Below are 61,922 nucleotides of genomic sequence, written 5' to 3' on the forward strand. Positions count from 1 at the left end.
ACTACTTTCTGGCCATTCCTAGATAAAGACCAGGATCACCAGATTGGCACAGAAATGATGGGCCGAAGGGCCTGTTCTGCTATGCTGTTCTGAGTCCTAAGACTTTTAGCCCTTCACCAGCAAATAAAAAGTGGTAATGCTTGCTGTCAAAGAACCATAAATTTAATAGAAATTTGCAGCATGACTATTGTCCAAGCCAGCTGGAAAAGAGCTATTGAGAACAAATCTTTTTGGCTCTCGGTACAGAACCTTGTAGGTTACAGCAGTTCATCCAGGTACCATTTAAGAATGATCTGGATTTATGCCCCAGCCACAGAAAATTTGCACAAAGTGAAAGATAGAATAGATGCAATATTTTTCTGACAGGAAGAAATATTGAAATATGATCCAGGGGATATAAAATTCCAAATTTTATCTAGGTTTGTGAATGTTGCCAAGATACCAGAAGGGAATAATCTCACCTGATCAGTGGCAGCTAAGATTTATTAGTGTATTGCTCAATAGAACCAGCATATGAATTATTCATTTGGCATGGGATGATGAAGTAAGTTTCCATATAGAAGGGAATATGGAAATATTGGTACATGCAATAAAATATGGGATATTGGTACATCCACTATACAAAATAAACTGCAAGAAATAAAAACTGTAGACAAAGGCTGGAAAAATGCATTTGATTTACTTTATATCATCTGACTTTTGAACCCTTTATCTTTGTGAATTGTTTGCCTAAATCAACCCTACTGCTATAATTGATATTGGTTTATTATTGTCACTTGTACTGAGGTACAGTGGAAAAACTTGTCCTGCATACTGTTTGTACGGATCAATTCATTACACAGTGCACTGAGGTAGTACAGGGTAAAAACAATAACAGAATACAGAGTCAAGTGTCACGGCTACAGGGAAGTACATTGCAGGTGGACGGTAAGGTGCAAGGTCACAACAAGGTAGATTGTGAGGTCAAGAGTCCATCTCATCGTATAAGGGAACCATTCATTAGCCTTATCACAGTGGGATAGAATCTGCCTGTGAGCCTGGCGTTATGTGCCCTCAGGCTCCTGTATCTTCTGCCCTATGGGAGAGGGGAGAAGAGAGAATGACCCAGGTGGGTGGGGTCTTTGATTATGTTGGCTGCTTCACCAAGGCAGTGAGAGGTATAGACAGTCCATGAAGAGGAGGCTGGTTTCTGTGGTGTTGGGTTGTGTCCACAACTCTCTGCAGTTTCTTGTGGTCCCAGGCAGAGCAGTTGCCATACCAAGCCATGCTGCATCCAGATAGGATGCTTTCTATGGTGCATTGATAAAAGTTGGTGAGTGTCAAAGAGGGGGGATATGCCAAATTTCTGTAGCCTCCTGAGGAAGTAGAGGTGCTGGTGAGCTTGACCATGGCATCTATGTGGTTGGACCAGCACAGGCTATTGATGTTCACTCCCAGAAACTTGAAGCTCTCAACCCTCTCGCCATCAGCACCATTGATGTACGCAGGTGCATGTACACCGCCCCCTTTCCTGAAGTCAATGACCAGCTCTTTTGTTGACATCGAGGGGGTGGTGCCACCATATTGCTAGGCCCACTATCGCCTTCCTGTACTCCGACGCAGTGTTATTTGAGATACAACCTACTATGGTTGTATCATCTGAAAACGTGTAGATGGAATTAGAGCAGAATCTGGCCATGCAGTCATGAGTGTATAGGGAGTAGAGTAGGGGGCTGAGGACACAGCCTTGTGGGGTACCAGTGTTGAGAAAAATCGTGCTGCAGGTATTGCTGCCTATCCTCGCTGATTGCTGTCTGTTGGTCAGAAAGTCAAGGATCCAGAAGCAGAGGGAGGTGTTGAGTCCCAGGTCTGAGTTTGGTGATGAGTTTGCTTGGGATTATGGTATTGCAGGTAGAGCTGCAGTCTAACAATAGTCTAACATAACTCTGGAGCATCTGGACAGTAAAGCCACCTGAGTGTAGGGCCAGGAAGATGACATCCACTGTAGACCTGTTCCAGCAGTAGGTGAATTGTAGTGGGTCGAGGTTGTCTGGGAGGTTGAAGTTGACATGTGCCATGACCAGCCTCTCAAAGCACTTCATGATGGTGGATGTCAGAGCCACCGGGTGGTAGTCATTAAGCCATGTTACCTTGTTTTTCTTGGGTACTAGGATGATAGTGGTCTTTTTAAAACAGGTGGGAATCTCAGATTGAAGTAAGGAGAGGTTAAATGTGTCTGCAAATACTTCTGCCAGCTGATCAGCACAATATCTGAGGACATGGCCAGGGACACCATCTGGGCCAGGTGCTTTCCTTGTTTACTCTCCAGAAGACTGATCTTGCATCCTCAATGGTTCATTTGCATTGGGGGCTGTCAGGGTGTGTGGTGACAAACCAATCCCCTTCTGTTCAAAATATGCATAGAATGTGTTAAGCTCATCAGAAAGGGATGCACTGTTGCCGGCAATGCTACCCAACTACATCTTGTGGCCTGTTATGGCATGTAAGCCCTGCCACAATTGAAGGCTGGTCTAGGACTCTATTTTGAACCTGCATTGTCTCTTGGCATCTCTGATAACTTTACAGAGGTCATATCTTGATTTTTTTTTTTGTTTATTATATGAAGGTCAGAATCACCTGATTTGAATGCAGCAGTCCTTGACTTCAGAAGGGGGTGGATTGCCCAGTTCATCCATGGTTTTCTGTTTGAGAACACCTACATAGTCCTCAACACCCTTGCTGATAGTGGTGACATACTCATCTAGGCCAGCAGCTGAGTCTTTGAACATGGACCAGTCCACTGACTCAAAGCAGTCACGTAGGAGCTCATCTATTTCCTCAGACCAGCACTGCATGACTTTGTACTTAATCTTCCTCCATAACTTGAATTCCTGAGACTCGGACAACAACTTGCACTATATTTTTAACGTAGTGGAGCCTTCAAGTTGATTTGCTGGTGTACTATCCTTATTGCCTATAATATCCATGGTGACCAGAAGTACACCCAGTAATTTAGATGAAATTCGACAAACACTTGAAAGTAACATTGCCTTGTCTTTAGATCCAGTCTCCCATCACACTGCAATTACAACAAAGTGCAGTGCTTGCCATTTTCTTGACACTAGAATGATTAATCTTGTGATAGCTGTATAGATTTATCTACTCCAGCTCTTTTCTGGCCAAAAAAAAAAGCAAATCTTTCACAATTCCCATCAGTGGAATTTTATAAACATTTAATCTAATTCTAACTATGTTCAGCTACAAATACATGAATCAGTAAGGCAAGACAGTAGAATTTTGAGGAGGAGCAGGTGATATTGTGACCACCATTTCCACAATCAGTATAATCAACAGATTATCTAGTCAATATTACACTGCCTTTGAGAGCTTTCTGTGGACAAATTGGCTGCTTCATTTCTAATATAACAACACTGACCATTTAAGCACTTAATTGACTGTAAAGAACTTGAATTTTCTGAAGAGACTTCAAAGGTATATAAATGCAAGTCTTTCTTGATGAATTTTAATGTTCTGTATGTAGTAAACATGGTAAGTTAAGTGTATTTTGCCTTGTGTGCTCTAAACCTGAGCAAGCCTTGTTTGTACATTCAGAAAGGATGAGGTCATCAGAAAGAGCCAGACAATTGTGATGTGACTGGCACGAAGCAATTAAACCTTCTAGAAAATAAAGGCAACATCTTTCAGTAAATTGAAATCTTAATGATAAAAGTTGGAAGGTTGACAATTGTTCAAGGTATCTGCTAGTCCCAAATTAGCTTTCACGCTTCTCCTGAAGACCCTGGCTAATAAGCAGTTCTAGGTTAATGACTATCTTTAAGATGCTCCCAATGGATTTCAGATATCTTGTGTTTGTGGCATGAAAAGAGCTGCCCAGATTTGTCTTTGGACAATATTCACCAGGGACCTCTGGTTAACCCAAGAGGCCAAGACTGATTTATTTTTCTTTCATTTCCCTTCTGAGCACATCTGCAACCCAGTGGTTCCCAGACAAGTAAGGACTATTTTGAGCTCCTTATTAACAACTGATCCATCCAAAGAAAGATTTGCAAAGGCATTATACACAGCTCAAAGGGGGAATTGATGTTCAGTTTTTTTGGGTACAAGGTTAGAGTGAAAAAGGACTAAGATGGGATTTGAGGACCAGATTGCTTGGAGCTGGCGTGAGAGAATAGAACAAGAGAAAATTGGGGGGATTAGAGGAGAAATTGGGATTAGAAGAAGGATGTTCACTTGGAATTGCAGCAATTGAAAGGATGGCTACCATATTAACCACTTGCACTGTTGGGTATAATGGAGGTGGCTACTGTAGAGAACCAGGTCACCTTTGCTGTTCCAGATGATACTGGAGGAGTAACCACTTTAGGGGTTCCTTGCATCTGTCCAAAATTCATCAATGACTAATTTGAAACTGTTGTCTTTTCTGCTCTTGCATTTTAAAGAGCCATGTAGTCATAGAATCATATGGCACAGAAACAAACTCCTCACCTGCCATGTACACATCAACCATCAAGTACCCATCTATACTAGATTCATTTACCTGGTCCATAGCCTCGTTGATTCAAGTGCTTGTTCAGTTTAATATTTTAGTGTGATACTTTCCAAACCTCTTTCACAAAACCACTCATTAAATTCTGCACACTGGATGCATGAGCAAGTTATGGGGCCAGCTGTCAGGTGTGCTTTGTTGTGGTATATGGTGGACCACATATTTGACAATTACAAAACTTTGTTCAAAGAAATTGACATGCTGGTGCCATCTACTGGTCTGGATGTATACTGCATAACTACTTTCCCCCCTGAGATTCTCCCAGCAAATCAATGTTATTGAACCTCATTTTTAAAAAATCACTTTGGAGAAAGTAACTGGACAGTGTTCTGCCAGGCCTCTGAGGTCTTTCAGTAACTAAAAAGAAAGCAAATGTCTTGCTGTATTGAGAGCCAATGAATACCTGCTTATCCTTAATATTTCTGTATTGTGCTGGATTGATATATAAAAGGGCCATCTTGTGTGTGCTACTTCATAATGGTAGAAAGCAGACAGGAGGTCCAAACCACACATTTTTGATGTGCTGAGGCCAGTTGCCTCATTCATCATGTTTTCTCTCCCAAGTATAAGTTGTGCTATTGTAAATTCAATTATTTAATCTCCTTGGGGTGGTGAGTAGCAATTAGTAAAAAAAAAAATTCCAAGAAGATGAGCTTTAAAATTTATTTATCTCATTAAAATAATACAAACGTTTCAGAAGTGGATCATTAGAATTAGAATCATGTAGTGTGCTGAATTCCTCAATCTGTTACTAACTCATTTACCATCCAATCCTGTCTATGGATTTTTGCGCAGACTGTTGGCCACTTCATGATTATTTTGTCTCCTTACCCAACTTCATTCAGTAGAGTTTTTCTGGAAAATGGGAAGTTGTGATGGTGTAAAACCTCAGCTTCAGAATGAAGGAGGGATTCTGCAGGCTGTTACTTTGGTTAGTAGTGAGCAACTTTTGGATGGTGCTCTCTCTTCCCCCAAGGTAAACCAGGCATATCTAAGCATCTATTAAACATTGGGAACCATTGAGTACAAAATATACTCAATGGTAGGAATAAAACATTACTGAAATACATTTCAACAGCCCACAACAATGTCAAGCAGTTGCAGTGTGTTATAAAATAATATCATAATTTTATTGTAAAAGCCCATTAACGATGCACTGTTACACGGACTGGTGAGAAACACTTTGCAAGTGAGTCCAGTAGGTTGTTTGCAGGGATGTCAAACCTCCGAGTACCACTGCACATACACAGGTATCTGGCATTGTTTCCACAGCTTTTACAGCAAACATTTTATTGCAGTTCCCATCTGAAAATGCACCTCCATCACCCACCGGAGAAAAACCCCTATAAATGTGTCAGCTGCCATTAAGCATTTGCGGATTTTGCAAAGTTGGAAGTGTCTACCTTCAGGTAAGGATGATCATGGAAAGCACTGTAGAAAACCAGGCATGTTGTAATGCAGTGCAGTTTCCTATCTGTGCAGATAACTTCGCAAACCATAATGATGTTTCTTTATAGTTCTGAACTTGTTTAGCTATTTGGATGCATTGTTGCAAATTGTATTTTATTAATTTTACAGGAAACTGAGAGAAAACAAAAAGGTTAAACATTAAAAGCCACCATCATGGCTAGATAGAGAGACATGAGACAGGGTATGGAGGGTAGAGTTTTTCCCCCCAGTGTGGATATGTTGCATACTAGAGGGCAAAGATTTAGGTGAGTGGGAAAATTTTGAAAGAGATTTGAGGCAAGTTTTTTTTACATAGAGAATGGTAGGTGCTTACACACACAAAGTGCTGGAGGAATTCAGCAGGTTAGGCAGCAGCTGTGGAAAGAGAGACAGAGGTAGTGTTTCAGGTTGAAGATCCTTCATCAGAACTGTGTGTGGGAGGGAGAACAAGTTAGTTTTAACGTGCAGGGAGGGTGGGGGAAAAGACAGAGCGGACAGAGGGGATATCTCTGATAGGGAGAGATCAAAGTTACCATGGGGATAGGGTGGTGATGAAGCCATCTGGTTGATAGGTGAATGAGGGAAGTTTTAGAAAAAACAGAGGCTATGTAAAAGCTGTGAAATTCTGAGCTTTAGAGAATGCCCAGCCAGTCAGATCATGCTAAATATGCGAGGAAAAACAGAATCGATATTACCAATGCAAAACTGGCCAGTTCCGGTACAAATAGAGAACTAAAATGATTGAATTTCATGTTGAGTCCAGAGGACTGCAATATGTCCAGACAGAAGGTGGGGTGCATTTCCTCAATCCTCCATTGCAGTGAGGAGACTATAGACAGGTCAGATTTGGAGCGGAATGGAGAATTGAAGTGATGGAGAGTTTTGGGGTGAACAAAGATAAATGTGAAGCTAATGATGGTTAGTGCAGGGAGATGAATAATTTGCATTTACAGTAAAAAGTGGATTTTACAATCTTGGGTGCGTCCCAAATTCCTTGGCGTTAAGAGTATGGATAATGATCAGATGAAAATAGAATGTCATTTTGAAATACTGCTCTCGTCACATCTGAAGTGGTGGAATTTTATGGCAGGAAAACACAGCTGAGATAAGAACTATTTTGTTGTTCAATGAATTCTGTAGTAAATCGATATACAAGAGCTTTATGGATCTCTGCTTCTGAAATTGGCTTTGAACTTGATCTTCCTACTGAGATGCACGTGCTACCACTAGATTGGGATAATATTGAATGCCTAATGAACTGCTGGCATGGATATATGTATTTTTATTTTATATCCTTCTTGGTATTTATTTGCAAATAGTTTTAACAATTACACAAGGGTTAACCTGTGCCCTTCCTGAAATCACTCCAATATGCAGTGACTACAGTAGTGGCACTAGGAAGTGGCACAGGCAATACTTGGACCCAGTTGAATGACAGTCTATTTGAAGACAGAACCAATGCTTCCCATTCTCCAGTGGGTAAAATTAATAGAGACAACTGCAAACTGATTGCAAAACCATCTCCTGTTTGAGACCTTTGATTAATGGAAAGATATTTGAAGAAGTTGCATCTTTAAGGTTAAAGATGCAACTTCAAATGTCTACATTTAGCTCCAGTAGATATACTATTTCTGGAGTAAATTGCTTTAAATGTGAAAACTGTGTAAAGAGATGTTTGAGCAAAGCTCTGAACAATTCACAGGTGCACACACAGTGGAGGGAATGTGTAGGTGATGAAAGTAGACGAGGTTTTGCAGGGAGGTCTGAGCTCAATGAACACAGTCAAACTCATACAAGTGATGTCCTTTATGTACTTTGTGTCAATGCATTTCATCACAGTGCACACCTGAAGATACATCTCCACCAGCACACTGAAGAAAAACTGTACTAAAGTAATGATTGCAAGAAATTTTGGATTCTTCCTCCTGGGTGACAAAAAATTTCTCTCTGGTAACAGCCTTGCCTGAGCTTTTTTTGCAAAAGAAATTTTGACAAAGTACCTCACAAATTACCACTCCAAAGATGAAATCTTTTGAAATTAATAATGATCTGATTTAGGGATTGTTTGCCTGCAAGCAGAAAGTTATTCATGGATTTGTATCTTCACGGGGATCAATGTTCATAGCGTTATCTGCTTTTTTTGATAATCATCTAAGGCGTGGGATTGGAAGAATAAGCAGCAGATTGCTGGGTTTTATCAAGGTGAGTCTGTGTTTCTGGGAGATCTGTCCTGCATGGAAAATTTAATGTTTTTTTTAAATTTAATACTGTTGATGCTCACAGACAGGTTCAGGACTAAATATACATTGATGCAAGTAAGTTTCTGCTTGGGGAGGAAATCAAATTTTATAAGACTTATGTACCCTGGTTATCAGTCCAAGTGAGTGTGATGTAAATAATTTTGATTGTCTAACAGGTCCTGAGAGCAACTCTTCAGAGTCTTCCCCCTCATCCTCTTAAACTGGCCTGGGATTTAATTTGTTTAGTTTTTCCCAAGAGGTTTCCTAGTGGGGTACGTCAGTATTCTCATACATAAGGTATCGCAACTACACAGGTATTGTGCCCCCAAGTTTCATGCAAGTTGTTTTTACATTATGAAATGGCAGGTTTTGTGGGGAGGTACCTTAAAAAGCTACATGTGCTTTGAAAACTTGGGCAAGAATAATAATCATTTTTGAACCCTTCTGAATGAGTCAGTTGTGAGTGGTAGAGGCTAAAGGAACAAAAAATAACACCACATTCCCCACATAAAAATAGGGTGTGTTTTGAGGAGATAATAGTTTGAAAATGACTGATTCAATTGTTGAACCCAGTAAGTACTTGCAAAAAAAAACTTATTGGCAGATAATCACTTAAGTACAGAAGTACATGGGCAGCGCGGTTAGCGTAGCCATTAGTGTGACTATTATAGTGCCAATTCCCCCCCACAGTCTGTAAGGAGTTTGTACGTTCTCCCCGTGTCTGCGTGGGTTTCCCCTCTCATTCCAAAGATGTCCGGGTTAGTAGGGTAAGATGGGTGTAATTGAGTGGCACAGGCTTGGTGGGCTGGAAGGGCCTGTTCCCATGCTGTATAAATAGTTCTTAAACATAGCCATTTAACCTCTCGGGCTTAACATCAAGCTGAAGATAGTCAGGTGCTGACACCAGTGGTCGATTTGGGTTCATGAGAAAAGGAACTGTTTACGTCATTAATTCTCAAGCATTTTAGCTGCATGGTAGAATTGTGTAATAATTTTCTTTCCTCTACCATATCTAATTACTCATGATTACTACCCATCCAGTAAATAATCATTTTGGATCTTTTAAATTGAAATAATTCTAATTCTAATCTCAAAGGTGCCCACCTGGGAAGAAGCTACTCTTGAAGAAAAAAATGTCCAGCAAAGCACTCCATGTACTCACACCCAAACTTGGTTGTAGACTGAGTTTTCCTTATCCTATCACTCAAAACAAAAATGCAGAGGGGACTTTGAACAGCAAAGTTATTTTTATTGTCTTTGATTGTACTCTAGCTTTTCTTCAATGCTAATGGCTTGCAGCATTCTTCTTCAAATGATAAATTAACTGTATATCTTCTGAAACCTCACACACTCATTCCTGAAGTGGAAACTGCAGAAGCAAAGATTTGTCTTCCCCACGACACTGAGTTTATGTAATTAACTGTGGAAGCAAAGCTCTGAAAAATGTACAATGCAAAGGTTTTGGGTAGTAGGCCTGAAGGCAACACCAGTTACCAATGTCTGCTTTGGAGTTAGTAATGGGGAGAAATGAGAACACTTTCATTACACTTTGATTCCAGAGTCGTAGGTTCATAGAGTAATGCAGTATGGAAACAGGCCCTTCGGCCCACCATGTCTATGCTGACCTTGTTGTCCATCTACATTAATCCCATTTGTCCTCATTGGAACAGTTCCTTTTATGCCTTGTCAATTTAGCTGTCTGTCTAAATGCCTCTTAAACATATTGATTGCATCTGATTCCACCACCCCTCTGGCAGTGTGTTCCAGAAATCAACCACACTCTGTGTGGGGGAAAAACAAAACTTACCACCCAGATCCCCTTTAAACCTCAGACACAAGAAATTCTGCAGATGCTGGAATCTGGAGCAATACATAAAGTGCTGGAGGAACTCAGCAGGTCAGGCAGCATCCGTGGAGGGAAATAAACAGTTGCCCGTTTAGGCCAAGATCCTTCATCAGGACTGGAAAGGAAGAGGGGCAGAAGCCAGAATAAGGAGGGGGAGGAACACACGCAGGCAGGTGATAGGGGAGTCCAGGTGAGAGGGGGAAGGTAGGTGGGAGGGGGGAGAAGATGTAATAAGCCAAGAGATGATAGGTGGAAGAGGCAAAGGGCTGAAGGAGGAGGAATCCAGTAGGAGAGGGCAGAGGACCATGGAATAAAGGATGAAGGAGAGGAGATGGGCAGATTCCTCTCACCTTAAGCCTATGCCCTCTTGTTTTTGATATCCATATCGTGGGGAAAAGATTCTGATTATCTACCTTATCTATGCCTCTTATAATTTAATATACTTCCTTCAAGTCACCCCTCAGTCCCCTTCACTCTAGGGAAAACAAGCCCAGCCGATCCAATCTCTCCCCATAACTAAAATCCTTCAATACAGGCAACATCCTGGTGAATTTCCTCTGCACTCTCTCCAGCGCAACCACATCCATCCTTTAGGGTGCGATCAGAACTGCACACGATGCTTCAAATGTGGCTTAACCAGTGTTTAGTAAAGTTGCACTATAACATCCCAGCTCTTGTATTCCATGCCCCAACATATGAAGGCAAGCATGCCAATAACTAAGTATCAGTCAGCCAGTAACTTCTGTCCACACAGTATAATAGAATATGAATGTTGGTGGTGTTGTGGATGGCAAAGAAGGTTGTATGAGGTTACAGTAGGATATAGACCAGATGGAAAGTTGGGCAGAGTGTTGGCAGATGGAATTTAATCCCCACAAGTGTTAGGCGATGCACTTTGGGATGTCAAATAGACCCCATCAACCTACGTGGCCACTTTTTGGAAATTATGGACTTGGACCCCCAGGTCTCTCTGTTCATCAACATTCCCTGGTGTCCTGACCCTATTTGACTTCCCAAAATGCATCACCTTTTTCATAATATACCCCCTTATGTTATATGGTAACTAAGTTCTGATGCTGCCCGTTTTGAATTAATTAATTTCCTATTAATTCATTGTTTGTGCAGCTGTTGTTCTCATCCAGGGGAAAATGAGCTTCTATCCATTCATTGCTACCTTGTTGTTCTTTGCTATTAACCTCTCGGCTTCCTGCCTCAGTTATGACATGGTATCTTGGGATGAGGGAATTCACATGTTATCATACTTGTAATATTGATTTGCATTTTCAGTTATTGGTTTCATTTAACTTTTGCAAGCAGTGTATAAGATGCGATTTAATTTTCATACAACTCTGAATCAGCAAACAATTTGACTAACGTGCATATAATGAGACAATCACATATGTTTTAACAATGGTTCAACAGTGTAAAGAGAACCAGCACTTGACATTTTGTTCAAAGTACAATTTCTTGCTGGGCCTTCAAGAGATTTTCCACACCAGATCTCAGTTTTCTTGCCTCATCCTCCTCAAGCTGTTGTTTTATGATTCCGCACACTCCAGTGGCACCCAGAACGCAGGGGAGACTTAGGAACACGTCTGCTTTGATATTGTGCTCGCCCTGATGTATGAGTGGAACAAATGTTATAGCACAAAAGTCTTTAGTTTATGTAAAGATACAAGTTTGGATGTACGCAATTATTCAATACTATACAAAGACATCAGGGAAAAAAAACCTCTATAGACAATCATTCCAATATTTCTTTCATTTTACTGGAGTTGAACAAGAGCCCTTGCTGGAAGTTTACCTAACAGGCAAATGCACTGATGCTCTTTGGTAGTTGTTAACATTCGATAGCACTGGCCACTTAGTGATCTTGCTGCCTCCTACTATGATGGTGTCTTAAACCAAGATTTGATGTTGCCCTGCAATCTAAAACTCAGTGAAGTAAAATTTATTTCAATGTACATGTGACTAATAAATATCATACCTTATAGTTGTTGGGCTTGGTAGGAGTACCATGAGTACACCGGTCTAAAATGTTCCCAGCAGTGAAGACTGGAAGTGTTCTTGGTACACCACTGAACTAGAAATATGAGGGTCATTGTGACATTAGATCCCACCAACAGAGCAGAACTACAGAAGATTTAAATTTTTAGTTTAACTCCAATCATTAATATAAAGTGCTGGTCTAAAATTCATGCGAAAGTTTTACTGATCCATTTTTGTTTCCCAAGGTGGCTTTTGACAAGGTAAATGTCCTTTACTGAGCTAGTGAACTGTCTACTGGATTAGAGATGCACAGGGCAAAATGTAGACTGTTATGTTTGGTTCTTTAACTTTGCCTCCATATAGGAAATCTACCATAGCTGGTGAAGTGCCTTGCCATAACTGCTACAAAAGCCAACAGTCAAAGCAGTATTCAGCTCTAATTCAGGAGGCAGAGCAAGTTAGAATTTTCCTTATTCATGCAACTGTCATATTAATTACTCTGGGCGTTATATAGGTAACAGGAAAGTTGGCTGGAAATGAGCAATGTAGTTTCTGAGGCAAGAAGATCATGTCTCTCTGAACGTGTGCTGGATCATTTAAACTCCAGAGCAAAGATGCTCATTGTTCAGTAAGTTGTAATTGTTTGCGTTCTGCATTCCTACATCAGTAACAGAACTGACCTAAAGATTAACCACACCAGCCACTCAGGTTTGAGAGATGTGCATTCTGAAATTAGGTTGTAAATTATGAAATGAGCTGGCTGATTTGATTTGGAATTGAATATCATCTGTAGTATTTGAGATGCCAAATACAGCATGAGGTGTTAACCCACCGCTCGCTCTCCTAGAATGTGTGAAAACAGATGAAAGCTAATATTAATAGATTTTAAAGAATCTTTAGATTGTTAGATTATTAATAGATTTTTTCATTATATTCTTTCTCTGAAGTATATACAACTTGCTGAATATGTCATTCTATAATATCCAGATCCATTAATTACCTCAAAACAAGTTGTGTGATACAGACCAGAAAGTAGAACAACAGAGATATCACAAGTAAAAACACAATAAATCCAGAACAAACCAACCACCACCATAAATATTCACTCTTTCCCGCCGCCCCCCCCCCCCCCCCCAACTTGCAAAGAGTGGCTGCACTGTGTACCAAATACAAAATACATTCCAGTTGCTCACCTAAAGCAATGTAACTTCTGAGGCTCTCTACACTCTCTAACAGCTCTTTGCAAAGACTCAGCCTCTCCCATACAAAAGGACAAGGGCAGCTAGTGCATGGGAACATCACCAACCGCTGTTGCCCTTCAACTTGCACACCTGCTGACTTGGAAATATTATATTGCCCTCTTCATTGCTGCATTTAGTTGGTGAGCTCCCCTACATACATGATGTCTTTCTAGGTTAGGTATCTTAATACCCAATCACTATCTTTTAATTATGGCTGGAAACTGTGGGCACAAGTGAGCGAAGTCACACTGTCTTCCATCATGCAATCTGAGTCACTTTGACAGACACTTAAGGCACACAAAGGAATTGTACTGGTAATGTAAAAAGAATCAGAGAAAGGAGATGGATTATTAAATTATGGTCAGGTAATATTATAATTTGTGTTTTAAAGCCTGCAGATTAGAAACAAGGGTTTAAGATGCTGCACAATAACAAGCTATTGCAAAAAGGAATGGGATAGTGGTGAAAACTACTTGTATTTGGTGTTCTTAGCAATGCATAAACAGGATATAGCCATTCAGCCTCTGGGTCATATTCCAACATCATTAGACCATGCCTACTTTTTATCCCACTATACCTACCTTAGCTTTCTGTCCCTCGATATCCTTTCCATACAAAAATTTAAGTGCCGTTCATCTCATTATCCAGAACTATTTGGGGAGCAGGAATTGTAAGTGTCTGCCGTCCACTGTGTAAAATAACTGATTTCTGACTTCCTTCCCAAAGGGCCTGGTTTTAATTTTATGAAGAGCTATCTTTGTTGATTTCCCCATGTTTTAAACAACTCAATACAATTACCTCAATAACACATACACTCCAAGGGATACAAGACAGCTTCATACATCCTGTTCTCATAACTGAATCATCAGGTTCAGTGCATCTATACTCTACAGTGCCCAGATCTGAACTGGTTAAAACTCTATCCAATGATGATTATCACACTTGCAAATAAAACACTGATATGTTCATTTATAATTTTAACAAGGAACTGTTGAAGTATCTGCTTCAGTCAGACTTAAGGTTATAAAGGGGACTGCAGACATAATTGCTCAAACATAAAGTTTGATAAGTTACTCGAACCATGCAAGTATTGTGCTAAAGAAGTGGTAACAGTTCAACCATGAATATCATAGGATATAACCTGGGTGTGTGTGAATTACCATGGGTGAGAGTGGGTCTTGGAAATTAATTAAAGATATATAATTAAAGAACATGCATACAATGGGGAAAATTCAGCAGAAACAAAGTTTTGGGGAAGAAAATAGACTTGATGGTCTGAATGGCCTTCTCTCATTCTTTGTATTGTTTCACTGTTTGAACTCAACACTGCAACTTTTACAACTTGTCTTTTACTTGAGACATTTTCCAAAGGCACCAAGGACAAATTCACATTGGTCTAACAAGATCAGTATCAAAGTAGCTTTACAAAGTAAAGCTGGCAGAAAAGGATCTATGGCATGGCCACTGTGATACTGGTTTTAATTTATTAATATGAATGTTTAAAGTTGCAAATTTGCTTGAGTAATTTCCTCTCCTGGCTGTGCATTCAAGCCACCCAGAGCATTGGCTACACATAAAAGTCTTAACATTCAACATGTGTCCATCATACTCTAGAATTATGTTTGGTTACAATTGTAAAGGTAAAGAAAATTGGCCTTTTGAACCTGCTTCCTTCTGACCAAGAGCACGCAATTTAAAAGCTGTTTGCTGGCCGCCATTTGATCTGGTTCACTAAATGTCATTTCACTGGATTCCCACAGGGTCTGGGTAAAGTCTCAAAGAGATATTGGGATTAGCAGCTAAACATCAGAACTCTGTGATAATCATAGAATAACATGATAGGAGACTACTCAGCCCATCATGCTTGTGCTAGCTTTATGTTAGAGTTATTCAACTGGTTCCACTCCCACACTGGTTTTCTACAGTCTTGTTTTTCTCCTCTGCTATTTTGCATGTAGTTTTTGAAGGTGACTTGAGTCTGTTTCCTCCCATTTCACTTTTTCAGGTAGTGCATTCCATATTGCTACAATTTGTTGCATTAATTTATTTTTACACGTGTTTTCTGTTTTTTGTCAATTCTCTTGATGGTGTCCTCTAGTTCTGGTGCTATTGGCACTGAAACCAGTTCATTTTTTTTTATTCTTAAAAAAAAGTTAGTTTCACTTCAATTATCTCTTAACCGTCCCTGCTCTAAGGAGAATAATAATTGCTTTTCTAGATTCTCCACATAGCGGAAGGAACTCCTCCCTGGTTCCACTTGAGTGAATCTTTTCTGTACTCAATAGAAGCCTTTCAGGTCCAGTTGAGCCCCACCCTTCTGGGTTTGCCAGATCCGTTCTGGATCATCATGCTACCTCTGTGCTCCTCCCTGCTGCCCGGTATCTCTGTCCCCTAACATGGTTTGCTCTTGCTTGGCTTGGCCTTATCAACCCGTTCATGTTTACCCCTACCTGGTGCTCTGGCTCGTCACCCTACACCACTTTCATGTTTTGCAGGCTACGTCCAATCACCCTGCTCCCCGTGCTTCACCCTGCGGTTGATTACTGCTGCGTATTCCTGGGTTAGTTGCCCCTTTATTCTATCAATTCTGGCTCCTGGTTCAAACGGTGATGGCAGGGCAGAGCTCATGCAGACCTGAAAGGGTGATGTCCCAGCTGTGTAGGGTGAACCAGGAGCCAGAATAGGCAGAGCTAAGGAGCAACTAGCTCAGGAATAAGCAGCAGTAATCTATTGTGTGCAATTCTGGTCACCTCACTATAGGAAGGATGTCGAGGCTTTAGAGAGGGTGCAGAGGAGGATTACTAGGATGCTGCCTGGATTAGAGGGCATGTGCTATCAGGAGAGGCTGGACAAACTTGGGCTCTTTTCTCTGGAGTGGCAGAGGCTGAGGGGTGATCTGTTGGAAGTGTATAAAATTATGAGGGGCATAGATAGGGTGGACAAGCAATGTCGTTTTCCCATTCTTGAGCGATCCAATACCAGAGGGCATGCATTTAAGGTGAGAGGGGGTAGGTTCAGAAGAGACGTGAGGGGTACGTTTTTCACTGAGAGTGGTGGATGCCTGGAATGCATTGCCTGATAGGGTGGTGGAGGCAAATTCATTGGGGGCTTTTAAGAGGGGCTTGGATGGGCACACGAATGGGAAGAAAATGGAGGGATATGGGCATTCTGTAGGTAGGAGGGAATAGCTATGTCAGCACAACATTGTGGGCCGAAGGGCCTGTTCTGTGCTGTACTGTTCTCTGCTCTATGTAATCAGCTGCAGGGTGAAGCACCAGTGATTGGAAGTGATCCGCGGAATGTGAAAGAGGGGCAGGGTGATGAGGCAGCGCACCAGGTAGGGGGAAGCATGCGAAGGCAGAGCGAACCACGTGGGGCACGAAGGGAGGATTGCCGAGGCAGCAGGGTGACCCGAGTGGATCCGGCAAACCCGGAGCTGAAGTGCACCTGGAAGGGAGACGGCAGGCTGATGGCCCAGCGGACTGTGGAGGGTGAACCAGGAGCAGGGATGGAGAGTAGGGAAGTGGTCTGTGAAGTGTGAGGAGGGAGCAGAGCCAGCAGGCTGAAGCAGAGATGATGTGGATATACAGGATTAGTGTAGATAGTACACAGTCAGCATGGACATGGTGGGCCGAAGGGCCTGGTTCTGTGCCGTATGACTATAACTCAATATACTTCCTCAAGCTTAGCATGTAGAACCTAAGGTGCCTAGGATTGATTGAGTGGGCAATCGTTATCCAGTTTGATAAGAAAAAAAGAAAGGCAGAGTATTATTTAACTGGTGATTTAAATGGTATCAGATGGGACATACTGAAGTACAGAGAGTTCTTGTACACCAGCCACTGAAAACTAACCTGCAGGTGCAGCAGGCAAATGGTATAATTAATGACCTTCATTGCAAGAGTTCAGTACAGGAGCAAGAATGTTCTGGAAGTTTTGGTCTCCTTACCCAAAAAAGGACATCTTTGTTATAGGGGAGTGCAATGAGAGTTCACCAGAGTGACTCCTGAGAGCACCGCAGTCTCAAATTACAGAGCAAAAGACTTGGGAGAGAGAAGAGGAGAAATGTCTTCACTCGGAGGGTTGTGAATTGGTGAAAAGCGCGACCATGGAGGATTATAGAAGTCAAGTTGCTGACTATACTTATGGAGGAAAAGAATGCAAAAGGCATCAAGGGATAACTGAGAGAGTATGGGGATATGATTGGCCACAATCACATTCAATGGTGGAGCAGGCTCAAAGAGCCCAGTGGCTCCATCCCGTTCCTATTTTCCATGTTTGGAAGACAGCAAATGTCACGCCACTGTTTAAAAAAGGATGTAGGCAAAAGGCAGATAACTACAGGCCAGTTAGCTTAACGTCTGTAGTCGGGAAAATGCTTGAAGCTATCATTAAGGAAGAAGTAGTGAGACATCTGGATAGAAGTGGTTCCATCAGGCAGATGCAGCATGGATTCGGGAAGGGCAGGTCCTGTTTGACAAACTTATTGGAGTTCTCTGAGGATATAATGAGTGCAGTGGATAGAGGGGAACAGGTGGATGTTGTATACTTGAATTTCCAGAGGGGTTCGATAAGGTGCCACATAAAAGACTCCATAAGATAAGGATGCATGGTGTTGGGGGTAATGTATTAGCATGGATAGAGGATTGGTTAACCAATAGAAGGCAGAGAGTTGGGATAAATGGCTGTTTCTCTGGTTGGCAATCAGTGGTGAGCGGGTGCTGCAGCTGTTCACGATATACATTAACGATTTGGAAGAGGGGACCGAGTGTAGTGTATCTAAGTTTGCTGATGACACTAAAGTTAGTGAAAAAGCAAATTCTGCAGAGGATGCAGAGAGTCTGCAGAGAGATATAGATACGTGAAGCGAGTGGGCAAGGGTCTGGCAGATGGAGTACAATGTTGGTAAATGCGAAGTCATCCACTTTGGAAGGAAAAATAGAAGATCGGATTATTATTTAAATAATGAAAGATTGCAGCATACTGTTGTGCAGAGGGACTTGGGCGTGCTTGTGCATGAGTCGCAAAAGTTTGGTTTGCAGGTGCAACAGGTTATCAAGAAGGCAAATGGAATGTTGACCTTCATTGCCAGAGGGATTTAATTTCAGATCAGGGAGGTTATGCTGCAACTGTACAGGGTACTGGTGAGGCCGCACCTGGAGTACTGCGTGCGGTTCTGGTCTCCTTACTTGAGGAAAGATATACTGGCTTTGGAAGTGGTGCAGAGGAGGTTCACCAGGTTGATTCTGGAGGTGAGGGGGTTAGCCTATGAGGAGAGATTGAGTCACCTGTGACTATACTTGCTGGTATTCAGAAGAATGAGAGGGGAGGACAGAGATCAGGAGAAACTGCTTTTCCCAGAGAGTAGTGAATCTGTGGAATTCTCTGCCCAGGGAAGCAGTGGAGGCTACCTCATTAAATATACTTAAGACATAGTTAGATAGATTTTTGCATAGTAGGGGAATTATGGGGAAAAGGCAGGTAGGTGGATGCGAGTCCATGGACACATCAGCCATGATCTTATTGAATGGCGGAGCAGGCTTGATGGGCCAGATGGCCTCCTCCTGCTCTTATTTCTTATGTTTCAATTAATACTAGCTGAAGTTTGACTACTATTCTGTAAGGTTCACCATAACTTCCTTGTATTAAATCCATGGTTCTCAAATGCTTTTTAAACAGACTTCAACTTGTTTTGCCACTTTCAAAGGTGCAAATATATTCACTTTGTTTCTTCTAGCTGATATCCAAGGTGTGACTCTAATCAGGGTAAAGCAATGCATATTTTGTTAGGTTACAGGTGAGCCACTGAAATAAATAGGTGCAAGGGATTAAATGGCCTTCTCCTGTTTCTGTAATCACATTAACTATGTTTAATGAGTAGATACTTTTAAGTAAATACTTCATCCAAAAAGATCTTTTGCACATACCTGTAATTCTCTTTCCAACATTAAACTTGGAGAATGTATAATTTTTCTGTACCTTTTTAGAGAAAGTAGCACCTATAGAAATGCTCTGTTTCCAGCTCCTTGTGTGACTTTCACCAATATTGACACAATAATGCATGGTCTTCTTGTGAATGACAGCTGGTTAAAACTTACCTTTGCATTAGTGGACACCAGTTGGATACACTTGAGGTTTTTTAAAATTGCATCCACAATATTGGCCACACTTAAACCAATCGCCCAAGAAATGCTTCCTTTTAGCCTTATAACTTCATGGCCACTATGATGGGGGAAAAGGAAACAAAAATAAAATCACATCAATCTCAACTGCTGATCGGGTGAATGCATGCAGGCATTTTCCCCAAAGGTTGAGTGAGACTAGAACTACATAGGTTTAGAGAGAAAGGTGAACTATATAATGGAAATCTGAGGGGGAACTTCTTCACTCAGAGGGTGGTGCGAGTGTGGAACGAGCTACCAGCGGAAGTGGTAGATGTAGGTTCAATTATAACATTTAACAGAGGTTTGGATAGGTATATGGATGGGAGAGGTTTGGAGGGATATGGTCTGGGTGCAGGTCGATGGGACCAGGCAGAAGATCGGGTCAGCATGGACAAGATGGGTTGAAGGGCCTCTGTGCTGTAGCACTCTATGCTCTTTCGAGGTTTTACACCACATCATTCTATTTTACCTGAAGAACCATCAGCTGTCAGATGCCTTTTTGTGCTTCCATAGATGTAAAGCAAAACCATTGATATACAGTGTGGTCATGATCTGAAATTCACTGAATGGAAACGTGCTGGAATTGGTCAATCAGCTTTCAAAAAAGGCAATTGAAATAACATTGGAGAATGAAATGCGGGTCTCTGGGGAAAGAACAGGAGAATGGGATAGACAGATTTTACTACTAGAAGCCAGCATGGATTTGATTCAAATGAGCTGAATGGCCTTTCATGCTGTGACAATTCTAGGATTTATTAACTACAATGGTACAATGTAAATACTGAGAATTTTAGTGATTTACTAAGGATCCAAATTCACAGTTTACTTCACCAATAAATCACTTGTCCTTTTACGTTTCATGATTTCACCTGAATCCCAGGGCAGGCACGGTAGTGTAGCGGTTAGCGCAATGCTATTACAGCGCCAGCGACCCGGGTTCAATTTCCGCCGCTGTTTGTACATTCTCCCCATATCTGCATGGGTTTCCTCCCATGTTCCAAAGACGTACAGGTTAAGAAGTTGTGGGCATGCTATGTTGGCGCCGGAAGCATGGCGACACTTGCGGGCTGCCCCCAGAACACTCTACACAAAAGATGCATTTCACTGTGTGTTTCAATGTACACGTGACTAATAAAGATATCCTAAGGACATCTTACCCCATGATGCGATTATCACCCAGCATTTTATGGATACCTATTGATTGATAATTTCATGTGAGTGTGAACTTCTGTAATCTGAAGACGGTGTCCCCTTGTCAGTTTTACATCGTTATCCATCACCAAATACAAAATTCCAAAGAATGTGTAAGATGAAGCTTAAAGTTCAACATTCTCCCAAAATCCTCGAAGAAATTGCACTATTTTGAACTAGGCAGATCTTTAAATGTCCTGTTCAACTCCTCTCACAGCCTAGATTGCAAACTGTTCTCTGGGTGTGGCATTAGGGGGTTAGAGAGACAGACATTGATGGTGGAAGGAATGGACTGAGGGTGGAGTTTCAGAGGGTAAGTCACAGACCAGTGGAGAATCAGAGGGATGGGATTCAAAGGGAGAATTTGCACCTTGGCCCTCGTCTTCCCAACCTGGCCCAGGCAACAAATGTCCAGTGGAGCAGAGAATAAAATGTAATTGGACTTTCCAAAGGTCCCAGTCCTGTCAAAGCACGTCACAACATGTGATTTCTTTTGTTTTATTCATTTACTAGACATGGAATTGGGTCCAGAATCCTGCATCAAGACCATTTACTGTTTCCTAGTCAGTTTGCACAGAGCACAATCCCACAGATAGCAGGGTGATTAATAGCCACTTGACCTGTTTCTGGTGATGATTGCGGGAGGAGAGTTGACTGAGATACCGTAGCACTGTGAGATTTGTAACAGCCCAGCTTAAAAGTCTGCCCTGTGAGTGCTGGCTTGGATTACAGGCTCAAGTTTTTAAACCCATGTCTCCAGATCAAGACCATTACAGGTTTAACCAAGCGCAAAGATATACTTAAAGGAATTGAAACGACCACACTATAAGTAATGTATGCTGTCCTGGTTGCCCAGCTATAGGAAGGATGTCATTAAGCTGAAAAAGACGCGGAAAAGATTCGAGAGGCTGTTACCAGGACTGGAGTTATAAAATAGACTAGGACCTTTTTTTTTTGCCCCCTGGAGCGTAGGAGGGGTGACCTTATAGAGGTTTATAAAATCGTGAGGATCGTAGATAAGGTGGATGGTCACAGTACTCTAGCCAGGGTAGGGGAGTCAAAAACCAGAGGGCATAAATTGAAGGTGAGAGGGGAGAGATTTAAAAAGGACCTGAGGGGAAACTTTTCCCACACAGAGAGTGGTAGATATATGGAGCGAGCTGCCAGAGGAAGTGGTAGACGTGGGTACAATTGCAATGTTCTAAAAGACATTTGGACAGATACATGGATAGGAAAAGGTTTAGAGGGATATGGGCCAAATGCAGGCTAATAGAACTGGCTTGGATGGACATCTAGGTCAGCATGGGTGAATTGGTCTGAAGGGCCTGTTTCTGTGCTGTGTAACTCTATGACAATGCAGCAAGCACAATTGGAATGATAACCAAACCTCCCAACGTTTTGGATGGAATATCTGTTTAGTTTTTCCAACAAGCACCTGTTAATCAATGGGCCTTCACAGCTAAAACTCCAAGCCAAAATATACAATTTGATGTACAGAGAGATCTTGGCTTCCATGTCCATAGCTCCCTGAAAGTGGCAACACAAGTAGGTAGAGTGGTAAAGAAGGCATACGGCACGCTTACCTTCATTGGTCAGGGCACTGAGTATAAAAGTCAGGAAGTCATGTTGCAGCTATATGAAACTTCAGCTAGGCCACACTTGGAGTATTGTGTTCTTGCCCCATTACAGGAGGAATGTGGAGGCTTTAGAGAGGATGCAGAGGAGGTTCACCAGGATGCTGCCTGGATTAGAGGGTATGAGCTACAAGGAGAGGTTGGACAAACTTGGATTGTTTTCTCTGGAGCAACAGAGGCTGAGGGGAGACCTGATAGAGGTTTATAAAATTATGAGAAGTGTAGATAGGTAGACAGTCAGAATCTATCTCCCAGGGTAGAAATGTCAAATTCTAGAGGGCTTCCATTTAAGGTGACGGGGTAAAGTTTAAAAGAGATGTGGGAGTGCAAGTTTTGTTTTTACACAGAGAGTGGTGGGAGCCTGGAACAAGCTGCCAGGGGTGGTGGAGGAGGCAGATACAATAGTGGGGTTTAAGAGGCATTTAGACATGAAGGGAATGGAGGAATATGGATCACATGTAAGCAGAAAGGATTAGTTTCATTTGGCACCATGGTTGGCACAGACATGGTGGACCAAAGGGCCTCTTCTTGTACTGTACTGTTCTATGTTCTTATATTTTAAAAACAAAGAAATTAAGAATTGTCTACTGAAAAGAATTGACTTACGAGGATAGGTTGAGTGAGCTAGGGCTTTTCTCTTTGGATAGAAGGAGGGTGAGAGGTGACTTGATAGAGGTGTACAAGATGATAAGAGGCATAGCGAGTAGACAGTCAGAGACTTTTTCCCAGGGTGAAAATGGCTAACACGAGGGGGCATAATTTTAAGATGACTGGAGGAAGATATAAGGGGGATGCCAGGGGTATGTTGTTGTTGTTGTTGTTTTACACACACAGAGAGTGGTGGGTGCGTGGAACGCACTACCGGCAGAGGTTGTGGGGGCAGATACATCAGGGACATTTAAGAGACTCTTAGAAAGACACATGAATGAAAGAAAAATGGAGGGCTATGTGGGAGGGAAGGGTTAGATAGATCTTAGAGCAGGATAAAATGTTGGCACAACATCGTGGGCTGAAGGGCCTGTACTGTGCTGTAATGTTCTATGAAAAACTGTGTCCAGAAATGCTGCTGTGGAGACATGCCATTCTGGTCTAGAATTCCTCTGATTCAGCTACAACATTAGAACAGATATGAGGAGGAATTTCTTTAACCTGACGGTGGTGAATTTGTGGAATTCATTGCCACAGACAGTTGTACAGGCCAAGTCATTGGGCGTATTTAAAGTAGAGGTTGATAGGTTCTTGATTAGTAAGGGCATCAAAGGTTATGGGGGGAAGGCAGGAGAATGGTGTTGAGAGGGAAAAATAAATCAGCCATGATCAAATGACAGAGCAGACTCAATGGGCTGAATGGCCTAATTCTGCACCTATGTCTTATGATGGAGTTGATAGGATTCACTTGAGTTGGGACAGGCATTTCAGGGTAGACCATGCTCTTGAAGAGATGCCTAATCCCAGAAACCCATTAGTGGCTCGATATTGTGTTTTGTCTTCCAGAAATTGATAGAATGAAGGTTCTTGGACCTGAAACAAGAACTCTGCTTCTCTTTCTACTGCTGTTGCCTGACCTTCTGAGTATTTCCAGCATTGTCTGTTTATCTTACTGACAGCATTGAACTGGCTTCCAGGGCCTCATTGAAATGAAATAAGTTGCCCTGGGTTGCTCATGGAGCATTCCCCACAACTAATATAAAAACAGGAAATGAAGGGGGTTGAGACCCAATATAGTTGGTTAAAGACAATCACAAAGAATGATTCAGTACGAGAGAACATTTGGCTCTGCATGCCTGCACAATGCGTCTCTGAAACTCACTGCCTGAAAAGGTGGTGAAATCAGTCAACCAGGGCTTTCAAAAAGACAACTGAATCAACACTGGGGAATAATTTGCAAGTCTATGGGGAAAGGATGGGAGAATGGAACTCTCAGGATTGCACTACTTGAACATAGACTCAGTGAGCTGTATGGCCCTAAATAGCCGTTAGTCCTTTCCCCTTCTTCAATAAATTTTGAGTATTTATCTGATTCCCTTCTAAAAGTTCACAACCTATCTGCAGTTTCATAAAATCCAGACTAATATATATTCTTTTTCCACTTCCAGGTCATTGAGTAAAATCATTTCTCATATCCTCTGAGGCCCTCATGACTTTAAACATCACTTATTAAATCATCCTGTAACCTTGTCTGCTTGTAGCCATCCCTGATCTCAAGGTAACTGAATTTTCTCATCCCTGGTTTCATTCTGGTAACCCAGTTCTGAAATCCTCCAAGGCTGGAACCACCTTCTTAACCACGATACCCAGAAATGGGCATGATACACACCTAACGAAGCCCAAAAAGTGGTTTACAAAACAAAAGCAAAACGTTTTCTGTGTTTCTACTTATCAAGTTCAACTCTCCCTATCATCTTTAAAGACTAGTGCTAGTGAAAACCCAAATGTTTTATGTGATTCCAATTTGTGGACTTTTATATCTGCTCTTTCAAATGCTTAATGTATTCGTTTGCTGACAAGAAATATCTTCCCCAGCAGCATTTAATTGATGTAAATGGAAGATATTTAATCCAATTAAAATTGTTAATATACAAAATTCATCTCAATTAAGTTTAACAGTATATAAAGTCAACTTATTCATTCATGTTGAGGTAAAAATCATGGTAAAAGAGCAAGGATCACATATATAGATGGTTACTGTAAAAGGGCAAATATCAGGACTGGGGTTACTAATTTTACAGTAAACTCTTTGTTTGGGGTGTGGAAGTAAATGAGGAAAGTGGACAACTTGAATTTATATGGTGTCTTTAATACAAAAGAAAAATTCCCAAGGTGTTTCCGTGATTGACACTGGAATAGAAACCGGATCAAGGAAATATACGTTAGGAAAAGGTATGAAAGACTTGGATACAGGGGGGTTTATGAGAAGGAGTTCAAAGAGTAAGGCAGGGCATCACCATGACATATTTAAAGACTGGAAAAAGGATTTTAACTTCGATATAATAAGGAATATCAATCCATTGATGACAGAAATGTTGAGTGAACAGTGTGAGATGGGAAACCAGGTGGAGTTTTGGACGGATTGGAGGGAAAGCATGGGATCCATTGGATTAATCAAGTTATTGATCACAAAGCCTTGTACTTGGATTTCAGCAGAAGTAATGGTCCAGGTGGGTATTGCTTTAGTAATAGAGAGAGCTGCTCTTAGATGTGAATAGGATATGAAGTTTGAGGCTTAGCTCTGACTATGGATGGTCTTGTTCAGCCTAAGAGAATGTCTAAATGGGATACAGTTGATGAGGTGAGTGTAATTTATTGGGAGAAGAATTAATGGCCTTGGTTTCCCCCGATCTTGAGGGAATTTGGGGGTCAGAACAAAGGGAGCCGAGGACTCATGGAAAAGTAGATCTGGATATTGTCACGTAGAAGCTAACCTTGTACCGAAGGATGTTGTTATCTGGATTAATGAACGAGCCCATCTGACAACTTGTACAAGGTAAAGCCATAGATAAAAAGCCAGGGATGAAAATACAAACTTACACAAAATAGAGAGACATTGGAGAGGGTGATATGACTAATTATGTCAAATGCCATCAACAGATAGCCACAATCAGATAGGACACTATTCATAACTCTCCAGGCTAATTATAGGCCTATCATTTCAAACAGGGAGCAATGAGTAAGGATCTTGGAGGAAACAATGCATTTCAGAGTGGGAGACTGAAGACATTTCAGTACTTGGAAGGATAGGTGTTTCATGAATGTAATTTGACTGAGTACAAGACAGTTTTAAGACAAAGTTTTAAAAACAAAAATTAACAGCTGTTATTGTCCTCCCCATTTTAATGCAGAGACACTTTTAACTATCTCATCAGAGTGCCTATTCCAAGGATCTTTGCTACAAGAAAAGCACCCACATCTGTTGTCATGAGTGGGTTTTAACAAGAACCCACCAACACTTACCTATCGATGACCCTTTTATGAATTTCATTCACATGTTCCTTTGATATGTCTCTAACCAAATCGTTCAGATTAATACCAGCCACGTTTGTGCTACTCCAAACAGGAACTATAACAAAGACAAAAAAAAAGGTGGAGTGACACATTTCATTCACCATTAAGCAATAAATTCAGAAAGTTAAATAATAGGGCCAAACTAATCAAAGGGAATATCGACGGCTTCTTGGACAATCGGTAAAAATATTGATCATCACATTATGTCAAGAAATAAACATTCAGGGAAGGTAATTTTTCATTTAAGCACCTTCCTGCATTTACTCCGGGAGTGATATCAGTCAAACTGATACCATTTCCATGGTGTTCTTCTATAACCTGCTGCAAAATAATTGCTGACAGAGGTAAAGAATCAGCAATGTACAGAAAGCAGATTGTATGCTTCTCATGTTATGAGTGCACTGTTAAACTGCGGTGATGGACAGAAGACTATTCAGCAAACCACCTACTGTCACCGAGCCCTCCATTATCAAGATCCCTAGGGTCACCATTAACTGGCACATGGGAATATGATACCGTTACTATTGCGGAGATACGATGAAAGAAGTGCAATACTGGCAACTCAGCATTCCAGGGTCTGGAACCTTCACGTGTGATGGAGGGGATGTAGAAGAGAAGGTGGATACCTGTAACATGGAGGGGCCATTACAGGTCACCCACCACAAGAGGGTCCAATGGCAAAGAGATCCAGGATGGCTGAAAGCCAGGCTCTGTCACACAGCACACATAAGATATAAGAGCAGAGAAACAAGGAACTGCAGATGCTGGAATCTAGATGAAAACACAATGATGCTGGAGGAACTCAGCTGGCCAGGCAGCATCCACGGAGAAAAGCAGGCAGTCAACGTTTTGGGTCAGGACCCTTCTACAGCACTGAAGATAGGGAAAGGGGAAGCCCAATATATAGGAGGGAAAAACAGAGCAGTGATAGTTGGACAAAAGAGAAGCTCTGAGGGGGCCACTACTATGCTTTTCCCTCCTATATAATCGGGCTTCCTCTTTTCCTATCTTCAGTCCCATAGAAGGGTCCTGACCCGAAACGCTGACCACCTGCTTTTCTCCACGGATGCTGCCTGGCCTGCTGAGTTCCTCCGGCATCATAGATATAAGAGTAGAATTAGGCCATTCAGCCCATCGAGTTTGCTCCGCCATTCAAACATGGCTTTTTTTTCTCAACCCCATTTTCCCATCTTCTCCCCGTAACCCTTAATCCCCTTACCGATCAAGAACCTCTCAATCTCTACCTTAAATACACCCAGTGATTTGGCCTCCACAGCCCTCCACGGCAACAAATTCCACAGACATTCACTCCGATCACAAACACAAATGTGCATAGTCATATATTCTGCCCACATCCCTTTTCCTCAGCATGCTTCCTTCCAAACCCACTTAACTCTGCCCCTTGATCACCTCCCTCCTCCAGTCCCAACTCCCTCCCCCTAACTATCTCATACCAACACAGGTCTACATGTGTGCAGAAAGGCAAAAAATTGACACGCAATAGACTGAGCTGAGTGATCTTACAACCAAGAAATCAGATCAAAGTTTTACAGCCCTACCATACCCAGTGGTGAATGATGGTGGACAGTTAGCAAGTGAACTGGAGGAGCTAGCACGGAAGTGCCAATGACAAGGCTGAAGTATTCACAATCACATTCAGCCGTGGTGCCGCATAGATAAACCATGTCAGGTTCCTCCTGAGATCTTCATCATTATGTTCACCAGTCTTCACACAATTTGATGTCAAGAAATGGTTGAGTCCACTGCATACTCTTTAGGCTATGGGACCAAGCAATATCTGATCCGCATATTGAAAACCTGCTCTCCAGAACCAGCTGTGCCTCTCATCAAACTGTTACAATACAGTTACAACATGGGCGTCAACTGGATAATGTGGAAAGTTGTCCAGCTATGTCTTGTTCACAAAAATCTACCACTCTACATGAGGCATGAATGACACGGGCAAGTTGGTGTGAATTTTTCCATTTGTTTCTCTGATCATACCACTTCAGAGGAATCATCCTGGAATGCAAAGTGATATTTCTGCTGAGGAATTATGCATTTCATAGCCCAACATACAATATCTTTAAATATATTTTATCAACATTGATGAAATTGGCAGATAGCTACTCACCACTTCCAGATCCTTGTTCACCAATGATATAGGTATGAACATTCACCGGATTAACTTTCAATTTTGCACCAAGTAAATAACGAAACCTTGCAGTGTCCAAGTTAGTACCAGTGCCAATAACACGGGTCCTTGGAAATCCACTGAGTTTCCAGGCAACATAGGTCAATAGATCCACTGCAAGGTAAACCAAACCAAGAGAAAGTGATCCAATTATAAACGTACAACACAATTAAAATTAAAATTGACTAGGGTGAAAAAGATTGTTTTTTTGTGGTTGATTGTCTTATCATTTGAAGTGCTAACAAGTTAAATGTAAAATTGATTTATTTGAAGACAGGTTTACTTTCCTTGTAATCTTCAGTGACACTTTTTTTTTTACACTGTTGAAGATAAATAAAATCTTTTGGAGAGGCTCAAATACAAAATAAGCAAGAAATTATTAAAAAAGGTTAAGTTGCAGCTTAGCTTCTGTCAAAATTGGAAATGTTATCCAATGGTCCTGGAACTGTTAAACTCAATCACATGTATTGTTTTTTTCATTTAAATCAAACCACTTGGCCTGATGATCAAAATCAGCCCATGACCAATGCATTCAAATGGGACAACTTAGATGTTGTAACAAACCAGTGGCTCTGGATTCTCTCCAAGTAAACCTAGTCCACATTATATTCCCAAGCAGTCTCACATCCAAGTAAGAACAAGACCCAAATATGTGTAACTTCAAACATCAGGCAGAATCAGATCCAGGTCAAATACCAAATGAGCAAACCTTGAAGTTCATATATAATATCCAACACATTGTCTTAGTTTTCCATGAAATTTTGAAAAGAAATGGAAAGATCAACAAATAACAAAAACATAAACTAAAAGTAGAAAATGGTTGAGATGGACAATTATGAGAATTAAGAAGGGGAATAAGCGGAAAATGAATGAGAAACATGTTGGCAGCTTTTCAAAAGATAGTTCATTGAAGTCATCAATGTGATGTACAACAGTAGTAAAGAAAGATGATTTTAGTGTATAAAGCTAAAGGGACAAACAATAATCACAAAGTTTGCCAGTAGCAATTGATTCAATTACAACTCACCTCTGAGTAAAAGGTAATGGATTCATGCTTTGATCCACAATTTGAGCACATCTTTCAGTCAGTGATGATGTATGAAACCAGGTGTTTTGTTTAATTAATCATTCATAATTATTCCCATGGTGTCTGTCACCAAGAAGGGTGGCGCCATCAGATGCAGAGGAACATCACTCCCTGCAAGTTCCCCTGCAAGTTGCACATCATCTGACTTTGAAATATTTTGCCATTCCTACTGCTTCACTGGGTCTAAATCCCAGAACTCCACACTCATGTACCTTCACCAGAAAGACGATAGTGGTTCAAGAAGGCAATTCACCACTACCTTCTCAAGAGCAATTAAGGGACAGTCAATAAATGCTGTCCTTGGCAGTGACACCCAGGTCACGGAAATGAATTTTCAAAAGCCAGCGGACAAAGATATTGCTGGCAAGGCAGCATTTAATCTCCATTACCTGTTGCCCTAATAAACTGTTGGTAGCCTGCCTTCACAAATACAACTGAATGGAGTATAATGTTGGATAAAAGAGCAATTGTTCACTTTGGCAAGAAACATAAAAAAGCTTACAATCTAAATAATGAGTGATTGCAGGGTTCTGGGTATCCTTGTGTATAAGAAAAGTTAACAGCATGTTAGTGTTTAATTGCCAGGAGAATTGAATACAAAAGTAGAGAGGTTATGCTTCATTTGATAGGACAATGATGAGACCACATGGTAGAAGCACTACCAGAGTCACTGACAGCATTTAAGAAGTGTCTAGACAAGTACTTGAATCATCTGGGCATTGAAGCCTACGAGCCAAGTGTTGGGATTAACACGTGGGTGCCCATTGGTCAGCACACACATAGTGGGCTGAGCAGCTCATTTGCATGAGTGTATGACGCCTGGGGTTTTGTGTACAAAATTGTTCTCTTTATTGAAGGAAGAATGTTAATATCTTGAAGGCAATTCACAAAAGGTTTATTAGACTGATAACTGGAATGGACAGATTGCCTTGATTTAGAAGAGACTTGATTGAAATATCCAAGATTCTGAGGAATCTTGACAAAATGGATGTCGAAAGGCTGTTTCCTCTTACGTGAAATCTGGAACTAAGAAATAAGAGGCTGTCCATTTAATACAGAGATAAGGCACTGTTATCTCCCCAGAGGGTCTTGAGTCTTTGGATCTCTCTTCCTCAAAGGGCCATGGAAGCAGATTCTTTGAATATTCTTTAAAGCAGAGGTAAATAGGTTGTTGGTAAGCAAGTTGATGAGAGTTCACTGCAAGTAAATGGGAACTCGAAGTTGAGGTTACAATCAGAGCTACCACGATTTTATTAAAGGGCACAACAGACAAAGGGCCGAATGGCCTACTTCTGCCCCCATTTTGTATGATCATATGTTGCCAGCACTTTTCATTTAAAATAAAGGTGAAGTCACTGGACAAAGATGCCAGATTTGCTTCCATACAATTAGTGAATAAGATGGATTTTCAGGCAGTCTAGTAATTGCACAGTCACCTTTAACGATACTAGCTTTATAATTTGAGAATTTTTAAAAATAACTTGATTTTAAATTCCCCAGTTTCTTTCATGAGATTTTTAACTCATCTCTAGATTTTTAGTTCAAGTTTCTTGAGTATCAGCCCTGCAATTAATTGCTGTTCCCATTCAAGCACACGCAAAAGATTCCGAGGGTCAATCCGAAGATGACCCAGTTAGGTCAACATTCTTTCTTCAATTATGTGTGGAGTCTGTACAGTCTCACTCTGACCATGTGGCTTTCCTCCAGGTTCTCCAGTTTCCTCCCACATTCCAAAAATGTGGAGGTTGGAAGGCTAATTGGTCATCGTAAATTGCCTCTTCTGGATTGATGAGGGGTAGAATGGGAAAGCTACTGGAACCGTGGGGAGATTAAAATGGGATTAATGTGAGATTCATGTAAATGGGAGCTTGATGGTTAGCTCGACCTCAGTGGGCTGAAGGGCCTGCATCTAGTATCTTTCCTTTTCCCCAGCATTTCCCTTCCTTTCTCTTATCCTCACTGGTTCCTTATCAGTCACTCAGTGCCTTCCAGTCCAACACCCATTAATGATAGGTGGGGCTGAAATAATGCTTCAAACAGGTTCACAAAGAAGGAAAGAAAGAATTTTATTGCTTATTGTGCTTTTAAATCAATAAATTAATTTTGAAGATGTTATTGCAGTTAAATACAGAAGCCCATCGTGCTCTCATGATTGTTCCCTTGACAAGATAATCTGTTTCTTACAGAGTCAAAGGCTCATAGAATCATCATAGTGTAATTTCCATGCTGTATCTCTCTGTGATTCTGTGACTCTTCGACTCAATAAGACACAGATTATCTAGTCCTGAGATCAATCATAAGAGCACAGTGAACACACTTTGGCTCCTATGTTTGACTGCAATAATTAATTTATTGATTTAAACAGCACAATAAGTGATAAAATTCTTTATTTCCTTCTTCATGAACTTGTATGAAACATTAGTTCAGCCCCATCTGGCACAATGGATGTTGAACTGGAGGGCACTGATTGCCTGCCAAGAAGCCAATGACTATAAGCAAGGAGATAGGGCAGAAAATGTTGTTGGAAAAAAAGGAAACTAGATTAATTACAAAAACAACACTTAAGTTTAAATCTTAGCTCCCTGAAACAAAGAAATTCAAGACTTTGGTCCCAGTGATTAAATTACTGGACCAGTAATCCAAAGCTGTGTGATGCCCGAGCTCTTAGCTCAACATGCCAAATGGGGAAGTTAAATTCAGTTCATTAAATGATCTGGAACGTTTTTAAAACTGCTGACCTCAGTAATTTTTGTTTATTTATCTGTTCACATGATGTGAACACGGGTGCCAATGCCAGTATTTGTTGCCCATCTCTAAATAGAGGATGCAGTTAAAAGTCAACCATTTTGTTGAGCCTGGAGTCATCCTTGGGCAGGAAGAGGTAAGCACTTTCCTTCACTGATAGACATAGGTGAACTGGATGTGTTTTTACAAGAAGCTAGGACTCAGACAATTCCATCACGGGTACAGCTCTCCCCACCATAAGGACATCTACAAGAGGTGATGTCTCAGGAAGGCGACATCCATCACCAGGGACACCCACCATCCGGGCCACACCCTCTTCTCCATGCTGCCATCAGGCAGGAGATGCAGGAGCCTGAAGACCCACACCTCAAGGTTCAACAACATCTTCTTCCCCACTGCCATCAGGTTCTTGAACCAACCTGAAAAACCCTAACACTACCTCGTTCTATATTTCTTTTTCTCTCTCTCAACTTGTACTAATGTCAATACGTTTATTTTGTTGTGTAAGTTATGTACAACTTATCTTAATTTAAATTTATATTAACTTATATTTGTCATGTTTGTAATGTACTGCTGCTCCAAAAAGCTAATTTTCATGGTAATTTATACCCTGTGTATATATGTCAATGATAATACACTTGAACTTGAATTCAAGTTTTGAAGGTAGTTATTAAGAACATTACTTTTAAAAATTCCAGATTTACTTAATTATTTGAATTTAAATTCTCCACTTCTCATGGTGAGATTGGAGCTCATATTTCTGGATCAAAGGTCCCAAACTCTAGTTGGTAGTCCATTGACCTAAATATTCTGCCACCACACTCCATGGCTTTGAAACTACTGGATTGTCATAAAGATATACCTGATCCACTAATGACCTTCAAAGAAGGAAAACTACTGTCTTTACCAACTTTGTCCCATGTGTTATCCAGACCCACTGACATTTGACTCATATCTGTCCTGTGAAATAGCCAAGCAAGCCACCCAGGGAGTGATGAGGGATATGCAATAGATGCCAGGCTTGCCAGTAATGTCTATAACCACAAGAAGAATTATAAAAGAAAATTGAATGCACAGATGCATCTGAAGACATTCACAGCAATATTTAACCAATCAACTTTACCTGGCTGAGTAACAATCAGCAAAATGGCATTTGGACTATGTTTAGCCACTTGAGGGATAACCTCCTTGAAGACAGCAATATTGTCCTGCAGTAGATTCTTATCTGGCCTTCCATCTTTCATACGCACACCAGCACAGATGATGCATATCTTAGAGTCTTGCGTAGCTTTACAGTCTGTAGAATGATCATTAGGAAGAGAAAGTCCAGCAATTAAACATGAAAGGCGGGCATTTTAAGTTTATGTAATGCAACCAGGCTTGCACTATATGAAGTTCTTACCCCAGTAATACCGTTGTAACATCATTCCTCAGCACTGCACATCTGCCATGGTATCGGGCACCACTCATTAAACCCACATTAAAGTGCAAGCCTGACAACCTCTGTTATAAAACTCAAATTTGGCAATATTATCCAATGGTCTGAGAACTGCTGAACTCAAGAGGAAGAACAATGTTGAAGTTTACAACATTGAACAACGTGAATTAATTGACACAACTGGTTTTCAAGTAAAGGAAAACTAGAAACATTCTCATTAAACAATCAGCAAGCTTTTTTAGTAGCTCATTATGTTTTGGAACTGTTACTTTCAAAAAGTTAAAAATAATTGCACAAAAATCAGTATTCCTGTGTATAATTAGATTAGCAATCTTTTTTAAATTGCAAGCAGCAAAGCAAGCATTGTAGTCAGATGTGACAACTGCCAAGAACAGCAATTCACTCAATAAACATGCACTGCTTTTATTCAGACCTAGAATGATGGCTTCTAACTCAAAGGACTCATGCAACCAACAAGAAGCCTAAAGTGTATTTAACAAACTTGCTGAGTCTAGCTGCCTGGAAAACTTGCTTTTGTAACACTTGCTATACTGGCTGAGCCCTGCTGCTAGAGCTCTTGCCTCCAAATCCACAGTGAGTTGAAAATTTAAGTGTCCTTCCCACACATGCTGAGGGAGTGCCACATCATCAGAGATGCTATGGCTTAGACGAAATACTAAACAGAAGCCCTGCCTTCTCTCTTGAATGGATGTAGAAGATAAGTAGTACAACTCAGTGAAGTGCAGGGGAGTTCAGGTATTCTTACCAATACTCTCAAACAACATCTTTAAAGCAGCATGTCTTTTTATAGAGTCTTCCTGCGCAAAACTTGGCTGTTATGTTTCATGCATTACAACAGTGACCACATTTCTAAAATACTCTAATGAATATAAGGTGCTCTGAGCTATACTTAGCTTTTAAAAAGCACAAAATAAATGCTAATCTGTCTACTTTAAAACCAGGTCCTCCTCCAACCACACAGCAATGTACCCAGGCCTTGCTGCTGACTGAAGAAACAAACTGTTGTCACGAACCAGCAACAAAAGAACCACACTGAGCATGATTCAGTGTTAAAAACTATTTTATTAATCACTACTTATGATAATACGTAAAATAAAAGTAAAAATGTTAGTATGTTAGAATTCAAAAATGTTAAACCTTGAACGTTAACCCCAAAACTAAACTCTTCGTGTGTGTGTGTGTGTGTGTGTGTGTGTGTGTGTGGCAAAGTCCCAAACTCCCAGTTCAGGAATGGTTCTTAAAGTTCAGTTCCGCAAGCCATAAGGTGCAACATGAGCAAGGGCTTCTTCAACAACCACCGTTGTCTAAAGATAAGCCGTAGACGTAGAGAAACAGAGAGAGTAAATACGAACTCCAAATGTTCCACGATGGAACCCAAACGACACTTCAGTGTTTACTCGGTAGTGACTCTCTCACCCTGAAAAGCATCCGAATCGTGGTCGTCCACACACAAATACCTGTTTCCTTCTACAGGTCAGTAACAAAGTGAACTCCACCGGGTTACTTCCAATTTCCATACATGGATTTCAGTGGCAAACACAGTTATTGTTTCTCATCCATCAATAGAGAAAACTAGCAGGCTGGTGTCTCTCTCCCTTCTCTCTCTCTCTCTCCCCTTCTTCTAACTTCTTCAACAACGTCATTACATCCTTTATCTTCTATTGACGTAAGCACGCCCCACACACACATATACACACACACTCTCCATCTTAAAGGGACTTTCACTGAGTCTGTAACACTGTCAACAAGAAATTATATCTTGTTTTGGCCTGATATTGGTAATAAATTTGAAACTTGTTGTTTCTACTTTTCCTATTCCAATGGTTTAAACCTGTAACATAACGAGACATTCCAAATGCGTAAGGGATAATGCAATTCTGACTGCATTACACAATGACATTCAGCAATTAGGTTAATGTTTAGCTGTACTCCTAATGCTCCTACAATAACAAAACCACTTCATTTTAAAAATTGCACTAAACTTGAAGGAAGGCAAACAAATTTAGTCAGAAATCTTGGCTGTACAAATAAGGGCTCTATTATCTCCCTCTACATTAATAAGCCAGCAAAAGCATTAAATCAGCTTAGACCATATCTAGTGCTGAACTGGTTCTTCTTCTGAATGGCTTTTAACCTAATTAATCACTTGTGGGTTAAGTAATTCATGTTTAGTGGACAGATGCAAAGCCATTGACTGGATAGTGGGCCTTTGCAATTCCCCTTGTGGTCTATGTGACCACTTAGACGTTGCCAGCCATGTGCATGTAGGCTGAAACCATCCATGTGGGCAGCCTAGTTCCCTAATGGGCTTTTACAATAAGCTGAAACATCCAACCCATCAACTAGCAGGTACAGCTGTACCCACTGGCATTTACTTGAGTTTCTAGTTGGAAGATAGCTCCACTGGCACAGCCACTCCCTGTCACTGTTCAAGCAACCTCCCAACCACCACTCACAGCGAGGAATCTCTTGGCCTTTCTATAGGTAGGTGAACTCTGCTGACAGCAATCCAGGATCCACCAAGATATTCCGGTGCTGCTAAGTGGTAGGAGCCATCTACCACTCCAAGTTAGTCTCTGGAGAGAAATGGGATCCCTTGCTCATACTGGAATTCTGAGGCAAAGGGAAAGTGGCAAGATGTGATTGAGTGGGGAAATATATTACGAGGCCTGGTATAATTATCACATCTTGTTCCACTTGTGGGTGACCAGACAAAAAAAAAATCCCACCTATTCTAATTGTGCCTGTATTTAAGAAGGGCTGTAAGAATAAGCCAAGGAACTACAGTGTTGATGAGGCTCTACGGGGCACTAGTGAGGCCTCATTTGGAATACTGTGCACAGTTTTGGGCCCCATATCTTAGGAAAGATGCACTGACGTTGGAGAGGGTTCAGAGGAGATTTACGAGGATGATTCCCGGACTGAAAGGGCTTATGTATGATGAGCGTTTGTCGGCTCTTGGACTGTACTCACTGGAGTACAGAAGAATGAGAGGGGACCTCATAGAGACATTTAAAATGTTGAAAGGACTGGACAGAGTAGATGTGGTCAAGCTGTGGTCCAGGACCAGAGGGCACAATCTTAGAATTAGAGGGTACAGGTTTAAAACTGAGATGAGGAGAAATTTCTTTAGCCAGAGGGTGGTGAATTTGTGGAATTCCTTGCCACGTATAGCAGTGGAGGCCAGATCATTGGAGGCATTTAAGGAAGACATAGATAGATATCTAAATAGTCGGGTTATCAAGGGATATGGGGATAAGGCCAGAAATTGGGGTTAGTGTAGTGCGTTTCTTTTTTTGCGCCCCCCCCCCCCCCGCCACCCCCAATTTCTCATTTCTTTTTCCCCTTTTCTTTGGAGCAGACTCGATGGGACGAATGGCCTACTTCTGCTCCCTTGTCTTGTGATCTTGGTGAGCTAAACTTCAGTGGTGGGAAAGTTACTGGAGAAAATTATGAGAGAGAGAGAGAATCGATCTGCATTTGGAAATGGAAGGACTGAATAGGGATTGTCAGCATGGCCTTGTGTATGGGAAATTGCATTTCATGAATTTGATTTGAGTTTCTGGAAGAGGGGACCAAGGGGACTTACAAGGGCAGAGTGGTAGATTTTGTCTATGTTAGCAAGTTGTTTGACAAGGTCCCACATGGTAGGCTGGTCTGGAAGGTTAGATCACATGGGATCCAGGGTGAGCTAGTCAATTGGATACAAAATTGGCTTGGTGGAAGGAGTCAGAAGTGGTAATAATGGAGGGTTGTTTTTCACATTGGAGGCTTGTGACCAGTGATGTGCCACAGGGATCAGAGCTGAGTTCTCTGCCATTTGTCATACAGTATATATTAATGATTTGGATGTAGGTGGTATGATTAGTAAGTTTGCAGATAACAGCAAAATTGGTGGTATGGTGGACATTGAAGAAGATTGTGTAAGGTTACAACAGGATCTAGATCAATTAGGAAAGTGGGCAAAGAAATGGCAGATAGAATTTAAGTCAGACAAGTATGAAGTGATGCATTTTGGGAAGTTAAACCAGGGCAGGACATACACAGTGAATGGTAGGGCCCTGGGGAGTGTTGCAGAACAGAGAGATCTAAGGATACAAGTACAAAGTTCCTTGAAAGTGCTGACACAGTTAGACAGGAAGGTATTGGTATTGCTTCATTATTGTCATTTGTACCGAGGTACAGTGAAAAACTTGTCTTGCAAACCAGTCGTACAGGTCAATTCATTACACAGTGCAGTTACATTGAGTTAGTACAGAGTGCATTGATGTAGTACTGGTATAGTTAGTGACATAGAGTTTAAATTTAAAAGTGTAAAACTATTATAGTAAGGGTAATTAGCAGGTGTGTAGAGAGCAGCTTGCAATGCTTAGGGCACCCTTGCCTTCATCGGTCGAGGCATTGAGTACAAGAGCTGGAACGTCATGTTACAGCTGTACAAGTCATTGGTGAGACCACACTTGGAGCATTGTGTGCACTTCTGGTTGGCTTACTGTGGAAGGATGTGGTTAAGCTAGAGAGGGTGCAGAAAAGACTCACAAGGATGTTATAGGACTGGAGGTCTTGAGTTATAAGCAGAGACCGGATAACCTGGAACCATTCCCCCTGAAGCGAAGGAGGCTGAGGGGTGACCTTATAGAGGTTTAGAAAACCATAAGGGGCATAGATAAGGTGGATGGTCACAGTGTTTTTCCAAGAGCAGGGGAGTCTAAAACTAGAGGGCATAGGTTTAAGCTGAGAGGCGCAAATTTGAAAAGGGGCCTGAGGGGCAAGCTTTTCCACAGAGAGGGTGGTGAGTATATGGAACAAGCTGCCAGATGAAGTGGTAGAGGCAGAAAAATTACAATGTTTAAAAGACATTTGGACAGGTTCATGGATAGGAAAGATTTAGAGGGAGATGGACCCAGCGCAAGCAAATGGGATTAGCTTGGGTAGGCACCGTGGTCGGCAGGAACAACTCGGGCTAAAAGGCCTGTTTTCCTTGCTGTATAACTCTGTGACCCTATTTGATTAGATTGGGAGCTCATGGATTAAGCAGAAATGAGCATTTGTTGATTATATTCCATACATAGAGTCACAGAGCATTACAGCACAGAAACAGGCCCTTCGGCCCGCCCAGTCCATGCCAGCCTGATTTTCTGCCTAGTCCCATTGACCTGCACCTGGACCATAGCCCTCCATACCTCTCTCATCCATGTACCTATCCAAACTTCTCTTAAATGTTACAATTGAACCCGCATCCACCACTTCCGCTGTTAGCTCATTTCCACACTCGCACCTCCCTCTGTGAAGTAGTTCTCCTTCAGATTCCCCTCAAATATTTTACCTTTCACCCTCAACCTATGACCTCTAGTGCTTGGCTCACCCAACCCGAGCGGAAAAAGCCTGTCTATACCCCTCATAATTTTGTACATTTCCATAAGGTCTCCCCTCATTCTCCTGCCCTCCAGGGAATAAAGTCCTAACCTATTCAACCTATCCCTGTAACTCAGGCCCTCAAGTCCCAGCAACATCTGTGTAAATTTTCTCTGCACTCTTTCAAGCTTATTGATATCTTTCTGGTAGGTAGGTAGGTGACCAGAACTGCACACAATACTCTATTCGGCCTCATTCATGTCTTATAGAACTTCAACAGAACATCCCAACTCCTGCACTCAATGCCCTGATTATGAAGGCCAATGTACCAAAAGCTCTCTTCATGACCCTATCTACCTGTGACTCCACTTTCAAGGAATTATGGATCTGTATTCCCAGGTCCCTTTGTTCTACTGCACACCTCAGTGCCCTACCAATCACTGTGTAAGTCTTATACCCGGGTTTGTCCTCCCAAAGTGCAACACCTCACACTTGTCTGCATTAAATTCCATCTGCCATTTTTCAGCACGTTTTCCCAGCTGGTCCAAATCACTTTGCAAGCTTTGATAGCCTTCCCTGCTGTCCACTATGCCCCCAATCTTGGTGTCATCTGCAAATTTGCCGATCCAGTTTACCACATTATCACCTAAATCATTAATATAGATGATAAACAACAACAGACCCAGCACCGATCCCTGCGGCACACCACCAGACATAGGCCTCCAATCAGAGAGACAACCATCTACTACCACTGTCTGGCTTCTCCCGCTAAGCCAATGTTGAATCCAATTGACTACTTCATCCTGAACGCTAAGCAACTTAACCTTCTGGACCAGCCTCCCATGCAGTAATTTGTCAAAGGCCTTGCTGAAGTCCATGTAGACAACATCCACCGCCATCCCTTCATCAACCTTCCTGGTAACCTCCTTGAAAAACTCTATAAGGTTGGTTAGACATGACATGCCACGCACAAAGCCATGTTGACTATCCCTAATCAGGCTCTCAGAATACCTTCCAATAATTTACCCACGACTGACATCAGGCTCACCTGCCTATAATTTCCTGGCTTATTCTGAGAGTCTTTCTTAAACAACAGAGCAGCATTAGCTATTCTCCAGTCCTCCGTCACCTCACCCGTGGCCAAGGATGTTCTAAATATCTCTGCCAGGACCCCCGCTATTTCTGCACTAGTCTCCCACAAGGTCCAAGGGGACATCTCATCAGGCCCTGGGGATTTATCCGCCCTAATTAGCCTCAAGACAGCAAGCACCTCCTCTTCCATAATCTGGATACAGTCCATGACCTCACTATACTTTTCCTCAATTCTATAGACTCCGTGTCTGTCTCTCAAGTAAATACAGATGCAAAAAATTCATTTAAGATCTCCCCCATCTCTTTCAGCTCCATGCATGGATGTCCACGCTGATTTTCAAGAGGACCAATTTTGTTCTTTGCTATCCTTTTGCTCTTAATATAGCTATCGATGCCCATGGGATTCTCTTTCACCTTGCCTGCCAGAGCAACCTCATGTCCTCTTTTAGCCCTCCTGATTTCTCCCTTAAGGTTTCTCTTGCATTTCTTATAGTCCTCAAGAACCTCATTTGATCCTAACTGCCTAGACCTGATATACCCCTCCTCCTTTTCCTTTACCAGGGACTCAATATCCCTCGATAACCAAGGTTCCCTAAGTTGTTAGCCTTGCCTTTTAATCTGATAGGAACATACAGATTATGTACTCTCAATATTTCACTTTTGAAGGCCTCCCATTTACCAAGTATCTCTTTGCCAGAAAACAATCTATCCCAGTGCACGCCTACCAGATCCCTTCTGATGCCATCAAAATTGGCCCTCCTCTAGTTTAGAATATTAAGCCAAGCACCAGTTCGATCCTTCTCCATAATTATCTTGAAACTAATGGAATTATGATCACTAGATCCAAAGTGTTCCCCTACACTCACTTCTGTCATGTAATTCAAATCATACAATGGTTACAGTGTAAGAGCTATCATTCAACCCATCGGGAACCTGTCAGTTCTATAACAGAGCAGATTACCAGCAGCTAATCACCCCCATGCATATAACATACTTTTCCTTCATTCTTAATTTGAACAGATTTTCTTATGTTACGTAAGAAGGCCCAACGAATCTGTGTCAGATCCCATTGGCCCATTCACCACTTATTTCTCTCTCACATACCTACTAACTACACCCTAATTCTCTTACCACCCACCTCACGTAGGAGTAACTTAAAGTAGCCAATTAACTAACAAACCAGCACATCTGTGGGACATGAGAGGAACATCATGGAATCCCACAGGGTCAGAGGGAGAACAGGCAAACTTTACACAGACAATACTGGAAGTCAGGATCGTACCTTGGGCAGCTGTAACTGATTTGTGCAGCCCCACCTGCTGCGACACTATTCTGAACAAAAATTTACTTAATAACTTGAACTTAAGGTCCATGTCTGTCTCACGGTGAGATTTCAACAATAGTTTTCACTCAGTCAATGCTGTCCAGTAACTTAACCACTTTCTATTGTTCCCCTCTATTTTCTACTGTGACCTCTATACTCGACTCCTCTACCAAAGGAAACAACCTCCCACTCTCCACTCTGTCCAGACCTCTCATCTTTTTATTTTACTTTATCTTTAAAGAAAATGGCTCCAGCTTCCCTAAGCTATCCTTATAATTGTAATCGCTCATCCCATGCACCATTCTTATAAATCTTTTCTGGACCCTCTCCAACATTGTCAGATCATTTTTATCTGGCGACCAGAATTAACATAATATTCCAGTTGAGGCCAGACCAATGTCTTATTGAAGTTCCACCTGATTTCCTGCTTTTATACTCTGTGCTTCTGTTAACAAAGCCCAAAATTGTGTCTACCTTGTAAACTGGAAGATACATTAGTTTTAAAATGGCTTTCAATGGAAATGGTGAGCGGGAGATCAGAAGGTTACAGAAAATAATGCATACAATAGTCCTTTCCAAATATATTTAGAACTTATGGCAACCTCACAAACACTTCTGAAGCTTCCAATAAGGTATTAAGTATTTCTGGAACTCTCCCTGGTTGCCCAGTGAAGAGCAGTTACATTTAAATCTCCACCCAGCTGATCCACAATTGCACCTTTGGAAACTGTATTTCACAAGCTCTGCTCCTTCTCTGGCAGAACATTTTGTACTGTAAAAATACTTAATCAACTCTACAGTGATCCAGAAAGTCAGTCAGTCCCAGGGCCATTGTGACATCCTAGATGCTGGCAGAATGCCTTGTTTTAAAGGTGAGTCTAGGCAGAGTGACCCAGTGGCATCCTTCTTCTTAATCTACTGCATCTGTATTCCCAGGTAGCTCCTGTCAAAGTAATGAGGCTTGAGTCTAACAGGAATTATTGACATTTGGAAAAACATAGGCTGATTAGGGATAGTCAGCATGGTTTTGTGAGGGGCAGGTCATGCCTCACGAGTCTGATTGAATTCTCTGAGGATGTGACAAAGCACATTGATGAAGGTCGAGCAGTGGATGTGGTGCATATGGATTTTACTAAACCATTTGATAAGGTTCCTCATGGAAGGCTCATTCAGAAAGTCAGGAGGCATGGGATCCAGGGAAACATGGCTGCATGGATTCAGAATTGACTCACCCACAGAAGACAGAGGGTAGTTGTCGATGGAGTGTATTCTGACTAGAGGTCGGTGACTAGTGGTGTTCCACAAGGATCTGTTCTGCGACCCCTGCTCTTTGTGATTTTTGTAAATGACTTGGATGAGGATGTGAAAGGGTGGGTTAGTAAGTTTGCAGATGACACAAAGGTTGGTTGTGTTGTGGATAGTGTAGAAGTTTGCTGTAGGTTACAACAGGACATTGATGGGATGCAGAGCTAAGTGGCAGATGTAGTTCAACCCGGATAAGTGTGAAATGATACACTTCGGGAGATCAAATTTGAAGGCAGATACAAGGTTAACGGCAGGACTCTTAACAGTGTAGAGGAACAGAGGGATCTTGGGGTCCATGTTAAGAAGGTGTATGGTGTGTTGGTCTTCATTAGTCAGGGTACTGAGTTCAAGAGCCACGAGGTAATGTTGCAGCTCTGTAAAACTCTGGTTAGTCCACACTTGGAGTATTGTGTTCAGTTCTGGTCGCCTCATTATAAGAAGGATGTGGAAGCTTTAGAGAGGGTGCAGAGGAGATTTACCAGGATGCTGCCTGGATTGGAGAGCATATCTTATGAAGTTAGGTTGAGCAAGCTAGGGCTTTTCTCTTTGGAGCAAAGGAGGATGAGAGTTGACTTGATAGAGGTGTACAAGATGATAAGCGGCATAGATCGAATGGACAGTCAGAGACTTTTTCCCAGGGCGACAATGGCTAATATGAGGTGATTGGAGGAAGATACAAGGGGGATGTCGGGGTAAGTTTTTTTGTTACACAGAGAGTGGTGGGTGCATGGAACGCACTGCCGGCAGAGGTAGTGGAGGCAGATACATTAGGGACATTTAAGAGACTCTTAGGTAGGCACACGAATGATAGAAAAATGGGGGGTTATGTGGGAGGGAAGGGTTAGAGAGATCTTAGAGCAGGATAAAATGTCGGCACTACACTGTGGGCCGAAGGGCCTGTACTGTGCTGTTATGTTCTATGTTCTATTTTGAAAATCTAAGTGATTTCCTTTTGAGTCTACCTAGGTTCTGACATCAAGGGGATCAGGTGTTTCCTGACTAGCATCAATAAACAAGGTTTGGAAAGGTGCAATATAAATGCACTTTGCTTGTTCATTAATTTGTTTATTAGATCTGAATCTTTTAAAAAAAGAGATAAAAAAGTAGAACTTTGGCACTGAATGATCAATGCGAGACATTATCTTCTGTGCAATGAAAATGGCACATGGCAAATCAATGTGCTGCCTGGTGATTTCAGTATTACCACTGTATTCTTTCACATGCATGATAGCTGTTAGAAATGCAGGTAGATAGAGAGAGAAGCTTAAAATTTAACTTTGCTTCAAATTTTCAATGGAATTATGTCACAATAAATCCCATAACCCGTCACACACCTGTATCTGATGTTATTTTGGATTTTAGAAACAGGCTGCCATGTAACAAATCCATCGATTCCCCCCTAACTTTGTCTGCCCGCTTATCGACAAGGACCAACTCATCAGCTAAACTCTGTAAAAGGAAACACAAGGAAAATACTGGCTTTAAATTGGTCGTTGAGCAGTACCCATATCAGAAGTGTATTGTTGAGGTGATTCTGTGTGATCAGCCATTCATATTTTCCTGTAATCAGGAATAGCCAAACACTGGCCCAAAGACCAATGGATGTCATCCGTCTATAGCACAAAGGTCATCACCAAAGACTATCATTTATCAACTATTACATTAAAGGTGCCATATCAATGGAATGTGTTGTTGTTCTACATTTAACTGTGCAAGTACAGCAGCTGGATGTTGCTTTTAGGGTTTTAGATAACAATGTCAGAGAAAATTCACTGTTATTTCAATCAGAAATTCTAAGGCATTAAATTGCATGAGTCAAATTTGTTACCATGCTCCCAATGTACCCATCTGCAAATACCTTCTGAGAAAACTGCTTCAGCAGATTGACAACCAGACTGCAAAATGTCTCAATTGCAAGAGCCATATTTTCTGAACATTTTAAATTTAAGGAGTTTTTGTTTGAAACTAGGAACCATTGACTCTCAAATCATTTTTCTGTTTTAACTTCTAATTAATAACCAACAATACTCCCTCAACCAACACCACTGAAACAGATTACTTACTTAAAAAGCCACTGCTGTCACTGGGAGAGTGTTATGCGTTAACTGTGTGTTATATTTTCTAACGTGGCAGAGGCAACCCTGTAAGCATACTTAATCAGTTCTACGGTGGTCCAGAAGGTCAGTCAGTCCCAAACCCATTGTGGCCACTGGGACATCCAAGATGCTGCATTATGCCTTGTATCAGAGATGAATCCAGGCAGAGTGACCCAGTGGCATCCCTCTCCTTAACCTACTGCATCAGATATTCTGAGGTACATCATGTCAAAGTAATTAGGTTGAGTCTATTTTGAAAATCTATGTGATCTCATTTTGAGTCTACCCAAGTTCTGACATCAAGGGGATCAGGTGTTTCCTGACTAGTCTCAATAAACAAGGTTTGGAAAAATTAAATATAAATGCTCTTCGCTCATTCATTAATTTGTTTATTACATCTGGACCTTTTGAAAAAGAGATAAAAAAAAGAACTTTGACACTGAATAACGAATGTGGGACGTTACCTTCTGTAGAATGCAAATGGCACTCGACATGCCAACTTCCCCAGTGCCCACTATTGAGATCTTCGAAGAAGGTTTGACAGAGAGGGATGGGGCCACCTCTTTCAACAAATTATCTCGCAGACTCATTGCCTTTAATTGTGCTGCCAACCTCGAAAGACCAGAAATCTGAAGAGGGGGGAGAAAAAAGACTTTGGTTTATATGTACAAATGGCTAGCAACTTATTTTTTTTTTAAAAATGATCATTGGAAACAGATTCTTTACTAAACCTGGTCGTGAAGTGAAATTTTAAAACTTCCACTTTATTTTTGTTTATAAGTTGGATTAATTATTTAAACTCACTTTGTGGAGGCATGCATATTAAGGGAATTAATTTATCCCATAGTTGGAGAGCACGCACGTTGAAAGGACATTGAGTAAAGTCTATGCATCAGGCTGGTTTCAAAATGGCTGAAGGCATTAGAGAGAATACCTCAAAGCAAAAAAATACTTGGATGTAAATTGTTTTGTAAATTAAAGGCATTTTTACTTCGCCCTTGAGAAGAATGATTTCATCAGGATCTTTATCATCAATAATGGATAAAGCAAAGGCTACAGTACCAGACTTCATTCCAGCTGTAGTACCAAAAACCTGCACTCGAGAACTAGTTGTGCCATTGTCATCTATCTGATGGTGTGGAAGATTGATGAGGTACATCCTGTTCACAAAAAGCAAATCGAATCCAATCTGGCTAATTACCATCCAATCAGTCTACACTCATCAGTAAATTGAGGGAGGAAGCCACCATCAAGAGTGCTATCAAGCAGTACTTACTGATTAATAACTGACTCACTGATGCCCAGTTTGGGTTTTGCCAGAGTCAATCAGCTGCAGAACTCATCGCAGCTTTGATCCAAACAAGGGCCAATGAGCTGAACTCAAAGGTGAGGCGAAAGCGACTGTTCTTCATATCAGCAGCATCTGAGCAAGTGTGGCATCAAGGCGCACTGGCAAAACTGAAGTCAATGGACATCAAGTGAAAAATAGTCCAGTGGTTGGAGCCATAACTCACAGAAAGGAAGATGGTTGTGGTTATTATAGGTCAATTATCCCAGTCCCAGGACATTGCCGCAGGAGTTTTTCAGGGCTGTGTCTTAGGTCCAACCATCTTCAGCTGCTTCATTAATGACTTTCCTTCCATCTTAAAGTCAGAAGTTGGGAAGTTCACTGATGATTGCACAATGTTCAATTTCATTTGCAACTTCTCAGCACATGAAGCAGCTATTACCAGCCTGAGCATGACCAAGACAACATTCAGGTATGGGCTGATAAGTGGCAAAGTGACATACAGTATTACTCTACGACACTATAAAAGTGCCTGGCTTTGACCATTGCCAATATGAGCAAATCTAACCACCTACCATTCAGTGGTATTACCAGCGCCAACTACTCCACTTTTCATATCCTGAGGGTCACCATTGACCAGATGCATAACTGGACCAGCCACATGAATACCTTGATTAGAAGAACAGGTTAGAGGCTGGGTAACCTGCGATGAGTGACTTACCTCCTCACGCCCCTGGGCTTTTCCACCATCTACAAGGTGTAAGTCAGGAGTGCAATGGAATACTCTCCACTTGCCTGGATGAGTGCAACGCCACAACTTTAAAGAAGTTTAACACAATCCAGGACAAAGCACCCTACTTAATACCCGATCGACCATTCTAAACAAACATTCCTTCCACCACCAGCTGCAGTGTATATAGAGTACATATTGCACAGCATTTACCCACACAGCTCCCAAATCTGCCATCTCCACCAACAAGACAAGGATAGCAGCTATTTGGAAAACCAGCATATGCGGGTTCCCCTACTTGAGGCACACCATTCGCAGGACCTCCACTATCTACACCTTGGAGCTCCCTAACCTACAGCACCAGAAGAGCTGCCGCAGTTCAAGAAGGCAGCTCGCCACTACCTTCTCCAAGGAAATCAGGGATGGGCAAGAAAATGTGAGCTTGCCTGCCATCTCCAGATCCCCGAAGTTAAAAAAGAAAAGTCCCCTTGAATTTACGCGATATGATTTTATTTGCAGAAATTTCATTACCATCTCTTATTTAAACAACGGTTCCAGTTCATTTATTCACATCATTACGGTGATAAGCCTTGCTTTTTTCCGGGCTCCGAGGTCCACCTCGGTCTCCCACCCCCCCAAGTCCGCCTCAAATCATTCAATCTGCTATGCTCAACATGTCTGACCTGTTTTGATTCGCCGTCTTCTCCACCTTTCAGCGAAGTCTTTGTTTCCTTCCCAACAGGTGTCCTTCCCTTCGAAACTTCGCAACTCACTTCTAAGGTTCGCTCCTACGTCGCCCCCCACTCCCTCGTCAATGATGAGAGATGAACTTTGAAACACGGGAATGAGAGCAGGTCATTCAGGTCACTGAGCCGGTACGCTGTAACCGCTGTTCACACGAGGAAGAGTGCCGCCAACCCGCCCTCCAACCGTCCCGATTGTCGGGACCAACCTGTCACTCCTTACGTAACACTGGTGCAAAAGCAAATCACGGTGAGGCGCTGGAAGACAAGGAATGCTGGAAATATTCAGCAGATCTGGGCAATGTTCCTGGTGGATTACAGTCCAGCTGAACTGGAAACAGGCATGTTTAAAGGTGGGCAAAGTTAGAAGGCAGGGGAGAGGGTGTAAGGGTAATTAGGTGATATAATGGAACGAGGGAGAAATGGGACAATAAGGGAAATAAGATTAGATAAGATATCTTTATTAGTCACATGTACATGGAAACACACAGTGAAATGCATCTTTTGCGTAGAGTCTTCTGGGGTCAGCCTGCAAGTGTTGCCACGCTTCCGGCGCCATCATATCATGCCCACAACTTCCTAACCCGTACGTCTTTGGAATGTGGGAGGAAACCGGAGCACCCGGAGGAAACCCACGCAGACTCTGGGAGAACGTACAAACTCCTTACAGACAGCGGCCGGAATTGAACCCGGGTCACTGGCGCTGTAATAGCGTTACGCTAACCGCTACACTATCGTGCCATACGGTGCCGTACCGTGCCATGGGGTTAAGGAAGGGCCAGAAAAAACAATGTGTGAGCTTCTGCTTTATAATAAATAGGTATCAATAAAATGCAGGGTGATAATCACAGCATGGGATAAGAAAAGATAAGATATCTTTATTAGTCACTCGTACATTGAAATGCACAGTGAAATACAACTTTTGCATAGAGTGTTCTGGGGGCAGCCCGCAAGTGTCACCACGCTTCCGGCGCCAATTTAACATGTCCACAACTTCCTAACCCATGCGGCTTTGGAATGTGGGAGGAAACCGGAGCACTCAGAGGAAACCCATGCAGACGTGGGGAGAACGTACAAACTCCTTACAGATAGTGGCCGGAATTGAACTCCGGTCACTGGCGCTGTAATAGCGTTACACTAACTGCTACATTACTGTGCCTGCCCATAAAATGGAGAAAGAACTATTACTTTTGCTATTTAATATACTTTGTACTCTACCCACATAAAGGATGTCTCAACCCCTTTCCCAGCATCTTATAAACTTCTCACAAAGGGTCTTCAACCTAAAACATTAACTCTTATTTCTTTCCACAGATGCTACCTGACCTGCTGAATATTTCCAGTGCTTTCTGGTTTATTTCAGATTTCCAGTATCTGCATTTTTTGTTAATTTCCTAAAAAGGTTGATTTTTGCTAACTTCGCCCACTTCTGATGAAAAGTTCTTGAGCTGAAACGTTAACTCTTTCCTGGCCAGGGAATGGGCAGTGATGGATTTGAAAGATGTAGGCTTGGAGGTTGTAAGTGGAACGTTTGGGTAAGGATCCCAAAGAGGTGGGCAGAGAGGTGCGGGTGGTCGGGCAGCAGCACAAAGGAAAAGGTGTCAGATTTAACGGTAATGGAGGTTTAGATGTTTTATAATCTGTGCTCAGATTTCTGTGCTCAGTTCTGGTCGCCTGACTACAGGAAAGATGTGGAAGCCATAGAAAGGGTGCAGAGGAGATTTACAAGGATGTTGCCCGGATTGGGGAGCATGCCTTATGAGAACAGGTTGGGTGAACTCGACCTTTTCTCCTTGGAGTGACAGAGGATGAGAGGTGACCTGATAGAGGTGTATAAGATGATGAGAGGCATTGATCGTGTGGATAGTCAGTCTTTTTCCCAGGGCTGAAATGATTGCCACAAGAGGACACAAGTTTAAGGTGCTGGGGAGTAGGTATAGAGGAGATGTCAGGGTAAGTTTTTTACTCAGAGAGTGGTGAGTGCGTGGAATGTGCTGCCGGCAACGGTGGTGGAGGCGGATACAATAGGGTCTTTTAAGTGACTTTTGGATAGGTACATGGAGCTTAGAAAAATAGAGGGCTCAGGGTAAGCCTGGTAATTTCTAAGGTAGGGACATGTTCGGCACAGCTTTGTGGGCTGTAGGGCCTGAATTGTGCTGTAGGTTTTCTATGTTTCTATAATGGGAGGAGATCGGTAGTCAGTTGGGGGAGGTTGCCATGTTTCAGAGAGTTAATATTCAAGGGGGAATTGGTGAGTGAGGATCAGTATTTGGGGGGGTGATTGATAGTTGGGGGGATATTGCTGATCAGGTCAGCAGGTCAGGTGGTTGGGAAGGTGTCAGGTTGGCAGATTGGTGGGTGAGTGGGTAAAGGTCCCAGCATGGGGATGAATGGGGATCTGAAAGTGCACTTAAGGAGACCTGGTTAAGGTAGTCTCAGCACTAGACTCCATGGGTTGGGAAAAGCTCAGACAAGTCCCCTTTAAGTGATGCTGAACTCTAATGCACTGGGAGAGGTTGTTTTTGCTCCAGTAGCCTGCAGATAGCTATTTATGTGTCAACAAAAGTCCTGGAAGTGGTGTTGAGGTATACATTGCGTACACTGGTCTGACCGTGTGCATCTGGCCTCCTCTATATATCAGCAGGTCGGCCAGAAGGAGGACACGGTACAGTTCACTGTAAGTCTTCCGTTTTCTATTACAGTTCATTTTTCACTGAAACTGAATCAGTTTTTATCACATGATAAAAGACTTAGCCTGAATGAGTAGTACCTATTTTATTAACTTCAGTACTGTAGGGGCTATTCATTGATGTCTTTATGAAGGGCTTTGGGTGTAGTTATCAGGTAAATACGCCATAGATTATTCTATTCTTGGGATGGTTTTACAGTCATAGTCAAACAGCGTGTATGCAGGGTCTACAGTCAATGCCAACCATCAAGCACACATTTATACCAATCCTACACTAATCCCATTTTATTCCCATCAAATTCCCCTAGATCTTACCTCTCACCTACACCAGGGGTAATTTACAGTGGCTTATTAATTCACCAACCTACCCATCCTTAGTTTGTGGGAGAAAACCAAGGTGCCCGGAGGAAACCCATAACAGCCACAGGGGATATGTGCAAGTTCCACACATACGCCACTGGAGGCCAGGGTTGATCCCAAGTCACTGGAGCTGTGATGCAGCAGCTCCACCATCTGCACAACATTGCTCCCCTTTCCCTTGAGAAAGTGATTGGCGAGTTCTCTTCTGAAACCACTGCAAAGTGCTGTTAGGTTGGGAGTTCCAAGCTTTTCAACCAGCAGTAACAAAAGAACACCTTGTATCAGGGTCATGTATGGAATTTAGTAAATAAATTCGTAAATTGACACACAAGAAATTTTTCAGATACTGGAATCTGAAGCAATGCACACAAAATGCTGGAGGAACTCAGCAGGTCAGGCAGGATCTATGGAGGGAAGTTGATGAAGGGTCTCGACCCAAAACATCGACTGTTTATTTCCCTCTGTAAATGCTGCCTGACCTGCTGAGTTCCTCCAGCATTTTGTGTGTGTGGTAAATTGATAAATTGGTTTATTATTGTCACACGTAACGTGGTACAGTGAAAAACTTTGTGTCACATGCCATCCATACAGATCATTTCATCACAAAAGTACATTGAGGTAGTACAAGGAAAAACAATAACAGAATGCAGAATAAAGTGTTACCGTTACAGAGAGAGTGCAGTGCAGGCAGACAATAAGGTGCAAGGCTATAACGAGGTAGATTGTGAGGTCACAGTCCATTTTATCATACTAGAGGACTGTTCAATAATCTTACAACAGTGGGATAGAAGCTGTCCTTGACCTTGGTGATGCGTGCTTTCATGCTTTTGTATCTTCTGCCCGATGGGAGGGGGAGAAGAGAGAATGTCCGGAGTGGGTGGGGTTTTTGATTATGTTGGCTGCTTTACCAAGGCAGCAAGAAGTGTAGACAGAGTCCATGGAGGGGAGGCTGGTTTCTGTGATTCTTTGTGCTGTGTCCACAACTTTCTGCAGTTTCTTGCGACCACAGGCAGAGCAGTTGCCATACCAAGCCATGATGCATCCAGATAGGATGCTTTCTATGGTACATCTATAAAAATTGGTGAGGGTCAAAGGGAACATGCCAAATTTCTTCAGTCTCGTGAGCAAATAGAGGCACAAGCTTTCTTGGCCATGGCATCTATGTGGTTGGACCAGGACATGCTATTGGTGATATTCACTCCTTGGAACTTGAAGCTTTCAACCCTCTTCAACCTCAGCACCATTGATGTAAGCAGGAGCACGTGCACTGCGCCCCTTCCTGAAGTCAATGACAAGGTGCATCCAGTGCGTTCCAATGCATCCAGATTCAGATTCAGATTAGTTTATTGTCATATACACCATGGTGCAGTGAAATTCCTTGTTCACATTAAGCTCACAGAGTAAACAATTGTCATTCTACTGCAACCCTTGTCATTCTAGTTAGTGGATGTTCTGAGTTCAGGGCACTGTAATGAAACAAAGTGAAGGTCTCTTGAGGAGACAAGCTCTCTTTAGTTCACTTTGGAGCTGGTTTGATCTTTGACATCCAATTCACAATCTAAAACTTGGCATCAAGTTAAAGCACTTTCCCCTCAATGCCATACAAAGTCTGAATGCACTGTACCTGAACATCTTAGTGTGTGGTCCACATATACTGTATGTTGTATTGAAAGGAATAAAAAAACTAGAATTAGAACACCGTTGAACTGAATTCTCTCATAAGATCTGCACTTAAAATGTTGGTCTTCTCACTTTATAAATTGATGAACCCATTATGCATTTTTTTTTAATTTTCTGATTTTGTTTTAGGTTTTGATCATCTACAAGTACATAGTTCTGTTTCATTTTTATAAGTATTATATTTCCTAGATGGAGCTGATTTTGGGCCAAAGGCAAATTTCAAGTTGAAAAAGAGAGAAATCAAATGTTCTCTTTCTCTTTCCCCAAAATCCCTTTCCATTCACCTGGTCCTGGGGATTTGTCAATTCATTCACTCTATTTCTAATAATACCTTCTCAGTTATGTTCATTTTACTGAGTTCTACTCATTGATTCAGTATTGTTTTCCCTCATTATCCATGTCCTAGATGTGAAAAATGACACAAAGTAATTATTCAACGTCTGCTGTCTCTTTACTTCAATGTACAATATTGCCCATATCTGATTTCAAAGTGTTCAGATTGCCCTTGACTAATACATTTACTCTAATAATAACTTTGTCAAAATCAAAAAAACAGCAGATGCTGGAAAGTGCCCATGAGGAACCTGATGTTCCAGATCCTGAGCTTCATATCGTGGTATGGAAGTTGCCTGGACGTCGTTTCTTTTAATGTGGAGTAGCTGTTGCACCCCAGAGCAAGATCTTGATCCAATGGCAAGTTGGACAAAGCTGAGTGGAGGTGAGACTGCTGCACAAGGATTAATAATCAAAATAGCCCAAAATAATGTACCCTATTATAATTTATCTGTAATTTCCATAATGTGTTGAAAAACAGCACAGAAACTGGTTATTCCATTCCTGTAGAGCAATTATGTTCCACATGAGCCTCCACCCATTCTCCTTATATTCTTTTCCCCTTTTTGTGTTTATCCAACTTCCATTTGAATGCATCTATGGTATTATATTTGCTCCAACCTCTACTCTCTATTTTGCCAATTTTCTTCATTTTTCAATTCGGAACTTCTGCCACTAAGCACTACGTGCACATACCAAACTGTGACTCCTTTAAATAGGCTTACCAAAACTCATATGGCATGGCATTTATAGAATTCCTTTGCAAATCTTAGAGTTCCTTTGCAAAGCTTTTTATAGCTAATGAAATACTATTGAAGTGTAACCACTGTTGTATTGTAGGAAACAGAACAGCCTATTTTCATGCAGCAAGCTCTGACAAAGAAAAATGTTACTCACCAGAGTAGTTGTTTTAATGATGTTGCTCAATAATAATAATTGGCATGGCACAAGAGAGTCAGAATCAGGTTTATTATGACTGACATATGTCGTGAAATTTGTTGTTTTGTGGCAGCCGTACAGTGCAAGACACAAAAATTACTATACATTACCAAAAAATAAATAAAATAGTGCAAAAGAAGAATAATGAGGTAGTGTTCATGGACCGTTCAGAAATCTGATGGTGGAGAGTGTGAAACATTGAGTGTGGGTCTTCAGACTCCTGTACCTCTTCCCCATTGATAGTAACGTGAAAGAGGGCATGTTCCGGGTGGTGAGGGTCCTTAATGATGGATGCGACCTTCTTGAGGCACCGCCTCTTGAAGATGTCCTCGATGGTGGGGACGGTTGTGTCTGTGATGGAGCTGGCTGAGTCTACAACCCTCTGCAGCCTCTTTCGATCCTGTGCATTGGATCCTCCATACCAGGCAGTGATGCAAACAATCAGAATGCTCTCCACCGTACATCTGTAGAAATTTGCAAGTCTTTGGTGGCATACCAAATCTCCTCAAACTCCCAATGAAGTTGAGCTGCTGGTGTGCCTTCTCCGTGATTGTATCAAAGTGTTGGGCCCAGGATAGATCCTCTGAGATGTTGACGCCCAGGAACTTGAAGCTGCTCACCCTTTCCACAGTTGACCCCTCAATGAAAACTGGTGTGTGTACTCCCAACTTCCCCTTCCTGAAGTCCACAATCAATTCCTTGGTCTTACTGACATTGAGTGCGAGGCTGTTGTTGCGACACCACTCAACCAGCCGATCTATCTCACTCCTGTAAGCCTCTTCATTGCCATCTGAGATTCTGCCAACAACAGTGGTGTCATTGGTGAATTTATAGATTGTGTTTGAGCTGTGCCTAATCACACGGTCATGGATGTAGAGGGAGTAGAGCAAAAGGCTAAGCACACATCCTTGAGGTGCCCTGTGTTGATTGTCAGCGAAGAGGAGATGTTATTACTGATCCACACTGACTGTGGTCTCCTGATAAGGAAGTCAAGGATCCAGTTGCAGAGGGAGGTAGAGGCCCAGATTTTGAAGCTTGTTGATCAGTATTGAGGGGATGATGGTGTTGAACACCGAGCTATAATTGATAAACAGCAGCCTGACATATGTATTGCTGTTGTGTAGGTGCTCTTATCTGCACTTCTTTGAAATTGTGCCTTTGGATTTCTTAAACCCACATGTGTAGCAGGGTCTAAATTAACACTTCTTGCAAAGAGCAGCACCTCTGATGGGGCTACATTCTCTCAGTCAACATTTTCTTGTGCTCATGTCCCTGATTGAAATTTGAACTCATAACTCTTAACTTAGAGACTAAAATTTTACCAATTGAGCCACTGGTATCAAGTGAGATGTGTACAGGTGTAAACTCCATTGCATGACGTTCCAACATGCATTTGTAATTTAACACATGGTTGTCAAAACTATGGCTCACGGTCCTTGGCTAGGCTCGGAAAATGAATGTCTGTCTCTGTCTGTGCTATACAGGAGAGCTCACACCCAGCTGTCCATAAACCACTAGATAAAGGTTGCCTCTAATAAAGTGACCCACTGGCTGGGCTATTCCTCCAAGTGACGCAAGGCTACTATCTTGATTGGGAGTCAGACAAAGCAACATCCGAAATGTTTGTCAGTTTTACTGCTAACCGTGAGTCAATGGGACTTCGATTAAAATGTGAATGGCTCTCTGAAATCCTGCCCTCTGCTGACAATCTGAATTTGTAATCACAAGGGGGAAGGCAACCTTGCCTCTTTCATTGGCAGTTTGTTGGGATCGAAGATGATTTGCTTCCACTCTAATTCTGAGGAATGGAAGATGCATGTGTATGAATACTTTTAATGTGGGGCAGTTATTGCACACCAGCTAACACGCGTTTGTCAGAGTGAGGTCTTAGTCCATTTGTAAGGGGCTCTAAAGTGATTGACGACCAGATTCTGGTGTTTGGACATTAACACGCACACACCTACATACATATACATATAAAGGCACAGTTTTTGTGCTCGTGAATGTTTGCATTTGTGGTCAGACAAAAGTTTCCAAGACTTGCACTGCCCATACTTGTGGCCATTGTGGACACAGCCCAGCGCATCACGGACACCAGCCTCCCCTCCTTGGACTCTGTCTTTACCTCTCGCTGTCTTGGTGAAGCAGCCAGCATAATCAAAGACCCCACCCACCCAGGTCATCCTCTCTTCCCTCCTCTTCCATCAGGTAAAAGATACAGGAGCCTGAGGGCATGTATCACCAGACTTAAGGACAGCTTCTACCCCACTGTGATAAGACTATTGAACGATTCCCTTACACGATGAGGTGGACTATGACCTCACGATCTACCTTGTTGTGACCTTGCACCTTATTGCACTGCACTTTCTCTGTAGCTGTGACACTACTCTGTACTTTTATTGTTTTTACCTGTACTGCATCAATGCACTCTGTATTAACTCAATGTATCTGCACTGTGTAATGAATTGACCTGTACGATCTGTATGCAAGACAAGTTTTTCACTGTACCTCGGTACAAGTGACAATAATAAACCAATACCAATACTTGTAATGTCCAATCACCTATACTGATGCTAACCATTTTCCATTTTCTCTGATATTGATTACAAGAGCAGAATGTTAAATGCAGGGATAAAGTCACTTTTTTCCTGGCTCTGCCATTTCAGTTTTCTCCTGTTCAGTTGGATACCAAGACTGCTTTACTAAACAGGGCATTGACTTACCATGAGGGGTAGGAGATTTACAGGGGATTTAAGGGAAAAAAGTGATAGCCACAGGGTGATTGAAATCTAGAATGCACTGCTAAAGGAACTGGTGGAAGCAGGTACTCCTACAACATTTAAGATGCATTTAGATGAGCACCCTGAAATGCTATGGCACACAGGGCAAGAAAATGGTGCTGGAAAATGGCTGGTAACTGCCAGGATGAACATGGTGGGCCAAAGTGCCTGTGTCCATGCTGTATGACTCCATGTATGATTCTATCACTCTAGGACTTTAGGTGATGGTCATACAGTAATATGACACTAGTCAGGAGGTATGAAAATGTAGACAATGGCATATGTGCCAATGTTCCCAACCTTTGCCTCACTATTTACGTAACTGAGATTCAGAGCACATTTTACACTACTTTGGCCTCGTCCTATCAAATACGTTCCCTTTGTTCTATCCAAGCCTTCCCTACCCTTCCTTCTTTTCACTCTTTTCCTGTTCTTACTACAGTTCTTTAACCTGAAAAGTTCCTTCTGTTTCTCTTTCCAGAGGTGCTGCCTGACCTGCTGAGTGTTTCCTACATTTTCTATTTTTATTTCAGATTTCCAGCATCTGCAGTTTTTTGATTTTCAGTGTAGAGTTGTAGTTAATTGCATAGGCCTCCCGTAGCTAATCTCAGCATCATTTTTGTAATCTTGATTTACATCATGCAATTGTATTACTAAAACATCAATGTTTAAAATGTATTTTGTTTATTTAAGCTCAACCATTCCTCTATTAAAATTGGTCTTTCCCCAACTTACAACCTTTACTCCTACTTTGCTTTTGTCTTTTCCATAATCATGTGAAATCTAACTGAATTATGATCACTTCTGCAAAACTGGTCTCCTACCGTCTCATTGGTAAATTGGTTTATTATTGTCACATGTACTGAGGTACAGTGAAAAACTTGTCTTGAATATCGTCCATGCAGATCAATTCACTACAACAGTGCATTCAGGTAGTACAAGGTAAAACAATAACAGTAAAAAAATAAAGTACAGAGAAAATGCAGTGCAGGTAGACAGTAAGGTGCAAGGTCACAACAAGGTAAATTGTGAGGTCAAGAGTCCATCTTATCATACTAGGGAACCATTCAATAGCAGGATAGAAGCTGTCCTTGAGCTTGGTGGTACGTGCTTTCAGGCTTTTGTATTTTCTGCCTGATGGGAGAGGGGAGAAGAGAGAATGTCCGGGGTGAGTGGGATCTTTGATTATACTGGCTGCTTTACCAAGGCAGTGAGGAGTGTAGACAGAAGGCAACTTCACTTCTTCCATCTGCCCAGCTTCATTTCCTGAGCCACTCCAGAATTCCAACCCCCACCCTCTCTCCCACCCAGAGTTTCTAAATGGTATTCCATTGCCTTGCAAGTGTTTGCTTCAATGGCTTGTTACTTAAATTAGGTTCATTTCTGCAAAAGCCTTTGTGAACTTCTTTTTGTCTTTTACTTATGAAATTTAACCTAAGGAAATATAAAATATTGCATTTGGGAAAGTGAAACAAATTAAGGGAATATACAATAAATGGATGGATGTTGTATGGAGGAAAAGAGAAATCTTCTGGTGTATGTCCACAGATTTTTTTTTAAGATAATATGATGGGTCAAAATGGTGGTTGAAAAAGGCTTATGGACTACCTCTTTATATTAGCCAGAGCGTTGCCTATAAGAACAGGAAGGCAATACTAGAACTGTAAACAACACTGGTTAGGCCACAGTTTTACTACTCTGTACAATTGACAAACCACATTACAAGAAATATGTGACTACACTGGAAAGGGTGCAGAAGCAATTTACATTTTTGTGGCCAGCCCTAGAAAATTGTAGCTATGAGGAAAGATTGGACGTGTTTGCGCTGTCTCCTTTGGAATAGAGGTGGATGAGAATGGTATAAAATCATGAGGGGCCTAGAGTAAATAGAGTAAGACCCTAGAGAGAGACCAAAACCCAGGCAGCATTGTTACAAGCCCAGGTTGCTACTTGATGAGTGTCCCTTTAAGATGCCTGAATGGTTGTGTGGGAAAAAAAATGCTACTATAATGTGCTGGCAACTGCAGAGGGAGGGGGAGGAGGGGGGGAGGAGAGGGGGAGGAGGGGGGGAGGAGAGGGGGGAGGAGGGGGGGAGGAGGGGGGGAGGGGAGGGGGGGAGGAGGGGGGGGAGGAGGGGGGGGAGGGGAGGGGGAGGAGGGGGGGAGGAGGGGGGGAGGGGAGGGGGAGGAGGGGGGGGAGGGGAGGGGGAGGAGGGGGGGAGGGGAGGGGAGGAGGGGGGGAGGAGAGGGGGAGGAGGGGGGGAGGAGGGGGGGAGGAGGGGGGGAGGAGGGGGGGAGGAGAGGGGGAGGAGGGGGGGAGGAGGGGGGAGGGGAGGGGGAGGAGGGGGGGAGGAGGGGGGGAGGGGAGGGGGGAGGAGGGGGGGAGGGGAGGGGGGAGGAGGGGGGGAGGGGAGGGGAGGGGGAGGGGAGGGGAGGGGGAGGAGGGGGGGAGGGGAGGGGGAGGAGGGGGGGAGGGGAGGGGGAGGAGGGGGGGAGGGGAGGGGGAGGAGGGGGGGGGAGGGGGAGGGGGAGGAGGGGGGGGGAGGGGGAGGAGGGGGGGAGGGGAGGGGGGGGAGGGGGGGGAGGGGAGGGGGGGGAGGGGGGGGAGGGGAGGGGGGGAGGGGGGGGAGGGGAGGGGGGGGAGGGGAGGGGAGGGGGGGGAGGGGAGGGGGAGGGGAGGGGGGGGAGGGGGAGGGGAGGGGGGGGAGGGGGGAGGGGAGGGGAGGGGGAGGGGGAGGGGGGGGAGGGGGGGAGGGGGAGGGGAGGGGGAGGGGGGGGGGGAGGGGAGGGGGGGAGGGGGAGGAGGGGGGGGAGGGGAGGGGGGGGAGGGGGAGGGGAGGGGGGGGAGGGGAGGGAGGGGGAGGAGGGGGGAGGGGGGGGAGGGGGGGAGGGGGAGGAGGGGGGGAGGGGAGGGGAGGGGGAGGAGGGGGGGGGAGGGGAGGGGGGGAGGGGAGGGGAGGGGGGGGGAGGGGGAGGGGAGGGGGGGGAGGGGGAGGGGGAGGAGGGGGGGAGGGGAGGGGGGGGAGGGGGAGGGGGGGGAGGGGGAGGAGGGGGGGAGGGGAGGGGGGGGAGGGGGAGGAGGAGGGGAGGGGGGGGAGGGGGAGGGAGGGGGAGGAGGGGGGAGGGGAGGGGGAGGAGGGGGGGAGGAGGGGGGAGGGGAGGGGGGGAGGGGGAGGGGAGGGGGGGGAGGGGAGGGGAGGGGGAGGAGGGGGGGAGGGGAGGGGGAGGAGGGGGGGAGGGGAGGGGGGGAGGGGGAGGAGGGGGGGAGGGGGGGGGAGGGGGGGAGGGGGGGAGGGGGAGAGGGGAGGGGGGGGGAGGGGGAGGAGGGGGGGAGGGGAGGAGGGGGGGAGGAGGGGGAGGAGGGGGGAGGGGAGGGGGGGAGGGGAGGGGGAGGAGGGGGGAGGGGAGGGGGAGGAGGGGGGAGGGAGGGGAGGGGGAGGGGAGGGGGAGGAGGGGGGAGGGGAGGGGAGGAGGGGGGAGGGAGGGGAGGAGGGGGGGAGGGAGGGGAGGGGGGGAGGGAGGGGAGGGGAGGGGGGGAGGGAGGGGAGGGGGAGGGGGGGAGGGAGGGGAGGGGGAGGGGGGAGGGAGGGGAGGGGGAGGGGGGGGAGGGAGGGGAGGGGGAGGGGGGGAGGGGAGGGGGAGGGGGGGAGGGGAGGGGGAGGGGGGGGAGGAGGGGGGGAGGGGAGGGGGAGGGGGGGGAGGAGGGGGGGAGGGGAGGAGGAGGGGGGGAGGGGAGGGGGGGAGGAGGGGGGGAGGGGAGGGGGAGGGGGGGAGGAGGGGGGGGAGGGGAGGGGGAGGGGGGGGAGGAGGGGGGGGAGGGTGAGGGGAGGGGGGGAGGAGGGGAGGGGAGGGGGAGGGGGGGAGGGTGAGGGGAGGGGGGAGGAGGGGAGGGGGAGGGGGGAGGAGGGGAGGGGAGGGGGGAGGAGGGGAGGGGAGGGGGAGGAGGGGAGGGGAGGGGGGAGGGGGGAGGGGAGGGGAGGGGGGGAGGGGAGTGGGGGGAGGGGGAGGGGGAGGGGAGTGGGGGGGAGGGGGGGAGGGGGAGGGGAGGGGAGGGGGGGAGGGGGGGAGGGGGAGGGGGAGGGAGGGGAGGGGAGTGGGGGGGAGGGGGGGAGGGGGAGGGGGAGGGGAGGGGGAGGGAGGGGAGGAGGGGGGAGGGAGGAGGGGAGGGGGGAGGGGGAGGGGAGGGGGGGGAGGGAGGGGGGGAGGGGGAGGGGAGGGAGGGGGGAGGGGGAGGGGAGGGAGGGGGGAGGGGGAGGGGAGGGAGGGGGGAGAGGGGGGGGAGGGGGGGAGGGGGGGAGGAGGGGAGGGGGAGAGGAGGAGGGGAGGGGAGGGGGGGGAGGGAGGAGGGGAGGGGGGAGGGGGGAGGGGAGGGGGGGAGGGAGGAGGGGAGGGGGGGAGGGGGGGAGGAGGGGAGGGGGGAGGGGATGGGGAGGGAGGGAGGGGGAGGGGATGGGGAGGGGGAGGGAGGGGAGGGGGAGGGAGGAGGGAGGGGGGAGGGAGGGGAGGGGGAGGGTAGGGAGGGGGGGAGGTGGGGAGGAGGGGGGGAGGTGGGGAGGGAGGGGGGAGGTGGGGAGGGGGGGAGGGGGGAGGTGGGGGGGAGGGGGGGAGGTGGGGAGAGAGAGAGAGAGAGAGAGAGAGAGAGAGACTCCGTATCTACGGGTGAATCACAATCGTTGTGATTGTCACTATACAATCCATGTATGGATTTTTGGGACAACAAGTGGAGTCCACTTTGTCCTTAACCTGTACCAGGAATCAGGTATATCTGTGGGCGGCCATGTATCAATCGAAGTGGTAGATATCTCTGACTAAAAGCAAGAGTTCTTCGGCGATTAAGGTGTAGTATTGTTCCATCGTGGAACCTGTGGATTTCATGGACTCCTTCTCTCTATTTTCTCTACATTCTAATGTGGTTTTCAGAAGCCTTTGCTCATCATTTTGCTCCGTGACTTGCTGAATTGAACTTTGAGAACTGTTCCTAGACTTGGGGTTTGGGAACTTGCCACACACACACTTTGGGTTTATTTTGGGGTCAATGTCTGATATCTAATGTTTTCTTTTCTCTTATTATTACAAGTAGTTATTAATAAATAGATTTTAACGTGGAAACCTGGCTCATTGTGTTTCTATTGTTGCTGGTACGTAACAGCATAAACTTTAGGCAATTGGTGCAAGAATTTGAGAAGAAATGGGGGAATATGTTTTCATCCAAAGGGTAGTATGGGTCTAGAATGTGCTGCCTGAAAAGGTGGGAGAGGCAGAAATCTCACTGTATTTAAACAGTACTTGGATGTGCAGTCAATGATTTATAACCTACAGAGGTAAGGATTTAATGCTGGAAGATAGGATTAGGCTGTGTAGCCTTATTTTGACTAGTATAGATGTGGTAGCCAAATAGTCTCCTTCGGTCACCAAGATAGAC

At 43.4% G+C, this 61,922-nt stretch overlaps 1 protein-coding gene across 2 annotated transcripts; it reads right to left on the reverse strand.

Moving 5' to 3' along the window:
• Window positions 1-11,417: 11,417 nt before the first annotated feature.
• Window positions 11,418-47,884, reverse strand: LOC127577606 (L-lactate dehydrogenase A chain-like). Of its 2 annotated transcripts, XM_052028872.1 has the most exons (9): window positions 47,661-47,884; window positions 45,424-45,588; window positions 44,198-44,312; window positions 33,452-33,625; window positions 28,437-28,610; window positions 26,252-26,357; window positions 19,410-19,533; window positions 12,069-12,164; window positions 11,418-11,698 (listed from the first exon to the last, which is right to left on the reverse strand). In XM_052028872.1, the coding sequence occupies exons 2-9, from the start codon at window positions 45,547-45,549 to the stop codon at window positions 11,534-11,536; spliced, it is 1,080 nt and encodes a 359-aa protein (XP_051884832.1). In that variant the 5' UTR covers window positions 45,550-45,588; window positions 47,661-47,884; the 3' UTR covers window positions 11,418-11,533. The 2 variants fall into 2 exon arrangements, with proteins under 2 accessions (XP_051884832.1, XP_051884834.1); XM_052028874.1 differs by lacking the exon at window positions 12,069-12,164.
• Window positions 47,885-61,922: the final 14,038 nt, after the last annotated feature.

The sequence above is a fragment of the Pristis pectinata genome, chromosome 14, assembly GCF_009764475.1.
Source record: "Pristis pectinata isolate sPriPec2 chromosome 14, sPriPec2.1.pri, whole genome shotgun sequence".
Classification (NCBI taxonomy): domain Eukaryota; kingdom Metazoa; phylum Chordata; class Chondrichthyes; order Rhinopristiformes; family Pristidae; genus Pristis; species Pristis pectinata.

Excerpts from the sequence above, each read along its gene's own strand:
- LOC127577606 (XM_052028872.1), bottom strand. The coding sequence starts at position 45,549 with ATGAGTCTGCGAGATAATTTGTTGAAAGAGGTGGCCCCATCCCTCTCT. Across the intron at positions 12,165-19,409 it reads TGGTGTCCACTAATGCAAAG|TTCAGTGGTGTACCAAGAAC; the intron begins GTAAGTTTTAAC and ends TCATATTTCTAG. Across the intron at positions 11,699-12,068 it reads CCAAGCCCAACAACTATAAG|GGCGAGCACAATATCAAAGC; the intron begins GTATGATATTTA and ends CTCATACATCAG.